Below are 72,089 nucleotides of genomic sequence, written 5' to 3' on the forward strand. Positions count from 1 at the left end.
TTTAATTATACCATTTTTGCATAGATGTAATGTCTTGATCACCTGTTATTGTATTTTTAATGCAATGTTACGGTGACCAAAAAAAAACGTAATTCTGGCATTTTGATATTTCTTCTCGCTACGCCATGTACAGCTCTGAATAATTGATTTTATATTTTGATAGATCTGGCATTTCTGAAAGCGGCGATACCAAATATGTGTTTTTTTTCCATTGTTTTATTTTCAATGGGGCAAAAGAGGGGTGATTTGAAGTTTTAGGGGCTTTTTTACATTTTTCATAGTTTTAAAATTTTTTTTTTACATTTTTTCATTGATTTTACTAGTGCCATTAGGGGACTTTATGAGTGTACTGTCTGATTTCTTCTGCTGATCAGAGCTATGCTTCAGCACGGCTCTGATCAGCAGAAATTCTGATCTCCTGTGAGTGACAGCGCTCTGACAGTATTCACAGGAAGTGACTTATGACAGCAACAGGGGTTATCATCTGACTCCGTGCTGTCATGAGAACCCATCGTCGCCCTGTGATCGCGCAAACCGCACAGACCCTGCCGGAGTGCATTAGATTGCGCTGTCAGAGTTAGACATCACGATCTTGGGGTTTAACAGGTGCAGGTAGGTCAGAGAGACATCAAAGAGAGGGAGTCCTAGTACGTATAGGTGGTGCCCCTGAGGCTCTGTTCACCACAGGGTACTGCACTCCGATGGTGTAGTACTGATCTTGGATCCAGGGGAGGTCGGTGCCAGTCCCACTTTCCCCAACCACATACACACACGGGTTGCCCTTTCCCCACTGGGGACCGGGCTAGGATCGGGTACCAAAGGGGTTGCCTACAGTGTGGCATTTACAGGATGCCATCACAACAGGGGCCTCAATCCACTAGTTTAGGACCTGGGTGAGGGGAGGAGCGGCCACCAGGGGGAGTTAGGAGTCACACACAGTAATACAGAGTTCTCCAGCAGGAGAGAGAGCGAGCAGATGTCCTTCCTGGTAGCTTCTGTGGAGGATACTGTGTCAGTTCCCCCGGGACCAGCGCAGTTCAGGGTGCAGCACCCTAGTTTGGTGCAATTCCAAGTTGCACCATCAGACTCTACCGGACAGAGGGGTTTTATGCCTCTCCCACCACACAAGTTTCCAGAGCCAAGTGGCACCTAGGATTCCGGGGCCTCGATCACAGTCAGACTCAAGGGGATCCACGCTACTGGCATAGGGAACAGTACTCTACCTAGTACGGAAGGGACTCTAAGTGCTTCAAGCCACAGGGACCCGCGCTACAAAGCGCAGTAAGGAAGGGCCCACAGACTACCAGACCGGTTCTGACTTCCCACGGATCCGGAATCGGCTGGAGCCCATCACGGCGGCGACCGGTACTACGGGGCTGGCAACTGAAGTTGTGAGTAAAGACACCTTGAACTCACAGAGACTGTGTCGGCTTGTCCTTACCGGCGTCACCGCCCAGTGCTTAAGCGCCGACAGCCTTTATTACCCTCATCATCCACCCGGGGCCCGCTCCGCCTGTGGGGAGTGACACCATCCCGGAGGCTGCCATAACACCCGCCCCGGTGAGGAATTCTGCAGCGGCGGCTACTAAAGGCCGCATACCACAGGTGGCGTCACGACAAACTTTCCCAACCACCCCGCTTTCCCTTCATTTACTGCACGCCTCGGGGCAACGGAACCGGGCAAGGCCACCCGTGACATCGCCTGACCCGACCCGCAACGGCCCGGCAACGAGTAGGTTAACGTCCTAGATTGTTAAGGTGTTAAAATAAATACAGAAAGTATTTTTTTTTCACGCTTTTTTTACACACTCATCAAACACATATAATAGCTTAGATTGTTACCAAATATCTATCTTCCACATGACCGACGATTATAAGGCTGAGTTCACATGTCCTGTAATCATCCATTAGAACAGATCTTGCAGAAAGCCGTTGGGAAAATAGCAATCCATTAAAGGGAACCTGTCACCAGATTTTTCCCTATTAAACTAAAATAATCCCCTTCTGCGGCTCCTGGGCTGCTTTCTATGAAGGTGCACCTTGGTCCTGACTCCCCTTGCAGACCTCAAAAATAACTTTATAAAACTTGTCCGTTAGGTATGCTAATTACCTTGGTTTGCCAGATGGGTGGGCTCAATGGTGTGAACATGGTGCAAGACTCAAAAAACATAACTATACAATAGGATAAAGAGTTGCACACAAGTCACAATGTATATGGGAATGATGAAAAGCAAAACTGCTATGGGAATACTAGACTGAAAAATACAATAAGCTATCTGAAAAAGTGAAAAAACATGAAAAATGGAATATGCATAACTGCTATGAATAATAGGAATATAAGATATAAGAGATGTTTAGCCATTGTATTGATCAATGCAGAAGAGCCCTAAAACCAACGCCAAGGTAATCTCTATTTTTGGGGTCCCTAGCCTATATGTAACCTCACCTGCAGTTAAAAAACTTGTTCTGTATGGGAAGCAAAGGACCAAGCTATATATGTGAAGTGAAACAAATGGCTGCGGGTGGGACAGGGTTCTCAGACAAAAAGTGCATACTAACTAAAGAATGTATGTCTGGAACAACAATGGTGTGAACATGGTGCAAAACTCAAAACACATAGTTTTTCAGATAGTTCATTGTATTTTTCAGTCTAGTATTCCCATAGCAGTTTTGCTTTTCATCATTCCCATATACATTGTGACGGCTGATGCAAACTGGATGGTGGGTGCAGACAGGTACAGCAAGTATGGCAAGTACAGCAGGTATGGCAGATATACGTAGCAGGTATGGCAGGCAGTGGCATGTACAGCAGGTACTGGAACACAGGTACGAGATAGCAAGCATAGGTAACAGACACAGGATACAGGGAATGCGACCTAACAAGTAGCAAGTGTGTCTCTTGCAGTAAGACCACGTTGCTCAGGCACCTCCCATAGGGGGAGATTGCCCTAAATACCTAGTGCTTCTCAGCCATAGACTAATGCGGATGTACCGCCCCGCGCTCAGCTGCAGCCGAGCCGCTCGGATCCGGGCTCGGTGGTGGGTGGCTCGAGCGCCTCTGGACCCGGGGTCACTTTGCTCTGAGAGGGTGCTGGCGCTACTTAGGGGGTGGTAGGTAGGCGTACGGCCGGAGCCGTGTGTAAGTTCGTGCCGTCACCCAGAAGATGTGGTGAAGGTGTAGACACCACCGCTGCAGTTACGGGGCACCCCGGGGGAGATGGTTATGCAGCAAGATGTTAACCCCTCCGTGGGCAGGGGTGGTGGCCCCAGGACCCGATGGAGAGAAGTAGCTGGGCGGTGCAGGGCGGTGCGCGGCCGGATGGCACTGTTGTACTCACTGTTATTGACACATACAAGTCTCTGGTAAACAAAGTTGATGGTGGTCGGTGCCCACAGCCGGCTGCGTCTGGTCCCCCACCCGGTTTGGTGGTCTTTGCCTTTCTTCTGCATCGTGTAGTGTATGTGTAAACTACCTTCCGCAATCAGTTAATTAACTCAGTCCAGTGGATTCTGGACCTCATTTCAGGTTCTGACTACCCCCCTGTGTGCTCCGGTTTCCGAGTCGGTTCCCCGGGTTGGTACCGGCGGGCCAGTACCCTGTCCCGGTCCACCACGGTTCCACCGAGCCGTCTTCCCGGCTTCTGCAGGCTAAGGCCACCCTATGCCTCCTAGCCAAGGTACCAGGGCTCCGACCCTGGCACCTGTCAAACTGCTGCAGACCTGCTACACAGGCCTGCTTCCACTCTCCTTCACTCCTGTCACTTTAACTGCTCTTGACTTACTACTCTGTGTTTCCTGCCTCAGGCCCTCTGAACTCCTCGGTGGGCGTGCCAACTGCCTGGCTCCGCCCCTGGTGTGTCCATCAAGCACTGAGGCAGGTGACTAGGTTTTATGGTTTGGCTGGTGTTACCTTGTGTGGGACTGGTGTTGTGCGGGCGCTATCTGTGCTTACCTGGCTAGTCCAGGGCGTCACACTCCCCCTTGGTTAACTACAGACCGTCCGCGGGCTGTCCAACCACCACCGTTTATTTTTCTGAACTGGAAAAGATAAAAACAGTGAACAAACATACTAACATATTTACAATAATGAAAGTTTTTGTTTCTTCCCTTGGCGGGAGGCATGTCACTTAAATATTGCAAACAAATAAAAACATTTTTATTAAACCGGGAACAGGACGGGACCGGGTCTTTTCAGTTGCCCACCCAAACAAACCTGAACCTTGATGCCGCCTCTAAAAACAGGTCAGCACCCCTTTTCCCCAGTCCAGGAATCGGTTTCGGGTCCAGGTGTTGCCCAAATGGGCCGGGTACAAGGTTCCATACATGGCAGTCTCTCAGAGGCCCCACGTCCAGGGGACCCCTGACCCGGAGGGTTGTCACCGGGTGCTATGGTGACGGGACATCGGCCTCCTCTGCCGCAGGCCCTTCCTCCAACCAGCCTCCCCGGGGGCTTCAGGACTTGAAAGGGTGGTCCGGGATTATTTACAAGCCCAAAAGTTATTGGGTAGCCTGCAAGTTCTCAGCAATGTTCATTTAACGGTTTAATCAACGGGAAATCAACAAAGTCCCAACGGGGACGGGCAGTATGGTAGCCGGGAACCGCTACCTGACTTTCTCATAAACGCGGGCATGCACATCCGCTCTCCTGCTCAGGAGCCAGGCCCACTTGGGTGCCCCCGGCGCCGGCTACGACCGGCCTCTCATACTGCCGTGGGCCCCACCGATCAGTGGCCTGTTCCGCCTCTCTGCAGGTATACACCGGCTGCTCCACAGCCGGGATGGGGTACTTGGGAGCGGCCAGCACCATGGCCGGGGTAGACTTTCGGTCGGGTGCTGCCTCCGTTGCGGACTGCCGGAGCCGTCGTCATCACTGCTGCGACCAGGCGGACAGCCGGGGCAGACGTAATCTCTGTTGCGGCCGAGCGGGCTGCCAGGGCTGCATGGGATGTCGTCAGCGGTGCCGGAGCGAGGGTGACGGTAAGGTCTGAGGGCCCAGCAGCTGGGTCCTCCCCCGTAGATGGTATGGGCTTCGCTGCCTCAGACTGGGGCAGCGGGTCGGTTGGGGCGTTGGCTGCGGACACGGGCGACGAGGTAAACGGCGTGGCGGACGGGAGCAAGCCGGGCCCCTCAGCCGAGATGGCCGGTTTCTGGGGAACAAAGGGGCATGGGTCACAGCATACCCGCTCCTCCGAGATCATCTCCACTTCGCGCGCCTGGCCGGCTGCAGCCATGCCCTTCATCTCGCCAGAATGAAGTGGGGTGGGCTGGATACTCCGACACATCCTGCCGCGTTGGTGTCCAGGAACGGGTTTCTGCAGAGTCCTGGCGTCCCTGCACTTATCAGCTGCGGTTACATCAGCTCTTCCTGCTTCTCCCCCTTGGTCTTTTCGCGGCACTCCCTTTTTCTGCTGGGCAGTTTCGCTTTCAGACTGCGTGCTTTGCTGCACGGCCGTGTTCCCAGGGGGGGGGCTTCGGCTTTTGCGCCCTTTCTGCCGGGGAAGAAGACTCTGGCGGGAATCTTCGCGCCAAAAGATGGTGGATTCTGCAAATTTCGCAACAGATCACCACTGACTTCAACTTCAAGGCGCACTTCACTAGGTAAGTGATTAGGTTAGGCTGCTTTCACATCTCCGGTTTTAGCAGAGCCGGCCAGTCCGGCTCTAAAACCTATGCAACGGATGCGGCGAAAAAGTCGCATCCTTTGCATACGTTTTTTAAATACGGCCCGTCCGGTTTCTGCCGGTTGCGGCATGCTACTGAGCATGCGCAGTGGCAAAAACCGCATGCGGCGGCCGGATGCGGTTTTTGCCACATCACGCCGCATCCGGCGTCCATAGGCATGCATTGAAAAATACGCCGCATCGGTAGGATGCGGCGCGATGCGGGTTTTTTTGCCGCACAAAAATACGTGCCAGGCAATGTTCCATCCGGCCGCCGCATCTGCTAAATCTGCCGCATGCGGCAAAAAACGGACGGAACGCAAGCCCATGCGGCACAATGCGGCACTAATTAAAGTCTATGCAGGAAAAACGCAACCGGCAGCAAAAAAAAACGGTTGTGTTTTTCCTGCAAAGTGCCGGATTGTGCCGCACAGGAAAAAACGGAGGTGTGAAAGCAGCGTTAGTATCCTGTTCGTGACACCAGAAGAGTCGATGTGTACCGCCCCGCTCTTGGCTGCAGCCGAGCCGCTCGGATCTGGGCTCGTTGGTGGGTGGCTCGAGCGCCTCCGGACCCAGGGTCACTTTGCTCTGAAAGGGTGCTGGCGCTACTTAGGGGGGGTGGTAGGTAGGTGTATGGCCGGAGCCGTGTTTAAGTTCGTGATGCCACCCACGGGATGTGGTGAAGGTGTAGACGCCACCGCTGCAGTTACGGGCCACCCCGGGGGAGATGGTTATGCAGCAAGATGTTAACCCCTCCTTGGGCAGGGGTGATGGCCCCGGGACCCATTGGGGAGAAGTAGCTGGGCGGTGCAGGGCGGTGCGCGGCCGGATGGCACTGTTGTACTCACTGTTATTGACACACACAAGTCTCTGGTAAACAAAGTTGATGGTGGTCGGTGCCCGCAGCCAGCTGCGTCTGGTCCCCCACCCGGTTCGGTGGTCTTTGCCTTTCTCCTGCATCGTGTAGTGTATGTGTAGACTGCCTGCGCTTCAGCGACGGGAGTCCGCTCCCCGGCTTGGTATATGTCGGAGGAGCCCGTTTGCCCGCAGACGCTGGCCCGTGGGATCTCTCTGCCTGTGCGGTGGCTTTCTATCCCCCTCGGTGGGCTGTTGTCTTCAGTCGGGACTTGGGTGGGAAAGGACCTATAGTCCAGACCGCAATCAGTTAATTAACTCAGTCCAGTGGATTCTGGACCGGAAAGATCAATCAATATATCGCCCATCGCTGTTGTGTCGTTGGTGAGTTGTATACGTGTGACGCCTAGTAAACGACCTATTTGCGATCTTGGCAAATCGTGTCAACGATATGGGCGTGTCGCATCGTTTTAAAGATCGCACGATAGATCGTCTCGTGTGAAGCCCGCATTAGAGACACTTCCGTGTTAGGACACGCTGGCCCTTTAAAAGAAGAGAGGTGCCTTGCCTAAGGACGTTGTCAAAAGATGAGCAGTATGCACAGGCCACAGGAGCTGAGAGGCCAGGAGGTGGAGTGTGCCAGCGTCAACAAGCTTCTTACACTTCTTGAAGTATGTTTGTGGCCTGACCCATGACCTACGGCGCAAACCCAGCTTTCTGACAATGGCCACTACATTAACACCCAAAATCCTTTGGTAGTCTTCCGATTTCATGATGTCTTGCACACAGCCAAGGCCCCCAGTGCCAGAGGCAGCAAAACAACCCCAAAACATCTTTGACCATCCACTATATCTGACAGTACTGTAGGTGCTGTGTTCTTTTCTTTATAGGCCTCAATCCATTTTTGGTAAACAATAGAATGATGTGCTTTACCAAAAAGTTCTATCTTGGTCTAATCTGTCCACAAGACACTTTCCCAGAGGGATTTTGGTAAACTGCAGCCTAGCTTTTTATGTCTGTGTCAGCAGTGGGGTCCTCCTGGGTTTCCTCCATAGTGTTTCATTTTATTCAGATGTGGATGGATAGTCCGTGCTGACACTGATGCACCCTGAGCCTGCAGGACATTTTGAATTCCTTTGGAACTAGATTGGGGCTGCTTATCCACCATCCGGATTCTCCTGCGTTTCACCAGTTTTCTCCGCCGTCCACGTCCAGGAAGATTAGGTACAGTGCCATGGGTTGCAAACTTTTTGATTATGTTGCCCACCGTGAACAAAGGAACATCAAGATCTCTGCAGATGAACTTGTAACCTTGGAATTGTTGCTATGTTTCAACAATTTTGATTCTCAAGTCCTCGGATAGTTCTCGCCTACTTCTGTTCTCCTTGATTAGTGTGGCAAACACTGACACACAATGTAAAAATTGAGTCAACCTCTCCCCTTTTTATCTGTTTTTTGGTGTGATTTTCACATTGCCCACACCTGGGGGTGGATGTCTGTGTCTCTACAGGAAGTGAGGGCGGGGCTCTCTCTACAGGAAGTGGGGTGGGTTTTGTGTCTCTACAGAGTGGGGTTGAGTCTTTGAGTCTCTACAGAAAGTGGGGGAGGTTCTTTGTGTATCTACAGGAAGTGAGGGCGGTTATCTGTGTCTCTACAGGAAGCGAGGGATGTGTCTCTGTGTCTCTATAGGAAGATGGGTCGGGTCTTTGTATCTGTACAGGAAGTGGGGGTGGGTCTTTGTGTCTCTACAGGAATTAGGGATGGGCCTTTGTGTCTACAGGAAGTGGGTATGGGTCTTTGTGTCTACAGGAAGTGGGGGTGGGTCTTTGTGATTACAGGAAGTGGGGGTGGGTCTTTGTGACTACAGGAAATGGGGGTGAATCTTTGTGACTACAGCAAGTTGGGGTGGGTCTTTATGACTACAATAAGTGGGGGTGGGTCTTTATGACTACAATAAGTGGTGGTGGGTCTTTGTGTCTACAGGAAGTGGGGGCGGGTCTTTGTGTCTACAGGAAGTGGGGGTGGGTCTTTGTGTCTACAGGAAGTGGGGGTGGGTCGTTGTGTCTTCAGAAAGTGGGGGTGGGTCTTTGTGTCTACAGGAAGTGGGGGCGGGTGTTTGTGTCTACAGAAAGTGGGTATGGGTCTTTGTGTCTACAGGAAGTGGGGGTGGGTCTTTGTGTCTACAGGAAGTGGGGGGGTGGGTCTTTGTGTCTACAGGAAGTGGGGGTGGGTCTTTGTGTCTACAGGAAGTGGGGGTGGGTCTTTGTGTCTACAGGAAGTGGGGGTGGGTCTTTGTGTCTACAGGAAGTGGGGGTGGGTCTTTGTGTCTACAGGAAGTGGGGGTGGGTCGTTGTGTCTACAGGAAGTTGGGGTTGGTCTTTGTGTTTACAGGAAGTGGGGGTGGGTCTTTGTGATTACAGGAAGTGGGGGTGGGTCTTTGTGACTACAGGAAATGGGGGTGAATCTTTGTGACTACAGCAAGTTGGGGTGGGTCTTTATGACTACAATAAGTGGGGGTGGGTCTTTATGACTACAATAAGTGGTGGTGGGTCTTTGTGTCTACAGGAAGTGGGGGCGGGTCTTTGTGTCTACAGGAAGTGGGGGTGGGTCTTTGTGTCTACAGGAAGTGGGGGTGGGTCGTTGTGTCTTCAGGAAGTGGGGGTGGGTCTTTGTGTCTACAGGAAGTGGGGGCGGGTGTTTGTGTCTACAGAAAGTGGGTATGGGTCTTTGTGTCTACAGGAAGTGGGGGTGGGTCTTTGTGTCTACAGGAAGTGGGGGGGTGGGTCTTTGTGTCTACAGGAAGTGGGGGTGAGTCTTTGCGTCTACAGGAAGTGGGGGTGGGTCTTTGTGTCTACAGGAAGTGGGGGTGGGTCTTTGTGTCTACAGGAAGTGGGGGTGGGTCTTTGTGTCTACAGGAAGTGGGGGTGGGTCGTTGTGTCTACAGGAAGTTGGGGTTGGTCTTTGTGTTTACAGGAAGTGGGGGTGGGTCTTTGTGTTTACAGGAAGTGGAGCGAGGCTGTCTACAGGAAGGGGGGGATGAGTCTTTGTCTCTCTACAGGAAGTGTGTCTTTGTATTTCTCCTCCTAGTTTACAGTCTGTCAAATTCTGCACAAGCATAACAGAGAGACGGGCTTTCAGTTCCAGAAAGGAAAGCTACAGAACAATGTCAGGAGCAATGCATGGGCAGTGAAAGTCCCGGCTCCCTTAGTGCTCACAGAATACTGATGGAAAGGCAACTCCCACTCAAATAGAGCAGACAACAAGTTATAGAACAGGAGAATCAGGACAGTCCCTGGACATATGTGCACAAAATGCACTTTTACCTTGGTGTGGGGGGTGAGGGCAGTGAGGCCGTCCTTGTCTACAGCTCGTGTGTTAAATAACAGGCCTCATTGGTTTCAACACTCAGATTAGTGATTGTTATATCTAGAGCAAACAAAACTGAATAAGCAAAACAATTGGCAATTCTTTACATCAGAAGGCTGCTTTGGTGCAGAATATTTAGGTGCTGTCTGGTGAACAGGAAAAAATTACCTAAAATTAGGACGTATGCATAAATACATAAATCTGTCTCTGCGCTGATTGAAATAAACTAGCGGGAAGCCGGCCTCATCCAGGACTATTGCCAAGTGCGGTATATGGAAAAACGAGCCACCATCACCTCCGAGGGGGACAAAATGTCGAGAAGTCTTGGAGATGGAAGTGGAAGGTTCGGATTATAGGGGATGTCAGTCTTAGGTCATTAGTGAAACAGCGGGCACGGGTAGGGTGATAGACAGAGATGAGGGAGGAGATATAGGGCCGTGCAAAGGTGTGGAGCGTTTTGTGGAGGAGAGTAATAAGTTTATATCGTACTCTGTAGGGATGGGCAACCAGTGGCAGCCGAGCCACTCGGATCCGGACCTTCTGTGGGTGGCTCGAGGGTCTCCGGACCCAGGGGTCCTGCGGTCACTCCAACTGAAAAAGGGGGGGAATTTGTGGTATGGGGATGTAGGTGTACAGCCGGAGCCGTGTTTTGAGTTTGTGACGCCACCCACGGGATGTGGTGAAGGTGGACACCACCGCTGCAGTTACGTGGCACCCGGGGGAGGTGGTATGCAGCAAGTTGTTAACCCCTCCGTGGGCAGGGATGGTGGCCCCGGGACCTGTTGGGGGTGTTTTAGCGGTGCAGGGAGATGGTCGGTCGGAGGGCATTGGTGAACTCACTATTAGAATGAAACACTCGAGTCTCTGGTAAACCAAGATGATGGTGGTCGGTGCCCGCAGCCGGCTGCAATCAGGTTCCTCCACCCGGTTGGTGGTCTCTGCCTTTCTCCTGCACCTGTTTGAGATGTTGGACTTACCTGCGCTTGCAGCGTCAGGAGTCCGCTCCCCGGCTTGTGAATGTCGGAAGAGCCCGTTTGCCCGCAGACGCTGGTCCGTGGGATCTCTGAGCCGTGGCGGTGGCTGCTTATCCCCCTCGTTGGGCTGTTGTCTTCTATGAGGGACTTTGGGTGGACCTCAAGTCCAGACCGCAATCAGTTAATTAACTCAGTCCAGTAGTTTCTAGACCTCATTTCAGGGTCTGAGTACCCCCTCTTGTGCTCCGATTTCCGAGTCGGTTCCCCGGGTCGGTACCGGCGGGCCACTACCGTGTCCCGGTCCACCACGGTTCCACCGAGCCGTCTTCCCGGCTCCTGCAGACAGAGGCCTCCGTATGCCTCCTAGCCAGAGGTACCAGGGCTCCTACCCTGGCACCTGTCAGACAGTTGCAGACCTGACACACAGGCCTGACCTCCTCTCAACTCTCCCTCCAAACTCCTCTCTCTCTCCACTCCAAAACTTAACTCCACTTGTATTTTCTGCCTCAGGCTCTCTGAACTCCTGGGTGGGTGTGGCCAACCGCCTGGCTCTGCCCCCTGGTGTGTCCATCCAGCCCTAAGGGAGGTGACTAGGGTTTAATGTGGTTGGCTGCTGTTACCTGGTGAGGGAACTGGTGTTGTGCAGGGCACTATCTGTGACTACCTGGCTTGTCCAGGGCGTCACAAGTGCAATGACTGGAACAGGGTGGAGGCATCAGTGAAGCGGTTGGAAAGGAATTTTATCCTGGATGCGGCATTCAGAATGGATTGTGGAGGGGAGAGTTTAGTAACAGGGAGACTGATCAGTAGAGACTTGCAATAGTCCAGATGAGAACAAATAGGTGCGACGGTAAGACTTTTTACAGAGTCATCAGTAAGAAAAGGTCAAATTCTAGAGATGTGTTTGAGGTGGAATTGACATGAGCGAGCGAGTGAACGAATATGGGGAGTGAAGGAAGAATCTGAGTCATATATAACCCCAAGACAGCGGCGTGCTGCTGGGGCGTAATGGTAGAACCACACACAGAAATGGTAATATTGGGTTTGGGAAGGTTAGGAGAGGGAGGAAACAGGAGAAGATCAGTTATTGACAGGTTCAGATTTAGATAGAGGAGGACATGATGTTGGAGACAGCGGACAGACAATCACTGGTATTTTGCAGTGATACAGGGTTGATGTCAGGAGATGATATGTATAGTTGGGTGTCACAGAGCTGCCACTAGGAATTTCAGGGCCCCTGATTGGGATAATTTTGGGGCCCCCTTGAGACTCCACCCCAGCTCCGCCTCCATCCCTGCTCCGCCACCACCCCTCACACTTTCCACAGTCCCCCCGCCAATCTTGGAAAAACTCCACCTCTGCACCACATCCCTACCAATCGCACATTAAGGCTATGACCCCACATGCCAAAAACCTTCAAATACGTATACAAGATGATCGAAATGTAGCTTATCCGGCAATGCTGCATTTATGAATACCATATATACCCCTATATAGAATAATGCACCCCATAGTCCTCCATATAATATAATGCAGCCCCCATAGTCCCCCATATAGTATAATGCAGCTCCCATTGTCCCCCATATAGTATAATGCACCCCCATATAGTATGATGCACCCCCATACTAGTCCTCCATATAGTAGAATGCACCCCATATAGTATAATGCTCCCCAAAAATCCTCTATATTATACTCCAGCCTCATACATAGCACTATATACAGTATAATGCAGCTTTATATTGCCCTTGCCCCCCTTAGGCCACTATGCACTCATTGAATAAAATAATAAACAAGTTACTCACCTCTCGGCACGGTAAGATTCCTCCAAATGGCTCTGGTCCCTGCTGTGTGAGCCTCCTGCCTGCAGCGTGGTGACGTCACTACGCTGAGCTGCCACAGCGCAGGAGACGCAGCCAGGAGAATGAGGAAGGAGTCCGCGCCGGATAGTGTCACACTGACTCTTTCCTCATTGCGGGGAGGGGGGTCAGCCGCGGTCACAACGCAGGGGACAGCAGGCCCATGTACAGGCCCCGTCGCACGGAGTGGCGCAGGCGACCCCTGCTGCAACCGCGGTAGTTATGCGGCGCCCCTGGTTTGTAAGCCAATAAATGAAGCGTGAAGGGGCCCCCCTTCTGTTGGGTCCCTGGACTAGAGTCCTGTTTGTCCCCCCTGGTGGCGGCCCTGGGTGTCATCAGCATAGAGATGATACTGGAAACCAAATGAAACGATGGTTTGCCCAATAGGGGCAGTATATATGGAGAAGAGAAGGGGGCCGAGGACTGAACCCTGCGGAACCCCGACAGTAAGGCCTGGGCCACACGGGGACTACTGCGATCCTCGCATGACACTCGGCTCATGCTGGCAGCACAGCAGAAACCGAGTGTCATGCGAGTGTCATTGCGACTGAGGTCCGATCATGCAGGACACTGAGGAGCTGTCAATCAAACTTGGTGGACAGAGGTTCAGCAGTAGAGAACTGCGACACTGAGGAAATGTCAATAATGCTATATGGACAAAGATCCAGTAGCAGAAAGGATTGACAACAAGGAGCTTGTCACTCAAGCTATTTGGGTAAGAGATACAGAAGTAGCAGAGGAGGGACACTGAGGAGCGGTAAATCAGGCTATTTGGGTAAAGATAAAGCAGCAGCATCAGGGAGAAGGGGCAAGGAGGAGCTGTGAATCAGGCTATATGAGTGAAGATCCAGCAGCAGGGAGGTGGGATACTGAGGAGCTGTCAATCCTGCTATGTGAGTGAAGATCCAGCAGCGTTGAGGAGGGACACTGAGGAGCTGTCAATCAGGCTATATAGACGAAGATTTAACAGCAGAAAAGATTAATATCAAGGAGCTGTCAATCAAGCTATTTGGGTAAGATATACAGCAGCAGGGAGGAGGAACACTCAGGAGCAGTCCATCATGCTATATGGGTGAAGATCCAGCAGCAGCAGAGAGGAGGGACACTGAGGAGCTGTCAATCATGCTATATGGATGGAGATCCAGCAGCAGCAGCAGCAGCAGGGAGGAGGAACACTGAAGAGCAGCCAATCATGCTATATGGGTGATCAAGCAGCAGCATAGAGGAGGGACACTGAGGAGCAGTCAATCATGCTATATGGATGGAGATCCAGCAGCAGCAGGGAGGAGGGACACTGAGGAGCAGCCAATCATGCTATATGGATGGAGATCCAGCAACAGCAGCAGTAGGGAGGAGGGACACTGAGGAGCAGTCAATCATGCTATATGGATGGAGATCCAGCAGCAGCAGGGAGGAGGAACACTGAGGATCAGTCAATCATGCTATATGGGTAGAGATCCAGCAGCAGCAGAGAGGAGGGACACTGAGGAGCAGCCAATCATGCTATATGGATGGAGATCCAGCAGCAGCAGGGAGGAGGGACAATGAGGAGCAGCCAATCAGACTATATGGATGGAGATCCAGCAGCAGCAGGGAGGAGGAACACTGAGGAGCAGTCAATCATGCTATATGGGTAGAGATCCAGCAGCAGCAGAGAGGAGGGACACTGAGGAGCAGCCAATCATGCTATATGGATGGAGATCCAGCAGCAGCAGCAGCAGCAGGGAGGAGGGACACTGAGGAGCAGCCAATCAGACTATATGGATGGAGATCCAGCAGCAGCAGGGAGGAGGGACACTGAGGAGCAGCCAATCAGACTATATGGATGGAGATCCAGCAGCAGCAGGGAGGAGGAACACTGAGGAGCAGTCAATCATGCTATATGGGTGAAGATCCAGCAGCAGCAGAGAGGAGGGACACTGAGGAGCTGTCAATCATGCTATATGGATGGAGATCCAGCAGCAGCAGCAGCAGGGAGGAGGAACACTGAAGAGCAGCCAATCATGCTATATGGGTGATCAAGCAGCAGCATAGAGGAGGGACACTGAGGAGCAGTCAATCATGCTATATGGATGGAGATCCAGCAGCAGCAGGGAGGAGGGACACTGAGGAGCAGCCAATCATGCTATATGGATGGAGATCCAGCAACAGCAGCAGTAGGGAGGAGGGACACTGAGGAGCAGTCAATCATGCTATATGGATGGAGATCCAGCAGCAGCAGGGAGGAGGAACACTGAGGATCAGTCAATCATGCTATATGGGTAGAGATCCAGCAGCAGCAGAGAGGAGGGACACTGAGGAGCAGCCAATCATGCTATATGGATGGAGATCCAGCAGCAGGGAGGAGGGACAATGAGGAGCAGCCAATCAGACTATATGGATGGAGATCCAGCAGCAGCAGGGAGGAGGAACACTGAGGAGCAGTCAATCATGCTATATGGGTAGAGATCCAGCAGCAGCAGAGAGGAGGGACACTGAGGAGCAGCCAATCATGCTATATGGATGGAGATCCAGCAGCAGCAGCAGGGAGGAGGGACACTGAGGAGCAGCCAATCAGACTATATGGATGGAGATCCAGCAGCAGCAGGGAGGAGGGACACTGAGGAGCAGCCAATCAGACTATATGGATGGAGATCCAGCAGCAGCAGGGAGGAGGAACACTGAGGAGCAGTCAATCATGCTATATGGGTAGAGATCCAGCAGCAGCAGAAAGGAGGGACACTGAGGAGCAGCCAATCATGCTATATGGATGGAGATCCAGCAGCAGCAGCAGGGAGGAGGGACACTGAGGAGCAGCCAATCAGACTATATGGATGGAGATCCAGCAGCAGCAGGGAGGAGGGACACTGAGGAGCAGCCAATCAGACTATATGGATGGAGATCCAGCAGCAGCAGGGAGGAGGGACACTGAGGAGCAGTCAATCATGCTATATGGGTGGAGATCCAGTAGCAGCAGGGAGGAGGGACACTGAGGAGCAGCCAATCATGCTATATGGATGGAGATCCAGCAGCAGCAGCAGCAGCAGCAGGGAGGAGGGACACTGAGGAGCAGCCAATCAGGCTATATGGATGGAGATCCAGCAGCAGCAGCAGGGAGGAGGGACACTGAGGAGCAGTCAATCATGCTATATGGGTGGAGATCCAGTAGCAGCAGGGAGGAGGGACACTGAGGAGCAGCCAATCATGCTATATGGATGGAGATCCAGCAGCAGCAGCAGCAGCAGGGAGGAGGGACACTGAGGAGCAGCCAATCAGGCTATATGGATGGAGATCCAGCAGCAGCAGCAGAGAGGAGGGACACTGAGGAGCAGCCAATCAGGCTATATGGATGGAGATCCAGCAGCAGCAGCAGAGAGGAGGGACACTGAGGAGCAGCCAATCAGGCTATATGGATGGAGATCCAGCAGCAGCAGCAGGGAGGAGGGACACTGAGGAGCAGTCAATCATGCTATATGGGTGGAGATCCAGTAGCAGCAGGGAGGAGGGACACTGAGGAGCAGCCAATCATGCTATATGGATGGAGATCCAGCAGCAGCAGCAGCAGCAGGGAGGAGGGACACTGAGGAGCAGCCAATCAGGCTATATGGATGGAGATCCAGCAGCAGCAGGGAGGAGGAACACTGATGAGCAGCCAATCAGGCTATATGGATGGAGATCCAGCAGCAGCAGCAGAGAGGAGGGACACTGATGAGCTGTCAATCAGGCTATATGGATGGAGATCCAGCAGGGACGAGAGATATCAAAAATAAAATAAACATATTTGTTATTGTCGTGCCGGCACTCTGAAAATACTTATTTGCCAAAATTGGAAACCTTGTAAAGGAAGAACATGCCAGAATTGCCATTTTTGCATCTCTCCCCAAAAAAATCCCATACAAAGCAATTGAAATGTGGTCTTTTCCCTCAACACGGGCACAATGGTACCAATCAGAACCACAGATCAGCACGCAAAAAAAAGTGTAAATAAAAACCTATACGTTTTGTTAATAAATCATATTTCTAAGTAATTTTTACAGCAGGGAAAGGGTTAATAAATAACAATTCGCAGAATCTCTTCTTTCCAGTCAAGAGGTGACTGGAAAAACTCCCCCGTTCACTTCAATGGAGGGGATTGAGGAGACGCCCAGAACTCAGGGTCTGTGGAGGGGGTTGGTGGAGCTGCACACACAAGGGTCTTTGCAACACTCCGCTGTAAAAGCACAGCTCCCAGCATGCAGCGGGCTCGGGGCATGCTGGGAGCCGTAGTTCTGCGGGCTGGCTGTGTATAACGCCGCGCTACACGGGCGCCCTCTGCCGTTACTTCAGCGGTACTGCCGCAACGGTTATTTGTTTACACTTGGTCGCTAAGATACAAGACACCTCACTTCCGGAGTCGGCGTTGCCTGGTAACCGAGCGCAGAGTCCCGGGCTCGCATGGACAGAGACGGTCGGAGCTTCCCCCGGTAGTGACGGTAACGATAGTGAGGAGCAGGGCCTGGACTACAACCCCCAGCATGGCCTCCTTCTGTGTTATACATGCTGGGATTTGTAGTTCTACAGGAAATGGGAAATAATGAATTACTATTACAGATCATTATTAAAATGATGGAATTGGTGTTGAAAATGGCGCCCGCTGCTGAAAGCGGGGGTCTCATTGCTGCACTTATCGTGTCCCCCATTTTCAGCGGATATTTTCCTCCCCTGCAGGTTGTTGTCAGTTTCGTCTCTATTATTTCTCCTTGTTTCCGCAGACGGGGAGCCGCCATGTTGCTGAGTCAGAGGAGCAGACCCCGCTGCAGGGAGGTGACCGGCCCGGCCCCCCACAACGTGGCTGTGGTGAGTTACCAGTATCGGGGCTGACAACGGGGCTTCCGATAAATGGAGGGGATGTGTTACGTGTATGGCGGTATTGTATGTGCGCTGTATCGCGATGCATCCAGGCACCTTATGGCACAGATGTTTGGTTCTGTGTGATGATGTCCCCACATTGCCCCCCACACAGTACGATGTTCTCACACTGCCCCCCACACAGCACGATGCCCTCTCCCTGCCCCCCACACAGAACGATGCCCTCTCCCTGCCCCCACACAGCACTGTGCCCTCACACTGCCCCCCACATGGTACGATGCCCTCACACTGCCCCCCACATGGTACGATGCCCTCACACTGCCCCCCACACAGCACGATGCCCTCTCCCTGCTCCCCACACAGCACGATGCCCTCTCCCTGCCCCCCACACAGTACTGTGCTCTCACACTGCCCCCCACACAGTACGATGCCCTCACATTGCCCCCCACATAGTATTATGCCCTCACACTGCCCCCATAAAGTACGATGCTCTCAAATTGCCCCCCACACTGTAGAATGCTCTCACATTGCCCCCACACAGTACAATGCTCTCACATTGCCCACCACCCAGTACTATGCCCTCACATTTCCCCCACACAGTATGATACCCTCACATTGCCCCATACACAGTGCGATGCCCTCACATTACCCCCACACAGTACAATGCCCTCACATTGCTCTCCCCACACAGTACAATGCCCTCACATTGCTCTCCCCACACAGTACAATGCCCTCACATTGCTCTCCCCACACAGTACAATGCCCTCACATTGCTCTCCCCACACAGTACAATGCCCTCACATTGCTCTCCCCACACAGTGCAATGCCCTCACATTGCTCCCCTCACAGTACAATGCTCTCACATTGCTCCCTTCACAGTACAATGCCCTCACATTGCCCCCACACAGTACAATGCCCTCACATTGCCCCCACACAGTAAAATGCCCTCACATTGCCCCCATACAGTACGATGTTCTCACATTGCCTTCCACACAATACAATGCTCTCACAGTGCCCCCATACAGTATGATGCCCTTACAGTGCCCCCCACACAGTTGATACTCTTACAGTGCCCCCCACACAGTACGATGCTCTCACATTTCCCCCTACACAGGACTATGCTCACATTGCCCCCCACACAGGACTATGCTCACATTGCCCCCACACAGTATGATGCTTTCACAGTGCCCCCACACAGAACAATGCCCTCACATTGCCCCCCACACTTTACTATGCTCTCACATTGCCCCCACACAGAACGATGCCCCCACACAGTATGATGCCCTCACATTGTCCCCACACAGTATGATGTCTCACATTGTCCTCACACAGTATGATGCCCTCACATTGTCCCCACACAGTATGATGTCTCACATTGTCCTCACACAGTATGATGCGTCACATTGCCCCCACACAGTATGATGCCCTCACATTGCCCCCACACAGTATGATGATCTCACATTGCCCCCACACAGTATAATGCCCTCACGTTGCCCCCCATACATGCTCTCACATTGCCCCTCATGCAGTTTAATGCCCTCACACTGCCACCCAGACAGTATGATACTCTCACAGTTAACCCCATGCAAAAACGATGCTTTAAGGGTTAACTATTGGTGTACCGCGGATGCTGATACAGCTGAGAGTGGTGCTTGCTGGAGCCACAACCTGTGGCTTTACAGTCATCTGTGGCTCACGGGCCGTGGCTTGGGGACGCCTGGTCTAGAGCAATTTTGTTTGTCATTGTATTATAAGGTCCTGATATGAATAGATCAGACCCAGGTATGTACAGGTAATTAAAGGGATTGTGTGATCAGACCCCCACTGATCACTTATACTGCAGGTGGGTGATAACTTGTTTACACTGGACATCCCCTTTTAGAAGGATTGTGTTGTACAAGTAATTAGTCTCAGCAAAAGCTCTTCTATTCCGCACAGAAAGCCAAATTTCCTTCCAGCCGCCCTCATGACTACATTATCCTGGAGAGAAGGCGTCAGGACGACCTCCGGGAGCAGATGCTGGCCTTCACCAAAGACATAGACTTCGAAGGCATGAGAAACACATGGGAGAGGACGACGGACCACAAGATACTGCACAACAGGGTCCAGCGCAGGGTGCATGAGACCATGGAGGGGTACCGAATGCAGATCGAGGAGCGCAGAGACAGGTGGGCACTGCGCTATTAGTCTGTATGATACCGGGTCTCGGGAGAATAGGAATGTGTAAACTATGGGGGGTGTCAGTCACAGCCCCCATAATAGTGTCAGACTCGTCTCTATAGAATAAAGGCAAAATTGTGTCATCCATAACTAAAATGGTCCATGGAGCTGACATTCCTCATCCCATTCAGATAGTGCGTGCCACAAAAAATTCTGTAGCTACTTTTTAACTTGCAAGGCTAAACATATCCCACTGTTGCGGAGCCCGCACCGTACCCTGCAGATGCCACCTGTGCTTTACTCACCGCCCCCCAGTCCAGTGGTGAATCTCCTCCGCTGATACCGGTGTCTGTAATTAGAAAGATGAAATCCATCGTTTATATGCGGGAAATAATGAAGGCGGATTTGAAATATTCCTTCACTATTTTACCTACCAAACTTGGATTTACCCCCCCCCCCAACCGCGTTTATCATTACACTTATAGTAAAGTGAATGGCTTCATTCAAAACTGCAACTTGTCCCATAAAAAAAAAACGTTCCCGGCTCTCGGCGCCATCTTATGGTCCTTACATCTGTTACACTGTGAATTGACTGATGTTGTCTGTTCCCTATCAGACTGAAGGCGTTATTGGAGGCGGAGGAGATGGGACACATAATGGAGATGGAGTCGATGGAGGAGACGACGCTGGAGAGACAAGCTAAGATGAGAGAACGGGCCAAGAGTCTGAGGGAGAAAAGAGAGAAAGAACGGCTGGCGATAGTGGAGGAGAAACGCAACCAGCAGTTCAGGTGCCCCACCAGAGCCCACCGCTTTATGGGGCTCCATCATGGTTTATAGACACAAAGCTTATTAATTCCTAGTATATATATAAATACATGTGTGGTCAATATAAAGGACTGGCACATGACTTATTCCTTCCAAAGACAATACTAAGGACCAGGGGGCATTCCCTGTGAGTGGAAGAAAAGAGATTCCAACAGCTAAATAGGAAAGGGTTCTTTACAGTTAGAGCAGTCAGACTGTGGAATGCCGACCACAAGAGGTAGTAATGGCAGATACTAGAACAGCTTTTATATCAGGGCTGGATGATTTCCTCACTACACACAACATTGTCGGCTATAAATGACTTAGGGACAAAATGTATAATAATTATAATATTTATTCATGTATGTAGCGCTACTGGCTGTACTACCCGGCTTCGCCGGGTTAATAACTGTTGTTAACAAAATAGAATGTATTAACAAAAATGTATTCTGCACACAAAAACCACAAAACAAATAGATATAAATGTAATTATAATTTCTTCAGCGCTCTATTGGGAGACCCAGACGATTGGGGTATAGCTACTGCCCTCTGGAGGCCACACAAAGCACTACATTAAAAGTGCAAGGCCCCTCCCCCTCTGGCTATACCCCCCCGTGGTATCACGGGTTCTCCAGTTTTAGCTTTGTGTGCGAAGGAGGTCAGACATTCCATGCATAGCTCCACAGATTTTAGTCAGCAGTAGCTGCTGACTGTTTCGGATGGAAGAAAAGAGGACACATATAGTGTTCCCAGCATGCTCCCTTCTCACCCCTGGATGGTGTTGTAAGGTTGAGGTACCTATTGCTGGTACAGGGCTGGAGCCTGACATGCTGTTTTCCTTCCACATCCCCTGGTAGGGCTCTGTGGAAGTGGGATCCTGCCGGCCTCTCAGCTCTGATGCCGGGCTCCATCCACAGACCCATTAGAACCTGATGGAGACGGAGCAGGAGTACGATCAGGGACAGGCCCTGCATCATACAGGTACTCTGTGTCCCCGGCAGGCACAGACACACTCCGGGCTGGCTGGGTGTTGTAGTGCGCCGGGGACCGCAACGTGGAGTTGGTGTCCCTACAGATTACTGGGGGACTTTTTTGTGTATGGGAACGCAGCGCCGACCCCCTCTGGACCGGGCGGCGCTGCTGTGACTTGTGGTGCGCCGGGGATCCGCCGTCCGCGCTTTTACGGCGGCGGCGGTTATAAATTTAGTCCCCGGCTTTTTGGGCCTAGGACGCCGGCAGCTCCGATTCGTTCCCGCCCCCACCCTGTCATTCAGGGTAGGGGAGAGACGCTGTTCGCTAGCAGCGACGAGGGCTGGAGCCTGATTTACATGCTCCAGCCCTCTCACTTGGCACAGAGGGAAGCAGGCTTCCCGCTCTTGGCCAGGAACGCCCAGGGCCCGCCCCCCTTCCTCTCTCGAGACGCCGGCAGCCATTACATGCATGCCTGGCTGGAGGAAGGACGCAAGGCTCTGGGAGACCTGGACTAGGGGCTATCTGGCGACCACACACCCGCTTTTTAAGCGGGCGGTAAGCGATTTTTCTGTGCTGGTCCCTCTAGTGCCTCACGGTGTATCGGTGTACTGTGTACAGATATATAGATATTGTATTTCTTGCACTGTGAGGTTGCTTCTGGCTGCATATCCCAGATCGCTCTGTGGAAGCAGCAACATGTCATCCTCAAAACGCAAGGCGGCCAAGGCAAAAAGGGCTGTGTATACTGCGTGTGCTGCATGTGGGGCTAATCTACCAGCAGGCTCCGATGACCCCCATTGTGTGCAATGCTCCGACCCGGTGCTGCTTCGCCAGCCGGAGTCAGGAGAGGTAGTGACCCAGGCTGAGACGCTTGTAAGTTCTGCCCCGGTGACAGGGACAGACTTTGCAGTTTTTGCAGATAATATGTCTGTGTCTATGGCAAAAATCCTTGAAACCTTGCAATCTATGCATGGGGCTCAGTCTCTGGGCACGGCGAGGCCTCTGTCCTCAGGTCCCCCTTACTTGGAATGTATCCAGCCCACAGGGGGGTCCCCGGCTTCACAGGCCGAGGATTATGACTCAGATGATGGCCCCAGCCACCCTAAGCGAGCTCGCTGGGAAAGACCCTCGACGTCTTCACACTGCTCAGGGTCTCAGCGCAATCAGTCTCCCTGTGATGTGTCTGATGAGAGTGATCAGGAATCCACTCCTGGAACCCCTCTCAACCTGGATACCCCGGATGGGGATGCCATGGTAAACGACCTTATCTCAGCCATCAATAGGCTGTTGGATATTTCTCCCCCAGCCCCTTCAGCAGAAGAGGCGGCTGCGGAGCAGGAGAAGTTTCGTTTCCTTTATCCCAAGCGTAAATTGAGTGCCTTGTTAGATCACTCTGACTTCAGAGAATCAATCCAGAAGCACGACGCTCACCCAGAAAGGCGTTTCTCTAAACGATCTAAAGATACGCGTTTCCCTTTCCCCCCTGAGGTGGTCAAGCGCTGGACACAGTGTCCAAAGGTAGACCCCCCGATTTCCAAACTTGCAGCTAGATCCATAGTTGCAGTGGAGGATGGCGCTTCACTTAAAGATGCCAATGACAGACAGATGGACCTTTGGTTAAAATCTGTCTATGAAGCTATCGGCGCGTCGTTTGCTCCGGCATTCGCAGCCGTATGGGCACTCCAGGCTATTTCAGCCGGCTTAGCAAAAGTGGATGCTATCATGCATCCAGCAGTGCCGCAAGTGGCGCACCTTACCACGCAGATGTCGGCGTTTGCGTCTTACGCTATCAATGCGGTCCTAGAATCTACCAGTCGCACCTCAATGGCGTCCGCCAATTCGGTAGTTTTGCGCAGAGCCTTGTGGTTAAAGGACTGGAAAGCAGATGCTGGTTCCAAAAAATGTTTAACCAGTTTGCCTTTGTCTAGAGATAGACTGTTTGGCGAGCCATTGGCTGACATCATTAAGCAGTCCAAGGGTAAAGACTCCTCTTTACCACAACCCAGAACATCCAAACCTCAGCAGAAAAAGTGGCAGCAGAGGTTTCAGTCCTTTCGAGGTTCGGGCAAGACACCATTTACCTCGTCCAAAGGGACTCAGAGGACGCAAAGAAACTCAGATTCGTGGCGGACTCACGCCCCAAGAAAGCAAATGGAGGTACCGCTTCCAAAGCGGCTACCTCATGACTTCCAGCCCCCCCCCTCCGCATCGCCGGTCGGGGGCAGGCTCTCCCGCTTTTCCGGCATTTGGATGTCACAGGTCAAAGACCGGTGGGTGACGGACATTTTGTCTCGCGGGTACAGAATCGAGTTCAATTCTCGTCCTCCAGCTCGGTTCTTCAGAACCTCCCCACATCCAGACCGAGCAGATGCTCTGCTGCAGGCGGTGGATTCCCTAAAAGCGGAAGGAGTGGTGATCCCAGTCCCTCCTCAGGAACAAGGGCAAGGGTTTTACTCCAATCTCTTTGTGGTTCCAAAAAAGGACGGCTCGTTCCGTCCTGTTCTGGACCTAAAACGGCTCAACAAACATGTGCACGCCAGGAGGTTCCGGATGGAAACCCTCCGCTCTGTCATTGCCTCAATGTCCAGAGGAGACTTCCTTGCCTCAATAGACATCAAAGATGCTTATCTCCACGTGCCAATTGCTACAGAACATCAACGTTTTCTACGTTTTGTGATAGGAGACGACCATTTTCAGTTCGTAGCTCTTCCATTTGGTCTGGCGACAGCCCCACGGGTCTTCACCAAGGTCATGGCGGCGGTGGTAGCAGTCTTGCACTCTCAGGGACACTCGGTGATCCCTTACCTAGACGACTTATTGGTCAAAGCTCCCTCTCAGGAGGCATGTCAGCACAGCCTGAATGCTACGCTGGAGACTCTACAGTCTTTCGGATGGATCATCAACTTTCCAAAGTCGATCCTATCACCGACTCAGTCACTAACGTATCTTGGCATGGAGTTTCATACTCTAGCAGCGATAGTGAAGCTGCCGCTGAACAAGCAGCGGTCACTACAGACAGGGGTGCAATCTCTCCTGCAGGGCCAGTTGCATCCCTTGCGGCGTCTCATGCATTTCCTAGGGAAGATGGTGGCAGCCATGGAAGCAGTTCCCTTTGCGCAGTTTCATCTGCGCCCACTTCAATGGGACATTCTCCGCCAATGGGACGGGAAGTCAACGTCCCTGGACAGGAAAGTCTCGCTTTCCCAGACGGCCAAGGACTCTCTACAATGGTGGCTCCTTCCCACCTCATTATCTCAGGGAAGATCCTTCCTGCCCCCATCCTGGGCAGTAGTTACGACAGATGCGAGTCTGTCGGGGTGGGGAGCAGTGTTTCTCCACCACAGGGCTCAGGGGACGTGGACTCCGCAGGAGTCCACCCTTCAGATCAATGTTCTGGAAATCAGAGCAGTGTATCTTGCCCTACTAGCCTTCCAGCAGTGGCTGGAAGGAAAGCAGATCCGAATCCAATCGGACAACTCCACAGCGGTGGCATACATCAACCACCAAGGAGGGACGCGCAGTCGGCAAGCCTTCCAAGAAGTCCGGCGCATTCTAATGTGGGTGGAGGACAGAGCATCCACCATATCCGCGGTTCACATCCCAGGCGTAGAAAACTGGGAAGCAGACTTCCTCAGTCGCCAGGGCATGGACGCAGGGGAATGGTCCCTTCACCCGGACGTGTTTCAGGAAATCTGTCGCCGCTGGGGAGTGCCGGACGTCGACCTAATGGCATCCCGGCACAACAACAAGGTCCCGGCATTCATGGCGAGGTCGCGCGATCAAAGAGCTCTGGCGGCAGACGCCTTGGTTCAAGATTGGTCGCAGTTTCAGCTCCCTTACGTGTTTCCGCCTCTGGCGCTCTTGCCCAGAGTGCTACGCAAGATCAGATCCGAGTGCAGCCGCATCATACTCGTCGCTCCAAACTGGCCGAGGAGGTCGTGGTATCCGGATCTGTGGCATCTCACGATCGGTCGACCGTGGTCACTGCCAGACCGACCAGACTTACTGTCCCAAGGGCCGTTTTTCCATCAGAATTCTGCGGCCCTGAACCTGACTGTGTGGCCATTGAGTCATGGATCCTAGCATCTGCAGGATTATCTCAAGGAGTGGTTGCCACAATGAGACAGGCTAGAAAGTCGAATTCTGCTAAGATCTACCACAGAACGTGGAAGATTTTCTTATCCTGGTGCTCTGCTCAGGGAGTGTCTCCCTGGCCATTTGCATTACCCAAGTTTCTTTCCTTCCTGCAATCGGGGTTAGAAAAGGGCTTGTCGCTCAGCTCCCTTAAAGGGCAAGTTTCGGCACTATCCGTGTTTTTTCAGAAGCGTCTAGCACGTCTTCCTAAGGTGCGCACGTTCCTGCAGGGGGTCTGTCATATTGTGCCCCCGTACAAGCGACCGTTAGATCCATGGGATCTGAACAGGGTACTAGTTGCTCTCCAGAAGCCGCCCTTCGAGCCTCTGAAGGAAGTTTCCTTTTCTCGGCTGTCGCAGAAAGTGGCGTTTCTTGTTGCGATCACATCGCTTCGGCGAGTGTCTGAGCTGGCAGCTCTGTCATCCAAGGCTCCCTTCCTGGTGTTCCACCAGGACAAGGTAGTGCTGCGCCCTATTCCGGAGTTTCTTCCTAAGGTCGTATCCTCTTTTCATCTTAATCAGGATATCTCCTTGCCTTCGTTTTGTCCTCATCCGGTTCACCGGTATGAAAAGGACTTACGTTTGCTAGATCTGGTGAGGGCACTCAGAATCTACATTTCCCGCACGGCGCCCATACGCCGTGCCGATGCACTTTTTGTCCTTGTCGCTGGTCCGCGCAAGGGGTTGCAGGCTTCTAAAGCCACCCTGGCTCGATGGATCAAAGAACCAATTCTAGAGGCCTACCGTTCTGCGGGGCTTCCGGTTCCTTCAGGGCTAAAAGCCCACTCAACCAGAGCCGTGGGTGCGTCCTGGGCATTACGTCACCAGGCTTCGGCTCAACAGGTGTGCCAGGCAGCTACCTGGTCCAGTCTGCACACTTTCACCAAGCATTATCAGGTGCATACCTATGCTTCGGCGGATGCCAGCTTAGGTAGAAGAGTCCTGCAGGCGGCAGTGACACCCCTGTAGGGGAGGGCTGTTTTGCAGCTCTAACATGAGGTATTTATTTACCCACCCAGGGACAGCTTTTGGACGTCCCAATCGTCTGGGTCTCCCAATAGAGCGCTGAAGAAGAAGGGAATTTTGTTACTTACCGTAAATTCCTTTTCTTCTAGCTCTTATTGGGAGACCCAGCACCCGCCCTGTTGTCCTTCGGGATGTTTTTTTGTTGTTTGCGGGTACACATGTTGTTCATGTTGAACGGTTTTTCAGTTCTCCGATGTTATTCGGAGTTAATTTGGTTAAACCAGTTAATGGCTTCCTCCTTCTTGCTTTGGCACTAAAACTGGAGAACCCGTGATACCACGGGGGGGTATAGCCAGAGGGGGAGGGGCCTTGCACTTTTAATGTAGTGCTTTGTGTGGCCTCCAGAGGGCAGTAGCTATACCCCAATCGTCTGGGTCTCCCAATAAGAGCTAGAAGAAAAGGAATTTACGGTAAGTAACAAAATTCCCTTCGTCTGTCTCCCCCTCTGTATATATATCTTCCTCTCTATCTCTTTGTCTGTCTGTCTCTTTCCCTGTCTGTCTCTGACCCTCTCTTTCTCCGTCTGTCTCAATCTCTTTCCCTGTCTATCTATCTCTTTCCCTGTCTGTCTATCTATCTCTGTCACTTTCCCTGTCTGTCTCTTTCCCTGTCTATCTCTTTGCCTCTCTTTCCCTGTCTGTCTCTTTCCCTCTGTCTCTTGCCCTGTGTCTGTCTCTTTGTCTGTCTCTTTACCTGTCTTTGTCTGTCTCTTACCCTGTCTGTCTCTTTCCTTCTCTTTCCCTGTCTGTCTGTTTCCCTGTGTCTGTCTCTGTCTCTTTGTCTGTGTCTGTCTCTTTACCTGTCTGTGTCTGTCTCTTAACCTGTCTCTCTCTTTCTCTCTCTTTCCCTGTCTGTCTCTTTGTCTGTGTCTGTCTCTTTGTCTGTCTCTTACCCTGTCTGTGTCTGTCTCTTTCCCTGTCTGTGTCTGCCTCTTTCCCTGTCTGTGTCTGCCTCTTTCTCTGTGACATGCTAATATTCCATATAAGGGCGTGGCTGCGCATTCTTCTGAAGTTCTGGCTGCACTGTGGCTCCAAGCTCCATTCACTTTAATGGAGGCAGGTTTTTTGGTGAATAACTGTAATGCGCGGGGTTAAAATTTCCCCTCAAAACATAGCCTATGACGTTCTCGGGGTCCAGAAGTGTGAGTGTGAAAAATGTTGTGGCTGTAGCTGCGACGGTGCAGATGCCAATCCCGGACATACACACACACACATACATACGTGTACACACACATATGTACACACACACACATACATACGTACATACATACGTGTACACACACACACATATGTACACATACATACACACACATACATACGTGTACACACACACTCAGCTTTATATATTAGATTAATTCCACAGTGCTTTACATACATTGGCAACTCTGTCCCCATTGGGGGTCACAATCTAAAGTCCCTATCTGTATGGACCTAGGTCTTTTTTTCAACCTCAGTAACTTTTTTTTTTTTTTTTGTGGTCATCGTTGTGACTTTTCAAAAAAGTCCTTAATTTTGTGCAAATGTCCTCCGGTTTTCCCCCTCGGAGTAATCTTATGTACACCAAAATCTTTGGGTCACGTTTTGCAATATTTCCAATGAACATGCAGAAAAGTCACAAGACAGGTAAAGTGGATTTTGTAGAAAATTCATGAACCATGTGCTCCACTTTGACAAAACATTTTAGTCAGATATCACAAGACAAAAAATAAAAAAAGTGGCAACCCCCCCTCCACACACAGAGAAATGTTGAATTAAATTATGTACAAAAAAGCAAACTGACCGCCATCATCTGGACTCAGGATGCAGATTTTGATGGTGTCTGTATGGGTACGTTTTGGCATATACCTAATGTTAGGGCTGATTCATCAAGCATGTGCTACGCCAGTCTTGACAGAGTGCCTGGTGCACGCCACTTAATGAATTTGGCGTGTCTTCTAAGTGGCGTGCTTCTTCATACACTGCACCAGTCAAGGATTAGAATAGCATTTCTGGCGTATAAACTACCAGCATATTTGATGAATCCGACGGAGGACTGTGCTCTCTGCCCTCTCCTCGTTGTGCTGAAATATTGCAACTTTTCCAAGCTTTTCCATCACTTTTATTTGATGAATTGACCACGTAGACTCCAAACATGATGAGACCATTGTCTGTGTATGGGGCAGTTCAAGTGACTGCTAAGTATACGGGTACGTAAAGGCCCCCATATATACATTAAATGGCTGTTAGTCAACAGCCATCTCTTGGGCCTCCTTCACACTAACGTTTTGCATGATCTGTGTTGAAGACGCATATGTGTGTGTCTGTGTGTTCAGCGTGTGCTGTCCCTGTGCTGTGTGACATCTGGATAGCACACGCACACCATGAGCTGGTATACTTACCTGTTCCCGGTGCTGCTGTCTCCCGCGCCGCTGTTACTTCCAGGTTCACAGTCAGTGCAGTGAATATTCATGAGCATAATGAGCAATAATTGAAGCATCAGCAGAGGCAGAGACAGGTGAGCATAAAAATTCTTTATTTTTACGTCACCTGTGTTTTCTCCGGTATGTATCACACTGATGTCACACAGATCACATCAGTGTGCAGTCCGTGTGACATCTGTGCTGCCAGCTGAAAACGGACATGTCGCCATGTGGAGCACACAGACGTGCGTGTGCTCCACACGGATACACGGTCCATTATCAAAACACAAACATGTGCACAAACCAAGTCATTTTAATGGTTCTACTTGTGTCTCCGATACATGTGAAAACGGACGTCACACATACCAGAGACACGGATGTGTGATGGAGGCCTCACATACACAGGAACGCTCTCTCAGCCGAGCGTTCTTGTTTTCTTTATGAGAAAGCTGCCGACAGACATCTGTCTGTGCCGATGGCTTAGTCAGCAAGGACAAAGTGATCGACAGTCCAAAATCGGACATGCTTGATCGACATCTCTCCACACCACCAGTTGGCCGGTGGTGACGCCAGACACTATAATGTTGGCCAAACCCATTGATATCGATGGGTGCGGCTGACATTAGTCCTTTGTGTGCAGGGGGATTAAAGGACCGGACAGTCTCTTTGTTCCTGCAGGGAAAGTTATCCCAAAAAACCGAATAGTAACGTCTCCATTTTGTTCATCCTCACCATCGAATGACAGTCATGGCATGACCCCAGTGCATACTGGAACGACTTGGCATCTTGTAATACAGGGGGCCAAATTCATTATTTTATTTGCACTTTTTTTCACTTTTTGATGTTTTTTGCCCATTTTTTTTATTTGCCCTAATTCTTATATATATATATATATATATATATATATATATATATATATATATATATATATATATACCGTGTTTTTCCAAAAATAAGAATTGGACTTCTATTATTTTTGTTTCCAAAAAAAGGGCTAGGGCTCATTTTTGGTGAGGGCTTTCTTTTTCCCATGAACAACAATCACACATTTATGCTTCAATTCACCTTGAATGTATGTGGCCAGCTTCAGCTTGAAGGTCTGTGGCCAGCTTCAGCTTTAAGGTGTGTGGCCAGCTTCAGCTTGACGGTGTGTGGCCAGCTTCAGCTTGAAGGTGTGTGGCCAGCTTCAGCTTGAAGGTGTGTGGCCAGCTTCAGCTTGAAGGTGTATGGCCAGCTTCAGCTTGAAGGTGTGTGGCCAGCTGCAGCTTGAAGATTTGTGGCCAGCTGCAGCTTGAAGGCGTGTGGCCAGCTTCAGCTTGAAGGTGTGTGGCCAGCTTCAGCTTGAAGGTGTGTGGCCAGCTTCAACTTGAAGGTGTGTGGCCAGCTTCAGCTTGAAGGTGTTTGGCCAGCTTCAGCTTGAAGGTGTGTGGCCAGCTTCAGCTTGAAGGTGTGTGGCCAGCTTCAACTTGAAGGTGTGTGGCCAGCTTCAGCTTTAAGGTGTGTGGCCAGATTCAGCTTGAAGGTGTGTGGCCAGCTTCAGCTTGAAGGTGTGTGGCCAGCTTCAGCTTGACGTTTTGTGGCCAGATTCAGCTTGAAGGTGTGTGGCCAGTTTCAGCTTGAAGGTGTGTGGCCAGCTTCAGCTTGAAGGTGTGTGGCCAGCTTCAGCTTGAAGGTGTGTGGCCAGCTTCAGCTTGAAGGTGTGTGGCCAGCTTCAGCTTGAAGGTGTGTGGCCAGCTTCAGCTTGAAGGTGTGTGGCCAGCTTCAGCTTGAAGGTGTGTGGCCAGCTTCAGCTTGAAGGTGTGTGGCCAGCTTCAGCTTGAAGGTGTGTGGCCAGCTTCAGCTTGAAGATTTGTGGCCAGCTTCAGCTTGAAGGTGTGTGGCCAGCTTCAGCTTGAAGATTTGTGGCCAGCTGCAGCTTGAAGATTTGTGGCCAGCTTCAGCTTGAAGGCGTGTGGCCAGCTTCAGCTTGAAGGCGTGTGGCCAGCTTCAGCTTGAAGGTGTGTGGCCAGCTTCAGCTTGAAGGTGTGTGGCCAGCTTCAGCTTGAAGGTGTGTGGCCAGCTTCAGCTTGAAGGTGTGTGGCCAGCTGCAGCTTGAAGATTTGTGGCCAGCTTCAGCTTGAAGGCATGTGGCCAGCTTCAGCTTGAAGGCGTGTGGCCAGCTTTAGGGTTAGTAAACTTAGCCCTAACTTACATTCACAATTTATGGTGCAGTGTCAGTATCTCTTATGTTAACAATTACTGGCACTCTCAAAACACTTTGTGTGGCAGTGGCGCTCTTCTTCTCTATGCGGCCGGGAGGGGGCAGAAGGTGGGTATCTGGAGCGGGACTTGGAAATGGTGGTTGTGACGTGACACGTGGCTGCTTGTGTGGGAGTGAGCAGGGCCGGCATGGAGGCGGAATACAATTGTCGGCACTCGGGAAGCAGGAAAGGGACCCTGGAGCGGCAGTCAAGCCCACACCAGAGCGCAGTAGTGGTCTGAAGGCCGAACCCAGAAGGCAGCATTCGAAACCAAGCAAATATCATAGCACAGTAACAGCCAGGAGGAGGAAGCCAGGTGACAACACTCAGGAGGCAGAACTCGGGAGCGGGCGAGCAGATTTTACCCTGCCATGGTGGGAGAAAGCAACAGGACGATTTGGGAGCTACATTATTTCTAGTCCAGTGCCTCTAACTTTAGGTTATGTCTCCGTCATGTTAGTGACATAACCTATCATCATGTGACATAACCTTGCGCTGGAGGCGTTGACTAACTAGGGCTTATTGTTAGGATATGGCTTATATTTAAAGCCTACTCCAAAAATCCCCAAAAAAGCAAGCTAGGGCTTATATTTGGGGGAGGGCTTACTTTTGGAAAAACAAGGTATACATTACATGTTTTGTTTTTGTTCACCATTGTGTGTTTCTGCAGGTTCATCAATTTTATATCAAAATTTGCAAAATATGGTGCAAATGTACTCCAGCCCCCCTCCCCTTAGAGTGGTTTTGGTGCAATTTTCGTGCCATTTAACAAGTAAAATCCAGTCTTTATAATTGCTTTTCAGGGAACAGTGTGAGGAACTGCGAGCGCTGAAGTCGAAGATGCACCAGGATGAGGTGTGTACGGAAAGGATGGCACAGCTGGTGCTGAAGGAAGAGCTGGAGCGGCGTAGGATGGAGGAGGACATACTGTACGCTGAGCTCTGGGAGAAGGATCGATTGGCCAAGGTAGAACACGAGGAGAAGAAGACCCAGCGGCAGACAGAGCTGACCCGAGAAATGTTAGATGTACTGCAAGTCCAGAGGGCCGCGACCGAGGCTCAGAGGATGGAGGAGAAGAGGCTGAAAGAAGAGGAGGCTCACCTACTGGTAACAACGTCCCCTGCCAGGTTCTCTACTGCTGGAAACCACCAGAGATAGCAATGTTGTATCACCCGCAGGTGGAGGAGAGGAAACTGCTGAAGCTGGAGGATGAGCGCGCTCTGCGGGAGAAGCAGCGGAAGCAGTCACAGGTCAGGAATATGCTGGATCGCTCCGTCCGCCTGAAGATGAAGCACCTCGCCCAGGATCAGCAGGAGGAGCTGGCGCTGGACATGAAGATCATGGAGCAGATTCTGCAGGGAACCCACGATGATACGGAGGAGAAACGTCTGCGCAAGGTAACATATTCCCCCAAAATTAGGGCAGTGAGGATCCTTTATTAGCTTTGTTCCAATTTACATTGGAAATACAAAAGCTGACAACTAGCATTTGTTACAAAGGGTAGTCCTATCTTATAAAGTAATGGCATATCGCTACTACTTTATAATAGGTTGTGGTCTGACCTCTGGGATCTCACAGATTTTGACCCCTTCACGACCAAGAAGTTACCAGTACGTCCTTGACCGTGACTGTCACTTACTGAGCGGTTATCCCTGCACATCTCTGCTAATCTGATCAGCAGACATGTCACGCTAACAGGCATGGGGGGATCTCTGATCCACCCATGCCTTTTAACCCCTTATATTGTGCCGTCAAAATTTGACAGCATGATCTAAAGCGCTCCGGCAGAGATCACACCATTCCCTGCCGCCATCAGCGACCCTGTGGCGCAATCAAGGGGCACTATGGGTTATTTTGGCAGCGTGGGATTAGGTGATGACCCTATCGCTGCCATGACATGTTTCCTGTGAATGCTGGGAAAGAGCTGACACTCACAGGAACATAGCATTTCTACTGTTCAGAGGGATGCTGAAGCTTCATTGTGATCAGGAAAAGTGAACGGACAGTGCAGTGATAAAGTCCTCTGTGGGGCTAGTATAATGAATTAATAATGTAAAAAAAAAGTTTTAAAAAAATATGAAAAAAACTAAAAGTTCAAATCACCTTCCTTTTGCCCTATCTAAAAAATAAAACGATAATAATATAACAAAAAAATACACATATTTGGTATCGCCGCATTCAGAAATGCCCGATCTATCAAAATATAAAATCAATTATCCTGATTGGTACACGGCGTAGCGAGAAAAAAATCCAAACGCCAAAATTATGGGGTTTTTTTTGGTCGCTGCAATATTGTATTAAAATGCAATAACAGGCGATCAAAACATCACATCTATGCAAGAATAGTATAATTAAAAACATCAGCTCAAGACGCAAAAAATAAGCTGCCACTGAGCCCCAGATTCCGAAAAATGAGAACGCTACAGGTCTCAGAAAATGGCAAAAAAAGTGTTGTTTTTTTTTGTTTTTGTTTTTTTTTTTTAACAAACTTCTGAATTTTTTTTTACCACTTAGATAATGTAAAACTATACATGTTTGGTGTCTATGAACTTGTACTGACCTGGGGAATCATACTGCCAGGTCAGTTTTACTGTATAGTGAACATGGTAGAAAAAAAACCCAATCATGTAATAGTTACATAGTTACTTAGGTTGAAAAAAGCCCTCGGTCCATCTACGGTAGTTCCTCCTTCCTCCACCAGTTCTACATTTGGTCACCAAGTCATTTATAACCGACAATGTTGTGTACTGAGGAAGTCATCCAGCCCTGATATAAAAGCTGTTATAGTATCTGCCATTACTACCTCTTGTGGTCGGCATTCCACAGTCTGACCGCTCTAACTGTAAAGAACCCTTTCCTATTTAGCTGTCGGAATCGCTTTTCTTCCACTCGCAGTGAGTGCCCCCTGGTCCTTAGTATTGTCTTTGGAAGAAATAAGTCATGTGCCAGTCCTTTATATTGACCACACATGTATTTATACATATAAATGAGATCTCCTCTGAGACGTCTTTTTTCTAAGCTAAACATATCTAACTTTTTCCACCTCTCATCATACGGGCGCCTCCATTCCTTGTAGTGGTCTATTTAGCCGCCTTTGAACTGACTCTAACTTCTGAATCTCCTATTGTGGAGCCCAAAACTGGATCCCATATTCCAGATGTGGCCTTACAAGTGATTTATAGAGGGGTAACAATACGCTGGGATCACGGGATCTAATCTCTCTTTTTATACACCCTAGAATCTTGTTTGCTTTAGCAGCTGCTGCCTGACATTGAGTGCTGCTGCTCAGCTTACTTGTAATGAGAATACCCAAGTCCTTCTCCTGTTCTGTAGTCCTGAGTTTACTTCCATTTAATGTATACGCAGCTATAGGATTACTCCGTCCTAGGTGCATTACTTTACATTTATCAACATTAAATCTCATTTGCCAAGTATCTGCCCATTCTGACATCTTATCCAGATCTTTTTGTAATATTATACTATCAAGGTCAGTTTTTAATATCCTACATAGTTTGGTGTCATCAGCAAAGACTGACACTTTACTATCAATCCCATCCACAAGGTCATTAATAAAGAGAGTAAAAAAAATCACACTTTTTTTTTTGCAATTTCACCGCACTTGGATTTTTTTTGCCCGATTTCCAGTACAATATGAGGTAGCATGAATGGTGTCATTCAGAAGTAAAACTTGGCCCAGAAAAAACAAGCCCTCGAATGGCTATATTAATGGAAAAATAAAATGTTTTGGCTCTTGGAAGAACGAGATGAAAAACAAAAAATCGCCCGGGGGTGAAGTGGTTTAGATTGAAGGGGATACGGTGTTGATGCAGTGCTGCGTCCAGCCACTGGACCCGTGTACTTTAATAGGTCTCCATGTGGCGCCACAGCACTCCTGTATAGAGACAGCATAGTGGGTGTAATGCTACACTTGAGCTGTGACAGGATTGTGGGGGTCTCTGAGGTCGGACCCAAAACTAGTGACAGCACTTAACAATACGCCACTAGTTTACAAGCCCAGGTAAGTGGAGAGACGTGGAGCTGCTGCTGTGTTTAGCTCACAGAGGATTGCTTACAGTGTCACGTTGTAACAAACCCTCAGCTGTGGGAAAAGGACTCAATTATTGTTAGGTTAGGGACCCCAAAAGAAGGGAATTTTGTTTACTTACCGTAAATTCCTTTTCTTCTAGCTCCTATTGGGAGACCCAGACAATTGGGTGTATAGCTACTGCCTCCGGAGGCCACACAAAGCATTACACTTTAAAAAGTGTAACCCCTCCCCTCTGCCTATACACCCTCCCGTGCATCACGGGCCCATCAGTTTTGGTGCCAAAGCAGGAAGGAGGAAACTATATAAATTGGTCTAAGGTAAATTCAATCTGAAGGATGTTCGGAGAACTGAAACCATGAACCAAAAGAACAAGTCAACATGAACAACATGTGTACACAAAAGAACAAACAGCCCGAAGGGAACAGGGGCGGGTGCTGGGTCTCCCAATAGGAGCTAGAAGAAAAGGAATTTACGGTAAGTAAACAAAATTCCCTTCTTCTTTGTCGCTCCATTGGGAGACCCAGACAATTGGGACGTCCAAAAGCAGTCCCTGGGTGGGTAAAAGAATACCTTGATAAAAAGAGCCGAAAAACGGCCCCCTCTTACAGGTGGGCAACCGCCGCCTGAAGGACTCGCCTACCTAGGCTGGCATCTGCCGCAGCATAGGCATGCACCTGATAGTGTTTCGTGAAAGTGTGCAGACTCGACCAGGTAGCTGCCTGACACACCTGCTGAGCCGTAGCCTGGTGCCGCAATGCCCAGGATGTACCTACGGCTCTGGTAGAATAGGCTTTCAGCCCTAAAGGAATCGGAAGTCCAGAAGAGCGGTAGGCTTCAAGAATCAGTTCCTTGATCCACCGAGCCAAGGTTGACTTGGAAGCCTGCGACCCCTTACGCTGGCCAGCGACAAGGACAAGAGCGCATCAGAACGGCGCAGGGGCACCGTGCGCGAAATGTAGAGCCGGAGTGCTCTCACGAGATCTAACAAGTGCAAATCCTTTTCACATTGGTGAACTGGATGAGGGTCAAAAGAAGGTAAGGAGATATCCTGATTGAGATGAAAATGAGATACCACCTTAGGTAGAAATTCCGAGACCGGACGCAGAACCACCTTATCCTGGTGAAACACCAGGAAGGGGGCTTTGCATGACAGTGCTGCTAGCTCAGACACTCTCCGAAGTGATGTGACTGCCACTAGGAAGGCCACCTTCTGCGAAAGGCGTGATAGAGATAACCCTGAGGACGCTAAGAGCCAGGACTCAATGGCCACACAGTTAGGTTGAGGGCCGCAGAATTCAGATGGAAAAATGGCCCTTGAGACAGCATGTCTGGTCGGTCTGGGAGTGCCCACGGTTGACCCACCGTGAGGTGCCACATACCCGGGTACCACGACCTCCTCGGCCAGTCCGGAGCAACGAGGATGGCGCGGCGGCAGACGGACCTGATCTTGCGTAAAACTCTGGGCAGCAGTGCCAGAGGAGGAAATACATAAGGCAGTCGAAACTGCGACCAGTCCTGAACTAATGCGTCCGCCGCCAGCGCTCTGTGCTGGTGGTTGATGTACGCAACCGCCGTGGCGTTGTCCGACTGTATTCGGATCTGCCTGCCCTCCAGCCACCTCTGGAACGCCTTTAGGGCTAGATACACTGCCCTCATCTCCAGAACATTGATCTGAAGGGAGGACTCTGTCGGAGTCCAGGCTCTCTGAGCCCTGTGGTGGAGGAAGACCGCTCCCCACCCTGACAGACTCGCGTCCGTCGTGACCACCGCCCAGGATGGGGGCCGGACGGATTTTCCCTTCGACAAAGAAGTGGGAAGAAGCCACCACTGAAGAGAGGTTTTGGCTGCCAGAGAAAGAGAGACGTTCCTGTCTAGGGACGTCGACCTCCTGTCCCATTTGCGGAGAATGTCCCATTGAGTTGGACGCAGATGAAACTGCGCAAAGGGAACTGTCTCCATTGCTGCCACCATCTTCCCTAGGAAGTGCATGAGACGTCTCAAGGGGTGTGACTGGACTCGAATGAGAGAGTGCACCCCTGTCTGCAGCGAACGCTGTTTGTCCAGCGTAAGCTTCACTATCGCTGAGAGAGTATGAAACTCCATCCCGAGGTAAGTCAGTGATTGGGTTGGTGTCAATTTTGAGTTTGGGAAATTGATGATCCACCCGAACCTCTGGAGAGTCTCCAGAGCAATGGTCAGGAAGTGTTGACATGCCACCCGGGAGGATGCCTTGACAAGGAGATCGCCTAAGTAAGAGATCACCGAGTGGCCCTGAGAGTGTAGGACCGCCACCACTGATGCCGTCACCTTGGTGAAGACCCGTGGGGCCGTCGCCAGGCCGAAAGACAGTGCCACGAACTGAAGGTGTTCGTCGGAGATGGCGAAACGCAGGAAGCGTTGATGCTCTGGTGCAATCGGCACATGGAGATAAGCATCCCTGATGTCGATTGATGCTAGGAAGTCTCCTTGGGACATCGAGACGATGACAGAGCGGAGAGATTCCATCCGGAACCGTCTGGTTCTGACGTGTCCGCTGAGCAGTTTGAGGTCCAGAATGGGACGGAATGATCCGTCCTTTTTTGGCACCCCGAACAAGTTGGAGAAAACACCGCGACCACGTTCTTGAAAGGGAACGGGGATCACAACTCCTTCTGCCTTCAGAGTGTTCGCCGCCTGAAAAAGTGCATCGGCTCGCTCGTGGGGCGGAGATGATCTGAAGAAACGAGTCGGAGGACGAGAACTGCGCTCTATCCTGTAACCGTGAGACAGAATGTCTCTCACCCATCGGTCTTGGACATGTGGCCCCCAGGCGTCGCAAAAGCGGGAGAGCCTGCCACCGACCGAGGATGCGGTTTGGTGATGCCGAAAGTCATGAGGAGGCCGCCTTGGAGGCGGTTCCTCCGGCGGTCTTTGTAGGACGTGACTTAGAGCGCCATGCAGAAGAGTCCTTCTGGCCCTTCTCTGACCTGTTGGACGTGGAGGAACGGGACTTGGCTGAGGGCCGAAAGGACCGAAACCTCGATTGTATTTTTCGTTGCTGAGGTCTGTTTGGTTTGGACTGGGGTAAGGACGAGTCCTTTCCCTTGGATTGTTTAATAATTTCGTCCAATTGCTCGCCAAACAAACGGTCGCCAGAAAATGGCAAACCGGTTAAGAACTTCTTGGAAGCAGAGTCTGCCTTCCATTCGCGTAGCCACATGGCCCTGCGGACTGCCACCGAATTGGCGGATGCTACCGCTGTACGGCTCGCAGAGTCCAGGACAGCGTTCATGGCGTAGGACGAGAAGGCTGACGCCTGAGAAGTCAAAGACACAACTTGCGGAGCAGAGGTACGTGTGACCGCATTAATCTCAGACAGACAGGCTGAGATAGCTTGGAGTGCCCACACGGCTGCGAATGCCGGAGCAAAAGACGCGCCTATGGCTTCATAGATGGATTTCATCAGGAGCTCTATTTGCCTGTCAGTGGCATCCTTGAGCGATGAACCATCTGCCACTAATACTACGGATCTAGCCGCCAGTCTGGAGACTGGAGGATCCACCTTGGGACACTGATCCCAACCCTTAACTACGTCATGGGGGGAAAGGGTAATGTCATTAAGGCGCTTAGTAAAGCGCTTGTCCGTAAATGCTCCGTGCTTCTGGACAGCATCCCTGAAGTTAGAGTGATCGAAAAAAGCACTCCGGGTACGTTTGGGAAACCGAAACTGGTGTTTCTCCTACTGTGAAGCCGACTCCTGTATAGGTGGAGTTGGGGGAGAAGGACTAGCACCTGGTAGATGGACGTTATAAGGTCATTTACTATGGCGTCCCCTTCAGGTGTATCCAGAATGAGAGCAACGTCAGGATCAGAGCCCTGAGCTGCGACCTCCGCTTCATCCTCCAGAGAGTCCTCATGCTGAGACCCCGAACCGCGTGATGAAGTCGGGGAAGGTTCCCAGCAAGCCCGTTTAGCCTGTCTGAGGCTGCGGTCCGTGTCGGAGTTCTCACCGTGGGATCTGGGTGCCACCCCAGGAGCCCTTTGCTGTACCGACCGAGAGGGGCCTGGGGGCGATGAACTCACAGTGCCCTAGCCCTGTGTTACCGGTCTGGACTGCCAAGCTTCTAGTATCTTAGCCGACCATCTGTCCATAGACTGAGCCATGGAATGTGAGGCGACTCAGAGAGTTTCTCAGTCAAAAAAGTAAACTCTGTCCCTTCCATCTGTGCAGTGGAAACCGGCGGTACCACCTGAGCCGAGGGTCCCACCAGTGCCGGAGGCTCCGGCTGAGTGAGTGCCACAGGGGCCGAGCATTGTCACAATGAGGGTAGGTGGAACCTGCAGGTAACATAGCCGCACAAGAGGTACAGGTTGCAAAATAAGCCTGTGCCTTGGCCCCCTTGCTTTCTGCGGACGACATGCTGTTGTCTCCTCCTAGAGATATAGCCAAAAGCAAATAATGCTGCCGAATAGAGAAAATGTATACAAAATATATATATATATATATATATATATATATATATATATATATATACACTTCTGTACCCAAGTGGGGCCAGCACCTGACAACTGGTGTGGCTTACCAACCGCCCCAAGCGGTGGTGCGTCCACCAGATTCCCTGCCTGGGACTCCCAGAGCTGCAGAGCTCATTCTGAAATCCTCCACCGGCAGAAGAGATTATAACAATGGCTGCCAGCGTTCTGAGGGGAGGAGGGAGCCATGGGAGTGCCTAATAAAGTGCGGGCATCTGGTGCCCCACAGTGCTCAGTGAGGGGGGAGGAGGATACCAAAGCATGCTCCAGCCCTCACTGCCGACGTCCAGTCGGCCGTCCCGCCCCCACCCCTGACTGGCAGGCCCGGGGGCGGGAGTACATGGTACTAGGCCGCAAAAGCCGGGGACTAAAGTTAAAAGCGCGGCCGGCCAACAGGCGCGGTCGGCGCGGTAGTCCCGGCTCAGAAACCCCACAGCAGCCGCTGCTGCGTCTGTAACACTGACGCTGCCTGCACCGTCCCTAATGGGACACAGAGTACCTCATGGATGCAGGGCCCTGTCCCTGATGATATCCAGCCTCCTGTCCGTCAGATTCCCCCAGGGGCTGCGGAGGGAGCCCGGTCCCAGTGAACGGCGACCGGTTAGGATCCCACTACTCCCAGAACTGCGGAGCTCGTTCTGAAATCCCCCACCGACAGCAGTGATTATAACAATGGCTGCCAGCGTTCTGAGGGGAGGATGGAGCCGTGGGCGTGCCTAATAAAGTGCGGGAAACTAGTGCCCCACAGTGCTCAGTGAGGGGGGAGGAGGATACCAAAGTATGCTCCAGCCCTCACTGCCGACGTCCAGTCGGCCGTCCCGCCCTTACCCCTGACTGGCAGGCCCGGGGGCGGGAGTATATGGTACTAGGCCGTAAAAGCCGGGGACTAAAGTTAAAAACGCGGCCGGCAAACAAGCGCGGTCGGCGCGGTAGTCCCGGTCTCACAAACCACACAGGAGCCGCTGCGGCGTCTGCAACACAGGCGCTGCATGCCCCGTCCCTCAGGGGACACAGAGTACCTTATGGATGCAGGGCCCTGTCCCTGATGATATCCAGGCTCCTGTCCGTCAGATTCCCCGAGGGGCTGCGGATGGAGCTCGGTCCCAGTGAATAGTGACCGGTTAGGATCCCACTTCTCCCAGAGCCTCTAAGGGATGGGGAAGGAAAACGGCATGTGGGCTCCAGCCTCTGTACCCGCAATGGATACCTCAACCTTAACAGCACCGCCGACTTAGTGGGGTGAGAAGGGAGCATGCCGGGGGCCCCGTGGGGGTCCTCTTTTCTTCCATCCGATATAATCAGCAGCTGCTGCTGACTAAAATGTGGAGCTTGTTTGCATGTGTGCCTCCTTCAACACAAAGCTAAAAACTGATGGGCCCGTGATGCACGGGAGGGTGTATAGGCAGAGGGGAGGGGTTACACTTTTTAAAGTGTAATGCTTTGTGTGGCCTCCGGAGGCAGTAGCTATACACCCAATTGTCTGGGTCTCCCAATGGAGCGACAAAGAAATAGAGATTACCTTGGTGTTTGGTTTTGGGGCTCCTTTGCATTGATCAATACAATGGCTAAACATCTCTCATTCCTATTATTCATAGGAGTTATGCAGATACCATTTTCATGTTTTTTTCACTTTTTTCAGATAGTCCATTGTATTGTTCAGTCTAGTATTCCCATAGCAGTTCTGCTTTTCATTATTCCCCTATACATTGTGACTGGTGTGCAACTCTTTATCCTATTGTTTAACATGCAGAGGAACTGAAAATGTAGAGAAATTGAAACGTACCGTATATTAGTCGCAGAGCTCAAATCCAAGTGCAATAAACTGCTCTGCTCCCCCTAGTGGTGGCCGCAGGAAGTTAGATTTTAATCATTTAACTAATTAGATGCAGAGAAGTATAGAAAATATCAAGTATTATTGAGGTGAGCAGAGAACTGACGGACTTGTCCTTTAACGTGACTCTTGGTCTTTGCTGTAGATGGAGCTCCAGAGAGAGCAGCAGACGTACCGGCAGTACCTGGCCCAGCAACTGGAGGAGGAGAAGAGGCAGGAAAAGGAAATGGACAAACTGATCGAGGCCGAGCTGGAGAAATCCTGGGCAAAGCGGGCAGCGCAGCTCCGACTGGAGAAGGAGGCCAGGAACCGCCTGATGAAAGACGTCATGGAGTCAAGAAGACAGCAGATTAGAGAGAAGTGTAAGACCCCTGTGCGCACACTGCGTTTTTTTACGCTTTTTTTTATGTTTTTTTTTTTGCTTCAAAATCTGCATGCTTTTCCTGAAGCCACCAAAGTCTGAGATTTCTGCATTCACTGAGTTTTTTTTCCTTGCAGATTTTGATGCAGAAAAAAATCTGCAGCGTTTTTTTTCACCCATTGACTTCAATGTTGTGATGAAAAAAAATGCTTCAAATCCGCAGGTGTGTTCACACAGTGAGTTTTTGGTGCGGTTTTGCACACAAAAAACGCGTGACAAAAACAGGATGTGATGTCATCAGGATCAGGACAATGCAAAATTAGAACGGTTGAAACAGGAAATGACATCAAGAAAGCTTTTTTTTAAAAAATTTTTTAATAACCTAGCTTTAGTGACAGTCTTTTCCTTGTTGCATGCAAAAAAACACCTCTCCAAAAAACTCAGAAAAAATGCATCAAAAAAACGCACCAAATCTGCATGTGTTTTTCGGTGCGTTTTTCTGCTAAAAGGTGCAGATTTGGTGCAGGAATTTTCAGCACCAAATCTTCAGCGTGCGCACATAGCCTAAGGGATGGCTGGTGCAGAACAGAGGTAGCTTACCCACCACATTATGGGGGCCACAGATGGGGGGAGAGGTGGTCTGGCTTGCACCATTAGAGTAAGTGGGAGATATTACATGTAAAGCGCAATGGAATAAATAACGCTATACTAATAAGTAATAATGATATTGAGCTGGCTGTACTTAGGCTATGTGCGCACTTTCAGTTTTCACCTGCGTTTCAGGTGCGTTTAGGATCAGTTTTGAACTGCAGCGTTTTTGTGCCCAAATGCATGCGTTTTGGTTTTCCATTAACCCCTTCACGACCGCGGGCAGTAAAATTACGTCCTATTTTAACGTGACTTAACGACCAGGGACGTAATTTTACTGCCTAAACTTCATTTGATTGCCGTGGCCATAGCAACGGCTTTCAAATGATGTCCCCTGCTGTTTCTTACAGCAGGGGACCTTTGCTTGACCCCAGGGGGGGCGGCATCGGCACCCCCTATCGACGATCGATGTGATTGGCTGTTCAAATCTGAACCGCCAACCACCTCGATCGCACTAATTTCGGCAAAAATAATGCCCGAATTAGTGCGATACTGTGAGATCCAGCTATGAGATGCCGCAGCTGCTGCAACATATCATAGGTGGACCTCAAACATGCCGCCCCCAGCCCCTGCAGCACTGATTGGAGCGATCGTGCTATGACGCAAAATCGCTCCAATCAGTGTGCAGTGGGGCGGTCTGATCTGCCGGTGGCCGCCCTCCCCAGGCCTGTGCTGGCATGCGAGCCCTCCCCCAACATGTCTGCAGCGTGCAGTGGCTGGTACTTGTGGTACCACGCCACCGCTGCTGCTGCCGCCGCCGCCACCGTAGCTGAGGTCACCGCTGCTGCTGCACGTGAGTACTGTGCTCACTTTGCAGCCCGTGCGCACTCCCGTGGTGCCCCTGCGCGCTACCGTGATAGCCCCTGCCCGTGCCCCCCTGCGATCTGCCCCCCCGACATCCCGATCTACTCCCCCCGCTATCTGACTGCCTCCCCCATTATCTTTATTCTGCTTCTGCAGCTCCCACTCCGGTCTCCCCCTCTGCTCTCCCCCCTCCCCCTCTGCTCTCCCACCTCCCCCTCTGCTCTCCCCCCACTCTGCTCTCCCCCCCTCTGCTCTCCACCCCCCCTCTGCTCTCCCCCTCTGCTCTCCCCCCCTCTGCTCTCCCCCCCCTCTGCTCTCCACCCCCCTCTGCTCTCCCCCTCTGCTCTCCCTCCCTCTGCTCTCCCCCTCTGCTCTCCCCCCCTCTGCTCTCCCCCGACGTCCTCTTACCTGTCTTCACTGGCCTGATCGCATCTGGCTCCATCGCTGGGTCCTTCCTGGGCATTCTGCTGATCTGCCTGCTGCTCCTGTAAAGCTGTCCATCTCTCTGCCATCTGTTCCTCTGCAGCTCTTCTGGTCAGTGATCCTCCTGCTAATCCTCTGGGTACTGTGAGTATAACTTTTTTTTTTTTTTTCTGTATCCCCTGTCCATTTTTACACCTCATCCGTCCGTGCGTCCCGCTGAGCACTGATCAGGGATGCAGATAACATATCTGCATCCCTGCTCAATTTTTGGCGTGACTTTTTTTTCCGTATCCCCGACGCTTTTTGTATCGCATCCGTCCGTGCGTCCCGCCAAGCGCTGATCAGGGATGCACATAACGTATGTGCATCCATGGTTAATTTTTGGCGTGACTTTTTTTTTTTACGTATCCCCGACGCTTTTTTTATCCAAACGCATTTCCAAACGCATCTCATAATTTGCATAAGTTTGGTCAAAAACCATGCGTTCAGAAAAGGACCCTGTCAATTGTTTTTGCCATTTGTGGTGCGTTTTGTTAACATTGAAGTCAATGAGAAGTAGCAAAAAGCAAGAAATATCCAAATTCCTGCGTTTTACCTGCTTTTTCATTGCAGAAAACATGCGTTTTGGACTACCACAACGCATGCTTTTTGAACATCAAAATAATGATTTGATATGTCCATGTACACACACACATAATCCGACAATTAAATCTAAGAATAATATGCATTTATTGCTATTTTACCGATAAAATGTATATTAACGCTATAATTTTATTAAATATCTTTTTCCATTATTTTTCCCATTAATATAGATTTGTCCCTTTTTTTTCTCTTTTTTTCATTCTGTTTGATTATTTAATCTTTATTTAGCAGTGTTTTGATGTTGAAAACGCATCTGTGAAAACGCATGTGGAAACGCATGGAAAAAGCGCTAAAAACGCATCTAAAACGCGGTAAATACGCATGCGTTTTCTGCGCTAAATTTCTGAAAAAGGCAACTTTGGCTAAATCAATTAAGGCTAAAACGTGCGTTTACAACTGCATGTAGGACGACGGAAAGTGCGCACATAGCCTAAAGGTTGGCCAACACTGTTATTACCGTATTTCTTTGTCGCTCCATTGGGAGACCCAGACAATTGGGGTGTATAGCTTCTGCCTCTGGAGGCCACACAAAGTATTACACTTAAAAGTGTAAAGCCCCTCCCCTTCTGCCTATACACCCCCCCGTGCATCACGGGCTCCTCAGTTTTTATGCTTTGTGCGAAGGAGGCATACATCCACGCATAGCTCCACATTTTAGTCAGCAGCAGCTGCTGACTATGTCGGATGGAAGAAAAGAGGGCCCATAACAGGGCCCCCAGCATGCTCCCTTCTCACCCCACTCTGGTCGGCGGTGTTGTTAAGGTTGAGGTACCCATTGCGGGTACATAGGCAGGAGCCACATGCTGTTTTCCTTCCCCATCCCTTAAGGGCTCTGGGTGAAGTGGGATCCTAATCGGTCTCCAGACACTGGGACCGTGCTCCCTCCGCAGCCCCTGGGGAATCTGCTGGACAGGAGCCGGGTATCGTCAGGGACAAGGCCCTGCTACTGTGAGGTACTCTGTGTCCCCTTGGGGACGGCGCATGGAGCGCTTGTGTCATACACGCTGCAGCACTGCTGGGTGTGTTAGTGCGCCGGGACTACCGCGCTGACCGCGCTTGTTTGCCGGCCGCGCTTGTAACTTTAGTCCCCGGCTTCTGCGGCCTAGTACCGCATACTCCCGCCCCCGGGCCTGCCAGTCAGGGGAAGGGAGGGACGCTGCACTGGACGTCAGCGCTGAGGGCTGGAGCATACTTTGTATCCTTCTCCCCCCTCACTCAGCACAGTGGGGCACCAGATTCCCGCACTTTCTAGGGCACGCCCACGGCCTCCTCCTCCTCACAGAACGCCGACAGCCATTCCTGTCAGCACCTCTGACGCTGGAGAGGAGAGACAACACGGCTCTGGGAGGCCCAGGCAGGGATCTGGTGGTCACACAACCGCTTTGAGCGGTCGGTAAGCCGCACCTGTTATAGGTGCTGGCCCCCCTGGGCACTGAAGTGTATATATATATATGCTTATATGCTATACATTTACTCTGTACGGTCGCACTGTTGGTTTTTGGCTATATACCCTCCTGGATTGTACTCAGAGGGGACAACAGCATGTCGTCCGCAAAAAGCAAGGGTGCCAAACCACAGGCTTACTTTGCAACCTGTACCTCATGTGCGGCTATGCTACCGGCAGGTTCCACCTACCCTCATTGTGTGCAATGCTCGGTCCCTGTGGCACTTACTCAGCCGGAGCCTCTGCCACTGGTGGCCCAAGTGGAACCACCTGCTACCACTGTCCAGGTGACAGGGACAGAGTTTGCAGTATTTGCTGACAAACTTTCTGAGAGTATGGATAAATGGTCTGCTAAGATACTAGAAGCCTTGCAGTCCAGACCGGTAACACAGGCCCCGGGCACTGTTGAATCATTGACCCCAGGCCCTCCCCAGTTGGAGCAGCAAAGTGCTCCTGGGGTGACTCATAGGTCCCAAGGTGAGGTCTCTGACACGGACCGCAGTCCCAGACCGCCTAAGCGGGCTCGCTGGGAGCTCCCCTCGACCTCATCACACTGCTCAGGGTCTCAGCAGGAGGACTCTCTAGAGGATGAAGCGGAGGGGGCAGATCAGGATTCTGATCCTGAGGCCGCTCTCAACCTAGATACACCTGAAGGGGACGCCATAGTGAATGACCTTATAGCGTGCATCAATCAGGTGTTGGATCTTTCTCCCCCAGCTCCTCCAATTGAGGAGTCAGCTTCTCAGCAGGAGAAATTCCGTTTTAGGTTTCCCAAGCGTACAATGAGTACGTTTCTGGATCACTCCGACTTCAGAGAGGCAGTCCAGAAGCACCGAGCTTGTCCAGATAAGCGTTTTTCCAAGCGCCTTAAGGACACACGTTATCCCTTTCCCCCTGACGTTGTCAAGGGCTGGACTCAGTGTCCTAAGGTGGATCCTCCAATCTCCAGACTGGCGGCTAGATCCATAGTTGCAGTGGAAGATGGGGCTTCACTCAAAGATGCCACTGACAGACAGATGGAGCTCTGGTTAAAATCCATCTATGAAGCTATCGGCGCGTCTTTTGCTCCAGCATTCGCAGCTGTATGGGCACTCCAAGCTATCTCAGCTTGTCACGCGCAGATTAATGCAGTCACACGTGCCTCTGCTCCGCAGGTGGTGTCCTTAACCTCTCAGGCGTCGGCGTTTGCGTCCTACGCCATTAATGCTGTCCTGGACTCTGCGAGCCGTACGGCGGTAGCATCCGCCAATTCGGTGGCAGTCCGCAGGGCCATGTGGCTACGTGAATGGAAGGCAGACTCTGCTTCCAAAAAGTTCTTAACCGGTTTGCCATTTTCTGGCGACCGCCTGTTTGGTGAGCGATTGGATGAAATCATTAAACAATCCAAGGGAAAGGACTCATCCTTACCCCAGTCCAAACCAAACAGACCTCAACAACGGAAGGTACAATCGAGGTTTCGGTCCTTTCGGCCCGCGGGCAGGTCTCAATTCTCCTCGTCCAACAGGCCGCAGAAGGATCAGAGGAACTCCGATTCATGGCGGTCTAAGTCACGTCCTAAAAAGACCGCCGGAGGAACCGCTCCCAAAGCGGCCTCCTCATGACTTTCGGCCTCTTCACACCGCATCCTCGGTCGGTGGCAGGCTCTCCCGCTTTTGCGACGCCTGGCTGCCACAGGTACAAGACCGTTGGGTGAGAGACGTTCTGTCTCACGGTTACAGGATAGAGTTCAGCTCTCGTCCTCTGACTCGATTCTTCAGAACATCTCCGCCCCCCGAGCGAGCCGATGCTCTTCTGCAGGCGGTGTGCACTCTGAAGGCATAAGGAGTGGTGATCCCTGTTCCTCTTCAGCAACAGGGTCACGGTTTTTACTCCAACTTGTTTGTGGTGCCAAAAAAGGACGGATCTTTCCGTCCTGTTCTGGACCTAAAACTGCTCAACAAACACGTAAAAACCAGGCGGTTCCGGATGGAATCGCTCCGCTCCGTCATCGCCTCAATGTCCCAAGGAGATTTCCTAGCATCAATCGACATCAAAGATGCTTATCTCCACGTACCGATTGCGCCAGAGCATCAGCGCTTCCTGCGTTTCGCCATAGGGGACGAACACCTTTAGTTCGTGGCACTGCCTTTCGGCCTGGCGACAGCCCCACGGGTCTTCACCAAGGTGACGGCATCAGTGGTGGCGGTCCTACACTCTCAGGGCCACTCGGTGATCTCTTACTTAGGCGATCTCCTTGTCAATGCATCCTCTCGAGTGGCATGCCAACACAGCCTGAACGTTGCTCTGGAGACTCTCCAGAGATTCGGGTGGATCATCAATTTCCCAAAGTCAAATCTGACACCGGCCCAATCATTGACATATCTAGGCATGGAGTTTCATACTCTCTCAGCGATAGTGAAGCTTCCGCTGGACAAACAGCGTTCACTACAGACAGGGGTGCAATCTCTCCTTCAAGGTCAGTCACACCCCTTGAGGCGCCTCATGCACTTCCTAGGGAAGATGGTGGCAGCAATGGAGGCAGTTCCTTTTGCGCAGTTTCATCTGCGTCCTCTTCAATGGGACATTCTCCGCAAATGGGACAGGAAGTCGACGTCCCTCGACAGGAACGTCTCCCTTTCTCAGTCAGCCAAAGCCTCCCTTCGGTGGTGGCTTCTTCCCACTTCATTGTCGAAGGGGAAATCCTTCCTTCCCCCATCCTGGGCGGTGGTCACGACGGACGCGAGTCTGTCAGGGTGGGGAGCGGTCTTTCTCCACCACAGGGCTCAGGGTACCTGGACTCAGCCAGAGTCCTCCCTTCAGATCAATGTTCTGGAGATAAGGGCAGTGTATCTTGCCCTAAAAGCGTTCCAGCCGTGGCTGGAAGGCAAGCAGATCCGAGTTCAGTCGGACAACTCCACCGCGGTGGCATACATCAACCACCAAGGCGGAACACGCAGTCGGCAAGCCTTCCAGGAAGTCCGGCGGATTCTGCTGTGGGCGGAAGCCACAGCCTCCACCATATCCGCAGTTCACATCCCGGGCGTAGAAAACTGGGAAGCAGACTTTCTCAGTCGCCAGGGCATGGACGCAGGGGAATGGTCCCTTCACCCGGACGTGTTTCAGGAGATCTGTTGCCGCTGGGGGATGCCGGACGTCGACCTAATGGCGTCCCGGCACAACAACAAGGTCCCGGCATTCATGGCACGGTCTCACGATCACAGAGCTCTGGCGGCAGACGCCTTAGTTCAGGATTGGTCACAGTTTCAACTGCCTTATGTGTTTCCTCCTCTGGCACTGCTTCCCAGAGTGTTACGCAAGATCAGGTCCGACTGCCGCCGCGCCATTCTCGTCGCTCCAGACTGGCCGAGGAGGTCGTGGTACCCGGATCTGTGGCATCTCACGGTGGGTCAACCGTGGGCACTGCCAGACCGACCAGACTTGCTGTCTCAAGGGCCGTTTTTCCATCTGAATTCTGCGGCCCTCAACCTGACTGTGTGGCCATTGAGTCCTGGATCCTAGCGTCTTCAGGGTTATCTCAAGAGGTCATTGCCACTATGAGACAGGCCAGGAAACCAACGTCCGCCAAGATCTACCACAGGACGTGGAGGATATTCTTATCCTGGTGCTCTGATCAGGGTTTTACTCCCTGGCCATTTGCCTTGCCCACTTTTCTTTCCTTCCTTCAATCCGGATTGGAAAAGGGTTTGTCGCTCGGCTCCCTTAAGGGACAAGTCTCAGCGCTCTCTGTGTTTTTTCAGAAGCGCCTAGCCAGACTTCCTCAGGTACGCACGTTCCTGCAGGGGGTTTGTCACATAGTCCCTCCTTACAAGCGTCCGTTAGAACCCTGGGATCTGAACAGGGTTCTGATGGCTCTTCAGAAACCACCTTTCGAGCCTATGAAGGATATTTCTCTTTCACGCCTTTCGCAGAAAGTGGTCTTCCTAGTAGCAGTCACATCACTTCGGAGAGTGTCTGAGCTAGCAGCGCTGTCATGCAAAGCTCCTTTCCTGGTGTTTCACCAGGACAAGGTGGTTCTGCGTCCGGTTCCGGAATTTCTCCCTAAGGTGGTATCCCCCTTTCATCTCAATCAGGATATCTCCTTACCTTCTTTTTGTCCTCATCCAGTTCACCAATGTGAAAAGGATTTGCACTTGTTAGATCTGGTGAGAGCACTCAGACTCTACATTTCCCGTACGGCGCCCCTGCGCCGCTCGGATGCACTCTTTGTCCTTGTCGCTGGTCAGCGTAAAGGGTCACAGGCTTCCAAATCAACCCTGGCTCGGTGGATCAAGGAACCAATTCTCGAAGCCTACCGTTCTTCTGGGCTTCCGGTTCCCTCAGGGCTGAAGGCCCATTCTACCAGAGCCTTGGGTGCGTCCTGGGCTTTGCGGCACCAGGCTACGGCTCAGCAGGTGTGTCAGGCGGCTACCTGGTCGAGCCTGCACACTTTCACGAAACACTATCAGGTGCATACCTATGCTTCGGCAGATGCCAGCCTAGGTAGGCGAGTCCTTCAGGCGGCGGTTGCCCACCTGTAGGAAGGGGCCGTTTTACGGCTCTATTACGAGGTATTATTTTACCCACCCAGGGACTGCTTTTGGACGTCCCAATTGTCTGGGTCTCCCAATGGAGCGACAAAGAAGAAGGGAATTTTGTTTACTTACCGTAAATTCCTTTTCTTCTAGCTCCAATTGGGAGACCCAGCACCCGCCCCTGTTCCCTTCGGGCTGTTGTTTTTTTGTGTACACATGTTGTTCATGTTGAATGGTTTTCAGTTTTCCGAATTTCCTTCGGATTGAATTTACTTTAAACCAACTTATAAATTTCCTCCTTCCTGCTTTTGCACCAAAACTGAGGAGCCCGTGATGCACGGGGGGTGTATAGGCAGAGGGGAGGGGCTTTACACTTTTAAGTGTAATACTTTGTGTGGCCTCCGGAGGCAGAAGCTATACACCCCAATTGTCTGGGTCTCCCAATTGGAGCTAGAAGAAAAGGAATTTACGGTAAGTAAACAAAATTCCCTTCTTTTCATTTTATAAGACACCCCAGAATATAAGACACACCCCAAATTTAGAGGAGGAAAATAGGAAAAATAATTTTTAATGTTAAAATGAGGGTCCGTTTTATAATCCTAGTGCGTCTTAATCCTAATGCTCATAAGGGGGGAACGGCTCAGGAAGGTCACAGGAGGCAGGGCAATGCTGCGGGCTCGGAGGAGGGGGTGTTGCGGCTCAGAAGGGTCGACGATACTGCAGGCTCAGGGGTGTCACGATGGCAGGTGCATTGATCTGCCTGCGGTGTCACTGCAGTGGAGTGTCACAGGACAGGGTGTCTCAGCAGCAGGCGCCATTGATCTGCCAGCGGTGTTACTGCAGTGGAGGGTCAATGGACGGGATGTTTCGGTGGCGGATGCCATTGATCTGCGGCGGTGTTACTGCAGTGGAGGGTCACAGGACAAGGTGTTTCGGTGGTGGATGCCATTGATCTGCCGGCGGTGTTACTGCAGTGGAGGGTCACAGGATGGGGTGTTTCGGTGGCGGATGCCATTGATCTGCTGGCGGTGTTGCTGCAGTGGAGGGTCACAGGACAAGGTGTTTCGGTGGTGGATGCCATTGATCTGCCGGCGGTGTTACTGCAGTGGAGGGTCACAGGATGGGTGTGTTTCGGTGGCGGATGCCATTGATCTGCTGGCGGTGCTGCTGCAGTGGAGGGTCACAGGACAAGGTGTTTCGGTGGCGGATGCCACTGATCTGCCGGCGGTGTCACTGCAGTAGAGGGTCACAGGACGAGGTGTTTCGGCGGCGAATGCCATTGATCTGCCGGCGGTGTCACTGCAGTGGAGGGTGACAGGACGGGAAGTCTCGTCGACAGGTGCCATTGATCTGCCAGTGGTGTCACTGCAGTGGAAGATCACAGGACGGGGTGTCTCGGCGGCGGGTTCCATTGATCTGACTGCAGGCTCTATTGAATTGCCCGCGGTTAACGCAATGGACTTCAAGAAAATGGCTGGGCAGGCGGCGCATGCGCAGATTGACAAAATTAACTTCAAGAAAATGGCCACGGAGGTGATGTGTGCGCAGATAGGACTCCGTGGCCATTTTCTTGAAGTCCATCACGTCAATCTGTGCATGCGCCACTTCTGCGGTTGTGTTCTTGAAGTCCATCACGCTAACTGCGAGCGATTCAATGGAGCCTGCAGTCAGCTCAATTCCCCCGCCGCTGAGACACCCCATCCTGTGACCCTCCTAAGTCGCTCCACTGTAGGGTTAGCCCCGCAGTGCATTGGCAGATCAATGGCCCCCACCGCCACAACACCTCCAAGCCTGTCCTGTGACCCTCCTGAGCCGCTCCACTGCTCCTCCGAGCCCTCAGTATTGCCGACCCTGCCTCCTATGATGCCGCTCCACCACCGCCGCCTTGGTAAGCCATATCCGCTTTGTAAGAAGCACCCCTATTTTACTACCAGTTTTTTTGGGGGGGAAAGTGTGTCCTACAAACCGGAAAATACGGTATATATTTTTTAGGCTTGGATGTTTTTGAAGTTAGAAACGGAGGCATAGTCATGATCACTAGAGGCATAGTCACTGCCCGTCACCCCTATGGATCCAGTGCAGGCCGGTCCAGAAGCAATGTAGGCACTGTCCAGATGTTAACAGGACCACCGCTGATGCCTGTGATTGTCTCTAGATGACCGCTGCAGTCAATCATAGGCTTCAGCTCTCCTGTTGACATCTACACGCGCTTGCGGCGCTCCCAGATCTCCGGCGTGGCCTGCACTGGATCCACAGGGGTGATGGAAGCCATCGCTTGTTACATTAAAAACATCCAGGCCTAAAATAAAATATATTTACAGCATTGGATCAGCCCTTTACTACCGCCAGGTCCATATCTCCCATTTATTATACCAGTAAATGGAAGAGCCACAGTCCGGTTTTGCCATTGTGTAGGTAGTCACAGCCCGTCATAGCAGGGATAATATAATATATATTTATTCATTTATATAGCGCTATTAATTCCACAGCGCTTTACATACATTGGCAACACTGTCCCCATTGGGGCTCACAATCTAAATTCCCTATCAGTATGTCTTTGGAGAGTGGGAGGAAACGCACGCAAACACGTGGAGAACATACAAACTCCTTGCAGATGGTGTCCTTGGTGGGATTCGAACCCAGGACCCCAGTGCTGCAAGACTGCAGTGCTAACCACCGAGCCACCACAAGACTGCAGTGCTAACCACTGAGCCAACGTGCCGCCCCAGGGATGACACAAAGCTTCCATATACGCTGCCAGCCACATGCCAGCCGAACGTAGACAGATAAGAGGACTGATGGGATCCAGGTGACGGTCCCTCTGCGGTGGGGACATCAAACACCTCGTCTTCCTCGTCTGCTGTTGTCCTTGGAGAACATCTCCCTGTGACTTTGTTTTTTCCAGGGACAGGACGGTTTTTGTTGGGCTGTTGTGAAACCGCACAATACACTAAGCTTTTATTTTATGCTTCTGTTTTTCCAGTAGCGAGAAATGCCGAGGAACAGGAAGAACTCGCGCGGGATAAAGAACTTCTACAAAATGCGATTGCAGAACACAAACAGCTCGAGATGGAAAGAAATGTCAGGTAAGGAGCACCACAGACGGGAAGAAACCAGTGTTATTCTACACTCACGGACTGTTTATGCAACCCATGACTCCCATGACTGGTGGTTTTGGCCCAGCTATTGAGGCTGCTACTTTGTCTTTCCCCCATGCTTTATACTGCAGCTGCAGCTCCTACTTCTCAGAACCTTGTATGGAGCTGTGGTGTCCTCTTCACTATTCACTGAAGTTGAAAAGAATTTGCAGGACCGTGGTCCAGCAGCTATGTTGGTAGTCCATGGCTGCCGGACCAAAGCCTTGTGAACCTCCTCCGACCCGCCGGCATCACTGACTGTCTGGCTCTACGTCATGATTGCATTGCAGCAGGCCTAGTAATCAGAAGAGGCATCGGGGATAACGCCAAGTAGGAGAAGATTCACAAGGCCACGGACTACCAAGGTGGCCACTAGACGAGTGTCCTGCAAATAATATCACCCACTGCGCCATACAGACAGTTGTGGATGTGCCTGGTACTGCAGCTGTCCATACCATAAGTCTCATATTTAAAGGGCAGGTTCCACACTGGTGTGGACAATTATTTATTTTTTTATTTTTATTTATTTATTTTTATTTATTTTTTATTATTATTATTATTATTATTTATTTATTTATTTTTTTTAATACTATATTTTAAATATCAATTTTTCAATTGCCATTCATTAAAAATCTTTGGCCTTTACATTTTTTTTTTTTTACTAAATATCAATTTTCAATTGGCTTTCTTTAAAAATATTTGGCATTTACACTTTATTTTTGGTGCTTCCTGCACATTGCTGGCTACTGATCAAGTCAACTGAGAATCCATCAGTGAGCTTCTTCTGGCAGGAGAGTCTGTAATGCTTGTATCTGTCTTTTTCTGACTGATTTATGGCCACATAGATGAGCTGAATGTTCATGTGATGAAGACAAGCTCACAGATAGATTCTCAGTTAACTCGTTCTGCAGCCAGCATTAGGCCCCCTTCACACGTCCGCGTCTCCGGTACGGGTTTGGTCCGTTTCCTCACGTGCCGGAGACACAGGCACAGGTAGACCCATTAAAATCAATGGGACTGCGCACACGTGCGTGTTTTGCCATGGACCGTGTGGAGCATACATGTGCCCGTTTTTCTACAGCATCACGGACTGCACACGCACCGTGCGGATGTGATCCGTGTGACACGCACCGGAGAAGACACACGTGTTTGTGAAAAAAAAAAGAATGTCTATACTCACCTTCTGCAGCGCTGCTGTCTCTGCCGCTGCTGTCACTTGCTTCCGACCCCCGCTCATTATGCTCATTGCATATTCACTCTACTGTGGGCCGGAAGCAGCAGCAGTGGGGAGTCGGCAGGACTGGAGACCAAAGATCAGCACCACGGACAGCGAAGCCAGGGACAGGTGAGTAGAAAGTTCCCGTTGTCTGTGTGTTATCACGGATTGCACACGAAGAACACACGTGTGCCATAAACACGGCACACGGAGGGCAATACGCACCTTTGACACGTCCGTGAAAAATGTGCGTGATTTTCACGGACGTGTGAAGGGGGCCTTAGGGGTACTTTGCACGTTGCAACATCGATGCCAAACGCAATAGTACCCACCCCCGTCACAGATGCGATATCTTGTGATAGCTGCCGTAGCGAACATTGTCGCTACGGCAGCTTCACACGCACTTACTTGCCCTGCGACGTTGCTCTGGATGGCGACCTGCCTCCTTCCTAAGGGGGCGGGTCGTGCGGCGTCACAGCGACATCACACGGCAGGCGTTCAATAGAAGCAGAGGGGCGGAGATGAGTGGGACGTAACATCCCGCCCACCTCCTTCCTTCCACATAGCCGGTGAACATAGGTAGGAGATGTTCCCCGCTCCTGCGGCTTCATACACAACGATGTGTTCTGCCGCAGGAACGAGGAACAACATCGGATCTCCTATTGGTGGCACATTATGAAAATGACCGACGCTAAACAGATCGCCGATTTTCGACGTTTTTGCGATCGTTTATCTGCGCATCTAGGCTTTACACGTTGCGACGTCGTTACCGGCGCCGGATGTGCGTCACTTTCGATCTGACCCCGACGATATCGCAGTAGCGGTGTCGCAACGTGCAAAGTACCCCTTAGACAGAGCGAAACAGAGCAGTGCATACATTTATATGACAACCAATTGCAACAATTATTTTTAATCCGAAATACATTTCCTTCTATTCTAAACTTTTTTTTTATTTTTATGGATCTATATCCGCATGAAAAAAAAGAGAGACCCCTCTCCGATCCAATTTGTGACCAAACCTCCCCATTGGAGTAAATGGGTTGTGTTCAGACACTTGGGAAACGTCTATCCAACTTTTTTTGATTATGTACAAGAAAACTGGCTGAGCTTTATAACTTTCTCTACAGGCAATTGAAGACGGCCAAGCAGTACGAGCAGCATCTCCTCTCCCAGGTCGCTTATCAACAGCTCCAGCGAGAGGCGGAAAAAGACGAGGAACGGCGAGAATACCAAGCCGGATTACAAGCCGAGGAGTCCTACCAGCAGAAGCTGCGGGATATCCTCTCCAGGCCTTACATCCGGCAGGAACACGTGCACCCCCTGAGGAGGACACGCATCTCCAGCCCCAAGGACTGGCTACCACAGTGACCCCACCAAGTGCCCGTAACCAACAGCACGTCCAATGCAACCGGAAAAGAAGACTTATTTTATTAAGATGCTGTAGTTTGACTTATCAAAAGTTTTGACCGATGGGGAGAGACCCTTCCCTGATCACTGAAACAAAAGTGGCACCTGCCTCCATTGTTTCAGCAATCAGTGAAGGTCTCAGCACCTGGGACCCTCCAGATCCTTCTGACATGTCAAAGGATTTTTGTTTTAAAGAGAACTTGGTCTTTAAAAAAAAAAATCCAAGAGAATGCAAATAAAGGAAAAAAAGAGAAAAAAATAATAATCTTGTTTGTGTCATTTTTTTCTGCCAAACATGGAAGAGGTGAAAATAATTTTAGTACACAGGAGAACGAGAGTAAAGTGCAAATATAAATAATTTTTATTGAATACACAACAAGAAAAATAGTAGTTAAAATGGTACACTACCAAAAAATCTTAGGGATACATACATATAAGACCCAAAAAAATTCATAGTAGCCCATCCAATTACATCTGGAATATTAAATATAGAAGTCTATGTTAAATAAGGGCTAACAAGTGGAAGGGTATAATAAGGACGATATGAGTAATTCAAAAAGGAACTGCCTAACAGTTATAGTACACAAATCAAACCATGATTCCCCACCATGTATTGGTAGGAAATCATGGTGATTATGCTGGAAGCCATTTAATGGCTCTTTTTGTGAGATATGTTTTGTCAAAATAATTTTAGTAGTAGGTTTCATAAAAACCTCAACGCAACAAGCACGTAACCACTAAATTTACACACACATAAATATATATATTAATTAATTTATTAATATATTTATTATTATTACTATTTATTTTAAACAAGTCACAAAAATATAATATATTTATATATCATTATTATTATATTTTTTTATTTATTTCAAACAGAAGCCACAAATAGGTGTTATTTATTATTATTATTATTATTATTATTTATTTATAGAGCACCATTAATTCCATGGTGCTGTACATGAGAAGGGGGTTACATACAAAATACGTATACAAGTTACAGTAGACAGACTAGTACAGAGGGAAGAGGGCCCTACCCTTGCGGGCTTACATTCTATAGGATTATGGGGAGGAGACAATAGGTGGGGTGTAGGTCAGGCGGCAGCTCCGCACGGTGGTTGGGCGGCAGCTCCGCACGGTGGTCGGGCGGCAGCTCCGCACGGTGGTCGGGCGGCAGCTCCGCACGGTGGTCGGGCGGCAGCTCCGCACGGTGGTCGGGCGGCAGCTCCGCACGGTGGTCGGGCGGCAGCTCCGCACGGTGGTCGGGCGGCAGCTCCGCACGGTGGTCGGGCGGCAGCGAGTTCATTGTAGATTGTAGGCATTTCGGAACAGGTGCGTTTTCAGGTTCCGTTTGAAGTTTGCAAGGGTAGGGGATAGTCTGACGTGTTGAGGCAGCGAGTTCCAGGAGACTGGGGATGCTCGGGAGAAGTCTTGGAGTCGGTTGTGTGAGGAGCGAATGAGAGAGGAGGAGAGGAGGAGATCTTGGGAGGACCGGAGGTGACGTGTTGGAGTGTAGTGGGAGAGTAGTTCGGAGATGTACGGAGGGGAAAGATTATGCACAGCTTTGTAGGTCAGTGTTAGAAGTTTGAATTGGATACGGTGGAAGATTGGAAGCCAGTGGAGGGACATGCAGAGAGGAGAAGCGGGGTGGTATTGAGGAGAGAGGTGGATCAGTCGGGCAGCAGAGTTAAGGATGGACTGGAGAGGGGCAAGCGTGTTGGCAGGGAGGCCACAGAGGAGGATGTTACAGTAGTCGAGGCGGGAGATTATGAGGGCATGCACTAGCATTTTAGTTGATTGCAAATTGAGGAAAGGGCGGATTCTGGAAATATTTTTGAGTTGAAGACGGCAGGAGGTGGTGAGGGATTGGATGTGTGGTATGAAGGATAAGGCAGAGTCAAAGGTCACTCCGAGGCAGCGAACTTTGGGTACTGGCGAGAGCGTGGTGTTATTTATTGTAATAGATAGATTAGGTGGAGAGTGTAGGTGAGACGGAGGAAAGATGATTAGTTCAGTTTTGGCCACATTGAGCTTTAGGAAGCGAGAGGAGAAGAAGGAGGATATAGCAGATAGACATTTCGGGATTTTGGACAGCAGAGATGTGGCATCTGGGCCAGAGAGGTAGATCTGGGTGTCGTCGGCATATAGGTGGTATTGGAAGCCATGGGACTTTATGAGTTGTCCCAGGCCAAATGTGTAGATAGAGAAAAGTAGGGGTCCTAGGACAGAGCCTTGAGGGACGCCAACAGAGAGATGGTGGGATGAAGAGGTTGTGTGGGAGTGGGAGACACTAAAAGTGCGATTTGAGAGGTATGAAGAGATCCAAGAGAGGGCGAGGTCTCTGACACCAAGGGAAGAGAGGGTCTGTAATAGGAGGGAGTGGTCAACGGTATCGAAGGCTGAGGACAGGTCTAGGAGTAGGAGTATAGAGAAGTGCTTGTTCGCTTTGGCAGTAAGCAAGTCATTTGTGATTTTAGTCAGGGCAGTTTCGGTGGAGTGATGTGGACGGAAGCCGGACTGTAGGTTGTCAAAGAGAGCGTTAGAGGAGAGGTGGGAGGAAAGTTCAGCATGGACATGCTGTTCCAGGAGTTTTGAGGCAAGTGGGAGTAGTGATATGGGGCGGTAGCTGGTAGTAGAGGTTGGATCGAGGGAAGGTTTCTTTAGGATAGGTGTGACTGTTGCGTGTTTAAAGGCAGAGGGGAAGGTTCCAGTCGTTAAAGATAGGTTGAAGAGATGGGTTAAGGCTGGAATAAGGATGGTGGTGAGGTTGGGAAGGAGGTGGGATGGCATGGGGTCAAGTGCGCAGGTGGTGAGGTGCGCTTTTGAGAGCAGACGTGCAAGCTCTCCTTCGGTGATGGTGGGGAGGAAGTTTATGGGGGAGGGGCAGTGGTCAGCTACATGAAGGGGTTGTGGTGGCTGAGCAGAGAAGACTTGCCTTATTAGGTCGATTTTTTCTTGGAAATAGGTGGCAAAGTCTTCTGCAGAAATGAGGGAGGTTGGAGGGGGCAGTGGTGGGCGAATATTTATATATATATATTTTTTATTATTATTATTATTAGCATTTTTTATTTATTTTAAATAGAAGCCACAAATACCATAGGTTATATATATATATATATATATATATATATATATATATATATATATATATATATATGTATATATCTCTTATTATTATTATTATTATTAGCATTTTTATTTTAAACAGAAGCCACAGATATATCATGTATATTTATTTACATTTATTATAATTTTTTCATTTATTTATTTTAAACAGAAGTCACAATATATAATTAATATATGATATATATATATATATATATGATATATAATTAATATATGCATTAATTAATATAATGAAACTATGTATTAATATATAATTAATATATGTATTTATTTACATAGTGTTATTATTATTATTATTAATAATAATAATATTTATTGTAAACATAAGCCACACGTATATAGTATATATTTATTTACATATTATTACTACTATTATTATCATTTATTTTAAACAACAGCTGCAAATATGTAATATATATTTATTATTATTAGCATTTTTATTTATTTTAAACAGAAGCCACAAATATATTATGCATATTTATTTACATTTAGTATTATAATTATTTATTTATTTTAAACAGAAACGATAAATATATAATTAATATATTATTATTATTATTTATTGTAAACAGAAGCCACAAATATATAATATATTTATATTATATACCATATATGTAATATAATATATATATATATATATATATATATATATATATATATATATATATATATATATATATTATCATTATAATTTTATTTATTTTAAATAGAAGCCACAAAACTGCCAAAAATGTGTATAGACATATATTTTTTTTATTATGTTTTATTATTTTTAAATTATATGTATTTTTATTAAGCCTGGCTGTTCAGTAAGGTGATGACCCTGTTTTGTGCTGCTGAAAATTTTTTGGTGTTACTATGCCAGAAACACAGATGTACATCAGTAATTGTCTGGCCTAGGTTCACACTATAATTTACAGCACTGTGCAGGGTAAATTATACAGAGAAGCAGAGGTCTGTGCAGGGGGTTAGGCTGGAGGGCGCAAATATCTATAGGGGTGCAAAAATTTGTTGTCAAAATGATCTTGGCATCCGCTTCTAGCCTCGGGCAATTGTCAGTGAGCGGCCAGCAAGAGCCGATGATTGTTCCACCAGTGCAGGGAATGCCCGGCAAGTAAAGAAGCTCACAGCAGTGCCTATGCAGAGTGCAGCAGTGGAAATGACTGTCATGATGCTGCGCTCTGCATAGGCAGATTTGTCACTGCCTATGCAGAGCGCAGCAGCTGATGACACTCATCCTATCTGTTGCGCTCTGAATAGGCTGACATGACAAAATGCTCCTGTACAGCTCTGCGTTTCGCCTCTCATTTGTAATTTTGTGAGGGGAGAGATAGAGACCTGCCAGAGGAGCTGTCCCCCCCAAAAAAAAGTTACCTGTAAAAAAAACAAAAAAAAAAAAACAAACCGCACTAACGTTATAATAATATTAAGTTAACAGACTTTTTCTAACCTCAGGGTAAGGATTAGAGTTAGAAGTAAACTAGTGATAGGGATACATTAGATGTATATTAATATAGGAAAAAAAACCATAAAAATTGAATAAAAAATGTAAAAAATCTAAACTTTTTTTTTCTTCTGAATTCTACAGCGAATTTCTGCAAAAATAAAAATATATTGGGTGACAAAGGGTTCAATATTGGACTGGTGGAATCGATTGAGTGCTGATGATCCACGGTTTAGGAGAGGCCTGTGACCCCTTACTTTCTAGGAACAATGAGGGACCCAGAAATTGGACAGTCACCGGCCATGATGTGATGGTAGAGACATTTCATCACTTTATTAGATAGGAATACCCTTTAAATCATCTGCACGGTCATAAAATGACTTTTTTAGAACTGGTGACAGTTTCTCAAACAGGACACAAGAGGGCGACACAGGCTGAGAATGAGAATGTCTGTAACAGGAGATGAGACAAAAAGACAAAAGTATTGTAGGAGAGATGCCTTTATTAACTAACCAGAAAAATGAGGGTTTACCAGATGCAGGAGGGGCGCACAGAGGTCGCACCATCAGGAATGTACAAATAAAAGCAGAGCATTTGCATTAGTGCAGTGTGATTAATAGCAAGCTGACTGTACAGTGCAGTGTAATGAGCGAGCTGACTGTAGAGTGCAGTGTGATGAGCGAGCTGACTGTACAGTGCAGTGTAATGAGCGAGCTGACTGTACAGTGCAGTGTAATGAGCGAGCTGACTGTACAGTGCAGTGTAATGAGCGAGCTGACTGTACAGTGCAGTGTAATGAGCGAGCTGACTGTACAGTGCAGTGTAATGAGCGAGCTGACTGTACAGTGCAGTGTAATGAGCGAGCTGACTGTACAGTGCAGCGTGTTGAGCGAGCTGACTGTAGAGTGCAGTGTGATGAGCGAGCTGACTGTACAGTGCAGCGTGATGAGCAAGCTGACTGTACAGTGCAGCGTGATGAGCGAGCTGACTGTACAGTGCAGCGTGATGAGCGAGCTGACTGTACAGTGTAATGAGCGAGCTGACTGTAAAGTGCAGCATAATGAGCGAGCTGACTGTACAGTGCAGTGTGATGAGCGAGCTGACTGTACAGTGCAGTGTGAAGAGCGACCTGACTGTTCAGTACAGCGTGATGAGCGAGCTGACTGTACAGTGCAGTGTGATGAGCGAGCTGACTGTACAGTGCAGTGTGATGAGCGAGCTGACTGTACAGTGCAGCATGATGAGCGAGCTGACTGTACAGTGCAGCGTGATGAGCGACCTGACTGTACAGTGCAGTGTGATGAGTGAGCTGACTGTACAGTGCCGCGTGATGAGCGAGCTGACTGTACAGTGCATCGTGATGAGCGAGCTGACTGTATAGTGCAGCGTGATGAGCGACCTGAATGTACAGTGCAGCGTGATGAGCGAGCTGACTGTACAGTGTAGTGTGATGAGCGAGCTGACTGTACAGTGCAGTGTGATAAGTGAGATGACTGTACAGTGCAGCGTGATGAGCGAGCTGACTGTACAGTGCAGCGTGATGAGCGAGCTGACTGTACAGTGCAGCGTGATGAGCGAGCTGACTGTACAGTGCAGCGTGATGAGCGAGCTGACTGTACAGTGCAGCGTGATGAGCGAGCTGACTGTACAGTGTGATGAGCGAGCTGACTGTAAAGTGCAGCATAATGAGCGAGCTGACTGTACAGTGCAGTGTGATGAGCGACCTGACTGTTCAGTACAGCGTGATGAGTGAGCTGACTGTACAGTGCAGTGTGATGAGCAAGCTGACTGTACAGTGCAGTGTGATGAGTGAGCTGACTGTACAGTACAGCATGATGAGCGAGCTGACTGTACAGTGCAGCGTGATGAGCGACCTGACTGTACAGTGCAGTGTGATGAGCGACCTGACTGTACAGTGCAGCTTGATGAGCGACCTGACTGTACAGTGCAGTGTGATGAGTGAGCTGACTGTACAGTGCAGGGTGATGAGCGAGCTGACTGTACAGAGCAGTGTGATGAGCGAGCTGACTGTACACTGCAGCGTGATGAGCGAGCTGACTGTACACTGCAGCGTGATGAGCGACCTGACTGTACACTGCAGCGTGATGAGCGAGCTGACTACAGTGTGATGAGCGAACTGACTGTAAAGTGCATGATGAGCGAGCTGACTGTACAGTGCAGTGTGATGAGCGAGCTGACTGTACAGTGTAGTGTGATGAGCGAGCTGACTGTACAGTGCAGCATGATGAGCGAGCTGACTGTACAGTGCAGCGTGATGAGCGAGCTGACTGTACAGTGTAATGAGCGAGCTGACTGTAAAGTGCAGCATAATGAGCGAGCTGACTGTACAGTGCAGTGTGAAGAGCGACTTGACTGTTCAGTGCAGCGTGATGAGCGAGCTGACTGTAAAGTGCAGCATAATGAGCGAGCTGACTGTACAGTGCAGTGTGATGAGCGAGTTGACTGTACAGTGCAGTGTGATGAGCGAGCTGACTGTACAGTGCAGCATGATGAGCGAGCTGACTGTACAGTGCAGTGTGATAAGCGAGCTGACTGTACAGTGCAGCGTGATGAGCGTTCTGACTGTACAGTGCAGCGTGATGAACGAGCTGACTGTACAATGCAGTGTAATGAGCGAGCTGACTGTAAAGTGCAGTGTGATTGCAGTGACTGTGATAACAGGTAATTCACACAACCCCATAGTTACACATCATTATATTGGTCACATTTTGCGGTTGGGCGACGATTTGTGAACTATTGACGAATTAGAACACAGACACTGTGCGGTCATGTGACTACACCCTGAGATCTGTACAAATTACAGTGAGTTGTGTATAAAGTGCAGTGTAGACTATGATTTCTGCACACAGCATATCAATGTCCGTTCTGCAGTGATCATTGTGATTTGTGGGCAGTGCAGGGTCATTGCATTCAGTATAATGACAGCATGTGTTGTCAGCTATATGCAGTGTTATTACAGTGCATGTTGTGCACTATATGCAATGAGACTATTATATGCAGTGTGACTTCAGTGTGTGTTGTGGACTATATGCACTGTGTAAATGTCCAGTGTGTAGTGTGCACTATATGTAGTGCATGTTGTGCAATGTCTGCGCTGTGCTGTGTACACTATGCAGTATGCACAGTCTGTTTTGTGTAGTGTGCACTGTCTGCGCTGTGCAGTATACACTATTTGTGGTGTGTAGTGTGCACTAACTACATGCAGTGTGTGTTGTGAACTGTCTGTGGTGTGTAGTGTGCACTGTTTGCGATTTGTAGTGTGTACTGTTTACGCTGTTCATTGTGCACTGTCTGTGGTGTGTAGTGTGCAGTGTCTGCGCTGTGTAGTGTGCAGTGTCTGCGCTGTCGGTGTGCAGTGTCTGCACTGTCTGTGGTGTACAGTGTCTGCACTGTCTGTGGTGTGCAGTGTGCACTGTCTGTGGTGTGCAGTGTGCACTGTCTGCGCGGTCGGTGTGCAGTGTCTGCACTGTCTGTGGTGTGCAGTGTGCACTGTCTGTGGTGTGCAGTGTGCACTGTCTGCGCGGTCGGTGTGCAGCGTGCACTATGCTGATTGCCGCTCTCCTCCCACACCTGTGCAGGGAGCGGCGTAAGGTGGAGCCAGTGTGTGGAGGAGGCGGCGGCAGGAGCCGGGGATTACTCACTGCCGGGACTGGAGGTAAAGGTCGCCGGCAGCGGCGGGAGCCCGGAACACCCTGTGGAGAGCGCCCTGTGATCCGCGCCCGCAGCCAACATGTCCGTGTACGAGCTCTACTCCCGGGTGAGTGCGCGGCGTGCGGCAACTTCATGCACTGATGACATACTACAGGTCATACTGGCGATATACTGCTGGGTATACTGATTGTACTGGAGACATAGCACTGGTCATACTGGAGACATAGCACTGGTCATACTGGAGACATAGCACTGGTCATACTGGAGACATGGTGCTGAGTACACTGGTCATACTGGAGACATGGTGCTGGGTACACTGGTCATACTGGAGACAGCGCTGGGTACACTGGTCATACTGGAGACATGGTGCTGGGTACACTGGTCATACTGGAGACAGCGCTGGGTACACTGGTCATACTGGAGACATGGTGCTGGGTACACTGGTCATACTGGAGACAGCGCTGGGTACACTGGTCATACTGGAGACAGCGCTGGGTACACTGGTCATACTGGAGACATGGTGCTGGGTACACTGGTCATACTGGAGACAGTGCTGGGTACACTGGTCATACTGGAGACATGGTGCTGGGTACACTGGTCATACTGGAGACATGGTGCTGGGTACACTGGTCATACTGGAGACAGCGCTGGGTACACTGGTCATACTGGAGACATGGTGCTGGGTACACTGGTCATACTGGAGACAGTGCTGGGTACACTGGTCATACTGGAGACAGCGCTGGGTACACTGGTCATACTGGAGACAGCGCTGGGTACACTGGTCATACTGGAGACATGGCGCTGGGTACACTGGTCATACTGGAGACATGGCGCTGGGTACACTGGTCATACTGGAGACAGTGCTGGGTACACTGGTCATACTGGAGACATGGCGCTGGGTACACTGGTCATACTGGAGACAGTGCTGGGTACACTGGTCATACTGGAGACATGGTGCTGGGTACACTGGTCATACTGGAGACAGTGCTGGGTACACTGGTCATACTGGAGACAGTGCTGGGTACACTGGTCATACTGGAGACAGTGCTGGGTACACTGGTCATACTGGAGACATGGTGCTGGGTACACTGGTCATACTGGAGACATGGTGCTGGGTACACTGGTCATACTGGAGACATGGCGCTGGGTACACTGGTCATACTGGAGACAGCGCTGGGTACACTGGTCATACTGGAGACAGCGCTGAGTACACTGGTCATACTGGAGACATGGTGCTGGGTACACTGGTCATACTGGAGACAGTGCTGGGTACACTGGTCATACTGGAGACAGCGCTGGGTACACTGGTCATACTGGAGACAGTGCTGGGTACACTGGTCATACTGGAGACATGGTGCTGGGTACACTGGTCATACTGGAGACAGTGCTGGGTACACTGGTCATACTGGAGACATGGTGCTGGGTACACTGGTCATACTGGAGACAGTGCTGGGTACACTGGTCATACTGGAGACATGGTGCTGGGTACACTGGTCATACTGGAGACATGGTGCTGGGTACACTGGTCATACTGGAGACAGTGCTGGGTACACTGGTCATACTGGAGACATGGTGCTGGGTACACTGGTCATACTGGAGACATGGTGCTGGGTACACTGGTCATACTGGAGACAGTGCTGGGTACACTGGTCATACTGGAGACATGGTGCTGGGTACACTGGTCATACTGGAGACATGGTGCTGGGTACACTGGTCATACTGGAGACATGGCGCTGGGTACACTGGTCATACTGGAGACATGGCGCTGGGTACACTGGTCATACTGGAGACATGGCGCTGGGTACACTGGTCATACTGGAGACATGGTGCTGGGTACACTGGTCATACTGGAGACAGCGCTGGGTACACTGGTCATACTGGAGACATGGTGCTGGGTACACTGGTCATACTGGAGACATGGTGCTGGGTACACTGGTCATACTGGAGACATGGTGCTGGGTACACTGGTCATACTGGAGACATGGTGCTGGGTACACTGGTCATACTGGAGACAGTGCTGGGTACACTGGTCATACTGGAGACAGCGCTGGGTACACTGGTCATACTGGAGACATGGCGCTGGGTACACTGGTCATACTGGAGACATGGCGCTGGGTACACTGGTCATACTGGAGACATGGCGCTGGGTACACTGGTCATACTGGAGACAGTGCTGGGTACACTGGTCATACTGGAGACATGGCGCTGGGTACACTGGTCATACTGGAGACAGTGCTGGGTACACTGGTCATACTGGAGACATGGTGCTGGGTACACTGGTCATACTGGAGACAGTGCTGGGTACACTGGTCATACTGGAGACAGTGCTGGGTACACTGGTCATACTGGAGACAGTGCTGGGTACACTGGTCATACTGGAGACATGGTGCTGGGTACACTGGTCATACTGGAGACATGGTGCTGGGTACACTGGTCATACTGGAGACATGGTGCTGGGTACACTGGTCATACTGGAGACAGCGCTGGGTACACTGGTCATACTGGAGACAGCGCTGGGTACACTGGTCATACTGGAGACATGGCGCTGGGTACACTGGTCATACTGGAGACAGCGCTGGGTACACTGGTCATACTGGAGACAGCGCTGAGTACACTGGTCATACTGGAGACATGGTGCTGGGTACACTGGTCATACTGGAGACAGTGCTGGGTACACTGGTCATACTGGAGACAGCGCTGGGTACACTGGTCATACTGGAGACAGTGCTGGGTACACTGGTCATACTGGAGACATGGTGCTGGGTACACTGGTCATACTGGAGACAGTGCTGGGTACACTGGTCATACTGGAGACATGGTGCTGGGTACACTGGTCATACTGGAGACAGTGCTGGGTACACTGGTCATACTGGAGACATGGTGCTGGGTACACTGGTCATACTGGAGACATGGTGCTGGGTACACTGGTCATACTGGAGACAGTGCTGGGTACACTGGTCATACTGGAGACATGGTGCTGGGTACACTGGTCATACTGGAGACATGGTGCTGGGTACACTGGTCATACTGGAGACAGTGCTGGGTACACTGGTCATACTGGAGACAGCGCTGGGTACACTGGTCATACTGGAGACAGTGCTGGGTACACTGGTCATACTGGAGACATGGTGCTGGGTACACTGGTCATACTGGAGACAGTGCTGGGTACACTGGTCATACTGGAGACATGGTGCTGGGTACACTGGTCATACTGGAGACAGTGCTGGGTACACTGGTCATACTGGAGACATGGTGCTGGGTACACTGGTCATACTGGAGACATGGTGCTGGGTACACTGGTCATACTGGAGACATGGCGCTGGGTACACTGGTCATACTGGAGACATGGCGCTGGGTACACTGGTCATACTGGAGACATGGCGCTGGGTACACTGGTCATACTGGAGACATGGCGCTGGGTACACTGGTCATACTGGAGACAGTGCTGGGTACACTGGTCATACTGGAGACAGCGCTGGGTACACTGGTCATACTGGAGACAGTGCTGGGTACACTGGTCATACTGGAGACATGGTGCTGGGTACACTGGTCATACTGGAGACAGTGCTGGGTACACTGGTCATACTGGAGACATGGTGCTGGGTACACTGGTCATACTGGAGACAGTGCTGGGTACACTGGTCATACTGGAGACATGGTGCTGGGTACACTGGTCATACTGGAGACATGGTGCTGGGTACACTGGTCATACTGGAGACAGTGCTGGGTACACTGGTCATACTGGAGACATGGTGCTGGGTACACTGGTCATACTGGAGACATGGTGCTGGGTACACTGGTCATACTGGAGACAGTGCTGGGTACACTGGTCATACTGGAGACATGGTGCTGGGTACACTGGTCATACTGGAGACATGGTGCTGGGTACACTGGTCATACTGGAGACATGGCGCTGGGTACACTGGTCATACTGGAGACATGGCGCTGGGTACACTGGTCATACTGGAGACATGGCGCTGGGTACACTGGTCATACTGGAGACATGGTGCTGGGTACACTGGTCATACTGGAGACAGCGCTGGGTACACTGGTCATACTGGAGACAGTGCTGGGTACACTGGTCATACTGGAGACATGGTGCTGGGTACACTGGTCATACTGGAGACAGTGCTGGGTACACTGGTCATACTGGAGACATGGTGCTGGGTACACTGGTCATACTGGAGACAGTGCTGGGTACACTGGTCATACTGGAGACATGGTGCTGGGTACACTGGTCATACTGGAGACATGGTGCTGGGTACACTGGTCATACTGGAGACAGTGCTGGGTACACTGGTCATACTGGAGACATGGTGCTGGGTACACTGGTCATACTGGAGACATGGTGCTGGGTACACTGGTCATACTGGAGACAGTGCTGGGTACACTGGTCATACTGGAGACATGGTGCTGGGTACACTGGTCATACTGGAGACATGGTGCTGGGTACACTGGTCATACTGGAGACATGGCGCTGGGTACACTGGTCATACTGGAGACATGGCGCTGGGTACACTGGTCATACTGGAGACATGGCGCTGGGTACACTGGTCATACTGGAGACATGGTGCTGGGTACACTGGTCATACTGGAGACAGCGCTGGGTACACTGGTCATACTGGAGACATGGTGCTGGGTACACTGGTCATACTGGAGACATGGTGCTGGGTACGCTGGTCATACTGGAGACATGGTGCTGGGTACACTGGTCATACTGGAGACAGTGCTGGGTACACTGGTCATACTGGAGACAGCGCTGGGTACACTGGTCATACTGGAGACATGGCGCTGGGTACACTGGTCATACTGGAGACATGGCGCTGGGTACACTGGTCATACTGGAGACATGGCGCTGGGTACACTGGTCATACTGGAGACAGTGCTGGGTACACTGGTCATACTGGAGACATGGCGCTGGGTACACTGGTCATACTGGAGACAGTGCTGGGTACACTGGTCATACTGGAGACATGGTGCTGGGTACACTGGTCATACTGGAGACAGTGCTGGGTACACTGGTCATACTGGAGACAGTGCTGGGTACACTGGTCATACTGGAGACAGTGCTGGGTACACTGGTCATACTGGAGACATGGTGCTGGGTACACTGGTCATACTGGAGACATGGTGCTGGGTACACTGGTCATACTGGAGACATGGTGCTGGGTACACTGGTCATACTGGAGACAGCGCTGGGTACACTGGTCATACTGGAGACAGCGCTGGGTACACTGGTCATACTGGAGACATGGCGCTGGGTACACTGGTCATACTGGAGACAGCGCTGGGTACACTGGTCATACTGGAGACAGCGCTGAGTACACTGGTCATACTGGAGACATGGTGCTGGGTACACTGGTCATACTGGAGACAGTGCTGGGTACACTGGTCATACTGGAGACAGCGCTGGGTACACTGGTCATACTGGAGACAGTGCTGGGTACACTGGTCATACTGGAGACATGGTGCTGGGTACACTGGTCATACTGGAGACAGTGCTGGGTACACTGGTCATACTGGAGACATGGTGCTGGGTACACTGGTCATACTGGAGACAGTGCTGGGTACACTGGTCATACTGGAGACATGGTGCTGGGTACACTGGTCATACTGGAGACATGGTGCTGGGTACACTGGTCATACTGGAGACAGTGCTGGGTACACTGGTCATACTGGAGACATGGTGCTGGGTACACTGGTCATACTGGAGACATGGTGCTGGGTACACTGGTCATACTGGAGACAGTGCTGGGTACACTGGTCATACTGGAGACAGCGCTGGGTACACTGGTCATACTGGAGACAGTGCTGGGTACACTGGTCATACTGGAGACATGGTGCTGGGTACACTGGTCATACTGGAGACAGTGCTGGGTACACTGGTCATACTGGAGACATGGCGCTGGGTACACTGGTCATACTGGAGACATGGTGCTGGGTACACTGGTCATACTGGAGACAGTGCTGGGTACACTGGTCATACTGGAGACATGGTGCTGGGTACACTGGTCATACTGGAGACATGGCGCTGGGTACACTGGTCATACTGGAGACAGCGCTGGGTACACTGGTCATACTGGAGACAGCGCTGGGTACACTGGTCATACTGGAGACAGCGCTGGGTACACTGGTCATACTGGAGACATGGTGCTGGGTACACTGGTCATACTGGAGACATGGTGCTGGGTACACTGGTCATACTGGAGACATGGTGCTGGGTACACTGGTCATACTGGAGACATGGTGCTGGGTACACTGGTCATACTGGAGACATGGCGCTGGGTACACTGGTCATACTGGAGACATGGCGCTGGGTACACTGGTCATACTGGAGACATGGTGCTGGGTACACTGGTCATACTGGAGACATGGCGCTGGGTACACTGGTCATACTGGAGACAGTGCTGGGTACACTGGTCATACTGGAGACATGGTGCTGGGTACACTGGTCATACTGGAGACATGGTGCTGGGTACACTGGTCATACTGGAGACATGGTGCTGGGTACACTGGTCATACTGGAGACATGGCGCTGGGTACACTGGTCATACTGGAGACATGGTGCTGGGTACACTGGTCATACTGGAGACATGGCGCTGGGTACACTGGTCATACTGGAGACAGCGCTGGGTACACTGGTCATACTGGAGACAGCGCTGGGTACACTGGTCATACTGGAGACAGCGCTGGGTACACTGGTCATACTGGAGACAGCGCTGAGTACACTGGTCATACTGGAGACAGTGCTGGGTACACTGGTCATACTGGAGACAGTGCTGGGTACACTGGTCATACTGGAGACAGTGCTGGGTACACTGGTCATACTGGAGACAGTGCTGGGTACACTGGTCATACTGGAGACAGTGCTGGGTACACTGGTCATACTGGAGACAGTGCTGGGTACACTGGTCATACTGGAGACAGTGCTGGGTACACTGGTCATACTGGAGACAGCGCTGGGTACACTGGTCATACTGGAGACATGGTGCTGGGTACACTGGTCATACTGGAGACATGGTGCTGGGTACACTGGTCATACTGGAGACAGCGCTGGGTACACTGGTCATACTGGAGACAGCGCTGGGTACACTGGTCATACTGGAGACAGTGCTGGGTACACTGGTCATACTGGAGACATGGCGCTGGGTACACTGGTCATACTGGAGACAGCGCTGGGTACACTGGTCATACTGGAGACATGGTGCTGGGTACACTGGTCATACTGGAGACATGGCGCTGGGTACACTGGTCATACTGGAGACAGCGCTGGGTACACTGGTCATACTGGAGACATGGCGCTGGGTACACTGGTCATACTGGAGAGACAGTGCTGGGTACACTGGTCATACTGGAGACATGGCGCTGGGTACAGTGGTCGCACTGGAGACGTGGCGCTGGGTACACTGGTCATACTGGAGACATGGTGCTGGGTACACTGGTCATACTGGAGACATGGTGCTGGGTACACTGGTCATACTGGAGACATGGCGCTGGGTACACTGGTCATACTGGAGACATGGTGCTGGGTACACTGGTCATACTGGAGACATGGTGCTGAGTACACTGGTCATACTGGAGACATGGTGC

The 72,089-nt window shown here is 50.6% G+C and overlaps 2 protein-coding genes across 4 annotated transcripts in view; both read left to right on the top strand.

The window, feature by feature from the left end:
• Positions 1-17,056: 17,056 nt before the first annotated feature.
• Positions 17,057-56,504, top strand: CFAP53 (cilia and flagella associated protein 53). Of its 2 annotated transcripts, none has more exons than XM_075343019.1 (9): positions 17,057-17,153; positions 17,442-17,526; positions 19,477-19,706; positions 20,315-20,488; positions 32,077-32,380; positions 32,452-32,670; positions 41,810-42,026; positions 53,481-53,583; positions 55,978-56,504. In XM_075343019.1, the coding sequence occupies exons 1-9, from the start codon at positions 17,125-17,127 to the stop codon at positions 56,216-56,218; spliced, it is 1,602 nt and encodes a 533-aa protein (XP_075199134.1). In that variant the 5' UTR covers positions 17,057-17,124; the 3' UTR covers positions 56,219-56,504. The 2 variants fall into 2 exon arrangements, with proteins under 2 accessions (XP_075199134.1, XP_075199142.1); XM_075343027.1 differs by having other exon boundaries at positions 17,067-17,162.
• Positions 56,505-64,481: 7,977 nt separating this feature from the next.
• The window catches only part of MYO5B (myosin VB), a 327,189-nt gene continuing 319,581 nt past the window's right edge, over positions 64,482-72,089 (top strand). For both annotated transcript variants that reach the window (XM_075327185.1, XM_075327192.1), the window contains exon 1: positions 64,482-64,605. In XM_075327185.1, coding sequence (XP_075183300.1) covers positions 64,579-64,605 — 27 coding nt within the window. In that variant the 5' untranslated portion in view covers positions 64,482-64,578. The remainder of the gene's footprint in view (positions 64,606-72,089) is intronic.

This window comes from Anomaloglossus baeobatrachus, chromosome 1 (assembly GCF_048569485.1).
Source record: "Anomaloglossus baeobatrachus isolate aAnoBae1 chromosome 1, aAnoBae1.hap1, whole genome shotgun sequence".
Taxonomy (NCBI): domain Eukaryota; kingdom Metazoa; phylum Chordata; class Amphibia; order Anura; family Aromobatidae; genus Anomaloglossus; species Anomaloglossus baeobatrachus.

What these genes read in the sequence shown, in the direction of transcription:
- CFAP53 (XM_075343019.1), top strand. Translation starts at nt 17,125, where the DNA reads ATGGACAGAGACGGTCGGAGCTTCCCCCG. An exon ending in ACAGCAGATTAGAGAGAAGT is followed by an intron (nt 42,027 to 53,480) that starts GTAAGACCCCTG and finishes CTGTTTTTCCAG; the next exon opens with TAGCGAGAAATGCCGAGGAA. An exon ending in GAGATGGAAAGAAATGTCAG is followed by an intron (nt 53,584 to 55,977) that starts GTAAGGAGCACC and finishes CTTTCTCTACAG; the next exon opens with GCAATTGAAGACGGCCAAGC.